Genomic DNA, 72,089 nt, shown 5'->3' on the forward strand with positions numbered 1-72,089 from the left:
TGGACTCTTATATATATGGAATGGGCCAAGTTCATTTAGGTTGGGCTAAGCTTTCATGGATGGTCCATGGAGCTTTTAACCCATGGATCCTATGTAAATGAAAGGTCATGGGTATTAGGGTTTACATGGATGTAACCCTAATCCTCCATAATATATAAAGGGGTCCTTGGCTCACAAAATTGGCACAAGTGTGTGAAAATAAGAGTGGGCCGATTTTAGTGTGCATACATATTCTCTCAAGTTCTTCCAAGGTGTTTTGGTGATTTGTGATTCCATTTGAGGCTTCCACACTATTGGGGCTAAGCTCTTAAAGCTTGAAGATATCAAGCTACATCAAAAGGTATGTCATCTAACTAGAACTTTGTAGTATAGGTGCTTCATAATATGCTAGTTAGGATGAAACCTTGGAATATTTAATATTTGCATGTATAATAGAGAAAACATAGATCCAAGGTTTATAGGGTTGCATGTACACCATAGGAGTGTTAGAATGCTCAAAACCCAACAGAAGTTGTGAGGAGTGAGGAACATTCTAACTGAGGGACACTTTTTTATGGCTTGTGGGCTAGATCGGACCATGAAACAATGTCACGTAAACCATAATAGTGAAGTATGCATGCTCATTTTGCATCTTGATCAACATGTATCCCTTGCTAGAAAGGTAACAAAAGCTCGTCCCTTAAAGCGACTCTTATCCCTAAAAATGGATTATATGTCTTTATTTTAAGGGCGTGTCGTGAATTTCCACCTAAGATGTTTATTCTTTTTTCTTTCTAGGATAGTTCATCCCAAGTTCATTTTAGTCTTGTCTTACATGAGGACAAGTAAGGTTTAAGCTTGGGGTGATTTGATAGTTTCGTTTTTATTACTTCTTTTCATAGTTTATTTTTAGTTAAAACCATCTCATTTTAGTTCATCTTCATGCATATTTTCTCTTTTTGTTATTTTTCCTCTTTACCGGGTGCTTTCCAGTCTTTTGAGCTTATTTGCAGGATTTATCGAAGACTATTTGTTATTGGAGGTGTGGAAGGAGTGCGGGACTGCTGGAGGCTTGCAATTTGTTCATGGACTTGAAGTGGTGCAATTGGGCTTGGTGTCAATATAAGCAAGAAGCGCGTCAGACTTAAATTTCGGGCGCTACGACGAGAATTCGAGCTATAGAAAATTAAAAGAGCATTGGAGCATCTTGGAAGAGTTTGGAAGGCATAATTGGGCTATCAAGAACTTGCACAAATGGGCTGGACCATGGATGAGAAGAGAAATCTAGAAGGCCAATCAAATGGGCTAAATGGCCCAGAATCCACGCGGTCCGCGTGGATTTACAAATGGTTCGCGTGGATCGCACTGTGAAGAATCCGGATTTTTGACTTTTTGACTCTATTTTGGGAAGGTTGGTGGAATGCTTTTGGGGGACTTTTAGATCCGAATTTTTACACCTATTTACTGGTTTTTTGAGGAAGAAAAGGGGGGAAGACTTTGAAGAACAACACTTTTTCTCTCTAGAAGATTGGAAGATTTAGAAGCTTGGAGCAATTTTTCTTCCAACTTGCATCTTGAACAATGTTTGGTATCACTAATCTACTTTGAATTTCTTTCATTTTGGCCATGCTTGGCTAGACTCATATTTGGTTGACTTGGATGTAATTGCTTGAATGTTTTGGTTATTTTGAAGAACTCCATGAACTTGTGTTGAATATCTATGATTATATTTTCTATAAAAACTTCCTTCATGTTTATATATCTCTAGTCATGAATATTGATATGTGAATGTTATTTTTGTTGGTTAAATTCTTGGCTAAGTAATGGGTCTTCAATTTAACAAGCAACAATTAGTTTAAATGTTTGTTTTCATTTCATTTAGACTAAGAAAATATTTTCTCCATAGTGGTAATGAAAGCAATAGATTACTCTTTGGATTTTGTGACTCTTAAAACCTAATGCTAATTGATTTTCACAAAATTACATGCTTCATTAGTTTTGTGACTTTGATTTAGGAAATGTGCTATGAGCTTCTCTAGTCATTTTAATACAAAAGAAGAGTTGAGGCAAGTTATGCTTATAAATTGCTATAGCCAAGTTAGTTTATAAACACAAGTATTGCACCTTGGTATTCTCATGATTATTTAACTAAATGTTCAAGTAATGAAAATCCAAAGTCAACAATCTTTATCTTATTGATTTTACATCAAACTCTTGTTTTTGTTGATATTGTCTATTTAAATCTTAGTTTAATTAAAGTTTGTTTCAAGTATTTCAAAACACTGAACCCCCCATTTTTAATTTATTGTCATTTTACAAGTATCTTTACAAAGACATTTTTCATAGAGTTATTAAATTGAGCCAATAGTCTTTTTAGGTAAGACGGGGACCAAACTTGTAACAAAAATAATCAGTAAGGGCACAATAGTTTTTTTAGGTAAGACAGGGACCAAACGAGTAACAAAAATAAACAGTAAGGACCATCCGAGTTAAAAAAATAAGTTAGGGACCAAAAACACAAATTCCCCCAAACCACAAGGACCATTCGTGTAATTTACTCTTACTTTTCGTTTTGTTTATATTTGGGTAACTACTTTTTTGTACACATCTAGGTAACTAACTTCTTGAAAGTGTTCACATCTAGGATGTAACCTGCTACAGTAGGTCATAATGGTCATATGTGAACACTTCCAACAAGTTTGTTACCTAGATGTGTATAAAAAAAATAGTTACCCAGATGTGAACATACCGAAAAGTTAATTACCTTGATAAGTCGTTTTCCCGACATTATAAGTAGAAACATTAGTTTTTGGGTGTATATATATCCATATATGAAGATGGTTGTATTTTGCTATATATCTACATGACGGTTTACAATATAAAGAAGGATAAATGTCATTCTAGCCCAACCAACTATCAGGTTTTATTTTAAGGGTACCCTTGTTTTAAATAGTTCCTTATTTTATTTATTTTGCATTCTAAGGACATAAAGTCCACTTTAACATGTTTATTAAGGACATATGACTTGTTTTGATCAGTTTCCACGCCAACTCATGTCTATGTGGCATTTTCAGGCCACGTGTGAACTACCATTACCTACTGCTTGTTCATTTCTGCGATTACCTTTGAAATATATGAGTTTAACATGAAAAGTCAAACCTGCATCGTGAATCTATTTCTTCCAAAATAAGTGTGTTTTTAAGAAACCTTAACAATATCTTTCTTTCACTTACTGTGTAACATGGATTCATACTGGATTAAACTTATTTGCAACCGATACAATCAAACTCAACTTATGAGCAGCAGAGTAGGTCGATCTAAACTAGTATGAATCGCAAAACCCATAACACCAATCGACAACAAAAATATAGAATTAATGGTAGTGATTATCATAGTAGATGTAGAAACACGTAAACGAGAAACACTAAGCAGCCAAACAATCATCAAAACCAGAACATGAGGAAGAGAGATGACTTCAAAGATGGTTAAAAAATGGCCAACCGACGGTTTGTAGCCAGCTTGATGTCGAAAAATAAACTTTCTAGTGAAATTTCTTTTGATTCCATCAACAATTGGACCCAGTTGGTTTTTCCTTACAGGTTTAAAATAATCTCTTCACAGTGAAAATCCTACCATAGATTGATCTCTTGTCAAAACTGAGTGTTCTCTTTCTGTATCATAACAACTTCACAGGCCCTATGGAGATTGGGAACTTGGAGAATCTTAGGAGTTTGGATCTTTCAGACAATCAGATAGTTCAATACCTTACACGATTGGAAAATTGGTTAACCTTCAAGATATGCAGCTTTTCTCTAATAATCCCAATGGGACAATTCCACTCGAGATTGGAAACTTGACTTATTTGGTCAAACTTGACCTGAACACCAACCAGTTGAGTGGAGAGTTGCCTAACACTCTTTCTAAACATTCTAATTTGGTGGTTCTTTCGCATTTTAGCAATGGGTTTTAAGGGGTATTCCTGCAGATTTAGACAAGAACAATCTTGTTTTGACAAATATTATCTTTTCAAACAATAGTTTCACCGGAGAACTAGTTGTTGAATTGTGCAGTAGCTTTTTGTTTGATCGGTTCACTGTGAATGGCAACAGTTACATGGGGTTATTACCAGGTTGCTTGAGGAAGTGCATTGGATTGCGTTGTATCAGGCTGGATGGTAATCGCTTCTCAGGTGACATTTTCACAAGCACTTGGTGTGCACCCAAATCTCACATACATCAATCTCCGTGAAAATTAGGTGAAATCAATACATTTACAAACACCATTACTTGTCCAGCCCATCGTAATGATAGGCCCACAAATACGTTCGTTTACAGCAAAAGGAGAAACAGGCCCAATTCCAATCCAGTTGATAAGTTTTTGTCCTTTTGGTCCTTCTATCCGTTATCAAAAGTTTTTGTTATTGCTTTTTTGTTTTTTTTGTAATGCTCTCCCCACGATCATAGTAGTGGAATGGAAGATTCTTCTATAGGGAGGGTAGCGCCAGTATTTTGTCTTTTGCCCAGGCTCCTTATATAGAGTCCTGTTGTTCTTGTTATTTTGGGCATGTTGAAATTAATGAAACAGTTCTTATGAACTTTGGAGAGCACCCACCTCTAGAATTGTGGGAAACCATCCTTACGTTTTGATTTTCTCTGCTTGTGATTCTTAAGTCTAAGCTATCAACTGGTATCAGAGCACCAATCCATGGGAGGAGCTTCCAGGGAAGCAGCCGCCGTGAAGAAGGTGGAGGAACAAGTGGGGTTGATGCAAGTTCAACTCCAATCATATGGGATTGAAATCCAAGGGTTGAGAGCAAGGATCGACGATATCATCCAAGGCCAAAACCAGAGGCAAGATGAGGTGCAAACAGCCTTGGACAAGGTTCTGGAGAAACTTGATGTCATGGCTGGGGTTCCTGAGGGAAGAAATCAACCCCCTCACAATCCATCAACTAACTTCACGCCCTCTGGTCCAACGACGAACAAAAACAAGGGACCGGCAAGCTCAGTGATTATCGGCTCAGGCCCAAGTGGCTCAAACCCAGGCGGTGGGAGAGGACCGAGCGGCCCAGGAGGAAACGATATTGAGTTTGGGTCTCTCTTCCAAACAAACAACAATACAGGGGGTGGAAGATACGAATTCCGGCACAGGAAGATTGACATGCTGAGCTTTGATGGAACGGATCCAGACGGATGGATTCTTCAGGCGGAGCGCTACTTCGCCATTTATCAATTGTTGGATGAGGAAAAGATCACGGCGGCGGTCCTCAGCCTGAGTGGGGATTCCCTAGCTTGGTTCCGGTGGACAAATCAGAGGGCCGTCATGAACTTTTAGGAGGAAATGAAGGAGGTCTTCTTGAAAAGGTTTCGTCCCATCCATGGTGGTGATTTATACGAACAGTGGGCGACTTTGAGGCAAACCGGGACGGCGAAGGAGTATGTGCGAAAATCCATCGAGTTATCGGCTCCGCTGGAAGGGGTCCCAGAACGCGTCACATTGGGAAATTTTATTGATGGGCTACAAGACCACATCAAAATGGAGCTCCGATTATGGACTCCAAACAATCTGGGACGAGCAATAGATTTAGCCCAACAGATCGAAGAGAGGAACAGATCATTATTTGCCAGCAGATCAGTATTTGCCAGCGGGTTCAGGTCGCTTGGCATTCTGGGTATCACTAAAAAGGTCAGTGGGATAAACCCGACACACTCCATCTCTTTCTCTCAACCCGATAGGTCTGTGGGAAAACCACGACTTCAATGATCACTCACGGAAGCCTAGATACAAGATAAGAGGAATCGGGGAGTTTGTTTCCGATAAGAAGAACGGTGGTTCAAAGGACATGTGTGCAAGTCCCAAGTGAACGTTATCCTCATCGATGAAGAAGAACCGCCTGCCGAAGACCCCCAAGAAGAAACCAACCCTACCACCTTGGTGTCTACGGAGGTCCGACCGGAAATAGAGGTATCACTCAACTCTGTGGTTGGGATGTCGTCCCCTAAAACCATGAAGGTTCTAGGAGCCATTGGGTCTCAACCAGTGGTAACCCTAATCGACCTAGGGGCAACCCACAATTTCATCGCATCCCACTTGGTCACTTCTCTGGGCATCCCAATTGACGAGACGGAACCATATGGGATAAGGATGGGAACAGGAGACAGTGAGCGCGGAATTGGTGTCTGCAAAGGGGTGGTTCTGCACCTCAAGGGGATTGACATAACCGAAGACTTCCTCCCATTGAGGTTAGGCAGCTCTGATGTGATATTGGGGATGCAAGGGCTTGAGACGTTGGGCCTGACTAAAACCAACTGGAAGGAACAAACAATGGAGTTCGAGGTGAATGGGAGGACAGCCCGGATAGTAGGGGACAAATCGCTTGGGAAGTCACTGATTTCTCTAAAAGCCATGGCTAGAACCTTGAGCAAAGATCCTAATAGGTACCTAATTGAGCTCAGCAATACCGAGTTCGAGGTTACACCGCCGGCTCTTGTGCCCCCCTTCTTACAAGACATATTGAGCCAATTTGAATGCCTATTCCAGGAACCCACCGGACTACCACCACCGAGAGCCCTGGAACACAAAATCATAACCAAGGAAGGTGCAGCACCGGTTAGTGTCCGTCCATACTGATATCCACATTACCATAAAGGAGAGATAGAAAGAATGATCAAGGAAATGCTCCAGGCCAAGTTGATACAACCCAGTAATAGCCCATACTCCATCCACGTAATCTTGGTTAAAAAGAAAGATGGCTCTTGGCGGTTTTATATAGATTATCGAGCACTAAATAGGGTCACAGTGCCCGAAAAGTTCCCCATTCCTGTGATTGACGAGCTGTTAGATGAGTTACATGGTTCAACAGTCTTCATCAAATTGGACCTCAAGTCCGGTTACCACCAAATAAGGGTCCGTGAAGAGGACGTGCCAAAAACAGCCTTCCAGACACACGATGGGCACTACGAATTTCAGGTAATGTCGTTCGGCCTCACGAATGCCCCGGCAACATTCCAAGCCTAGATGAACGACATCTTCTGTCCCTTCCTTCGGAAATTCATCTTGGTATTTTTTGATGACATTCTGATCTATAGTCCCAATGAAAAGTTACATCGAACCCATGTCTCAACCGCCTTAGAGAAACTGAGGGAACATCGGATGTTTATCAACTACAAGAAATGTGAGTTTTGTAAGAAAATATTATCTTATCTGGGGCATGAAGTATCGGCTGATGGGGTGTCGGCTGAAGCAAAAAAAATTCAAGCTATACAGGAGTAGCCCACCCCTACCAACCTCAGGGGGTTAAGAGGTTTTTTGGGGCTTACGGGTTACTATATGAAATTTGTCAAGGGGTAAGCCAATATTGCCAAACCTCTTACAGAGCAACTGAAGAAGGACAAATTCAGATGGAACCTTGATGTTGAAGCGACCTTCCACCTTCTCAAAAATGCCATGACAACCGTTCCGGTCCTAGCCATGCCTGACTTCAATAAAACTTTCGTGGTGGAGACTGATGCTTCGGGTTATGGGTTGGGGCTGTGTTGATGCAAGATCAACTCCCAATCGCTTACTACAGCTCCACTTTGGGAGCAAAGGCCCAATTGAAATCAATCTACGAAAAAGAACTCATGGCAATCATAATGGTCATTCTCAAATGGCGGCCTTACCTGTTGGGACGGAGATTCATTGTTCACACGGATTAATTAAGTCTCAAGTTTATTTTGGAACAAAGGGTAGTGGGGAGTGAGTATCAAAGGTGGGTCTCCAAACTTATGGGGTTCGACTTTGAAATCCAATACCGCCCGGGAGCTAGCAATCGAGTAGCCGACGCCCTCTCCCGTAAGGAAATTACGGCCGATTGCAACATCACTAGAGTTTGGCTCTTTTGGGATCAACTGAAGGAAGAGTTAACAAATGATGAGTTCATACAAAAGATCAAAGCGATGTTCTGGCCAGGGATGCGTTCTTCCATTGCAGAGTATGTGAGAAACTGTCAAATCTTTCAAACTCACAAGACTCTCAACACGTCCCCAGTAGGTCTTCTCCGGCCTATTCCCATACCCACTCAAACATGGAAAGAAGTAACCATGGATTTCATTGAAGGCCTACCCAAATAGGCCAATTGGGATACGATATGGGTAGTGGTGGACCGGCTTACAAAATATGCTCACTTCATACTCTTGAAACATCCCTTCACAGCAGCTAAGGTAGCTGAGTTGTTCATCAAACAAATTGTGAGGTTACACGGGTTTCCCTCATCCATAATTAGCGACGGAGACAAAATTTTCATCATTCAGTTATGCAAGGAATTGTTTCGGCTGCACGGGGTTCAATTGAAGCGCATCACAGCCTACCACCCCCAAACAGACGGGCAATCGGAGGTGGTGAACCGAGGCTTGGAAACTTACTTAAGGTGTTTGTAACACCCATAAAATTCAAGCCAACTTAAAACTTTTTAATACATTTTAAAACCATCAAGTTATTATAGTTTGTTTTCAAAATGGTTTAGACATCAGAGTATCCCCAGAATCAATTCATAAAACCATAAAATAAGAGGAGTTGTACGATCACGCCTTTGCCTTCCTGCGTTCATCTGATTTACCTGAAACAATAAATTGAAAACTGTAAGCCCGAGAGCTTAGTGAGTTACCCCCAAAATACCAACCTCAAATAACCATAATCATATCATATCAACAAATACAGAACAGCATACATAATGAGTCGTCAGCCTGACTGGACCGCCTCACAGGCCTTCAGTCTATCTGGACTGCTCTGCGAGCCTTCGGCACGTCTGGACCGCCTCGCAGGGCCTACAGCCTATCCGGACCGCTCGCCGGGTATGTTGGCCTACAGCACAAAGCAGGACCGCCTCAACCCAACCCCCAATCAAACAAACATATGCACATAAATATCATACGCTAGCTCATTTCATATAACGGTCGAACCGATCTAACAGATCACCGATCATAACAACATCCCAATAACCGGGATACAGACCTAACCGGTCACTAACATAGCATCATCCTATAACCAGGACAATCATGTGCACATAGACATCATATAACACTAGCATGTATATATATATATATATATATATATATATATATATATATATATATAATAGTCAAACCGATCTAACATATCACAAAGCATAGCAACAATCCTATAACCAGGATACCGACCCCACCGGGTCACTAAAGCATAGCATATCACCATCCCAACTACCAAGATATAAATCAGTAAGCATAACATGAAATAATTCAAATACAATCCATAAAGGGCCGACCTTGGTGCCTTAGACCCCATTGATATAGTGAGGAGAACTCACTTGGCACTGCTGAAGTCCCGCAGGTACGCTCCAGCTGCTGATTGACAGATTCCCGAACTGTCAACATCAAACAATACCCAATTAATAATTGGGTTCCAAGCTCAAAGTCCAACTCACACTCCAAAAGCCCAAAAGTCAAGTAATGGGCCAAGGCCCAACATATGGCCCAATCTTCCAAATTGGGCCCAAGTCCTCACATGGGCCTTATCCTAAAGCCCATCTAATTACTTTGGTCCATTAACTTTTTCTTGGATGGTCCATCAATAGTCTAACCACCAAAACCCTATAGGAAGGCCCAACTCAAGGCCCAAGTGAAATTAGGGTTTCACATAAAATGACAACTAGGGTTAAGTGTTTCTCACTTAACCCATTAAGGACTTAATCCATTAAGTCTCTAACTTTACTAAATAAGTCATATGGTGTGATTGGGCTTAATACACAATTCCATTCCAATGGCCCAAACGTGGGTCCCGGTAAGCCCAAGCCCAAAATCCCAAAATTAGGGTTTTCTCATGAAATGATGATTAGGGTTAAGTGTTTCTTACTTAAACCATTAAGGACTTAACCCATTAAGTCCATTATTGCCTTAAGTTAGTTTGCCAATGATTATTATTTAATATCTCAAGTTATTAAATAATCTCGTGTGTGTCCCGGTAAATTCTCAAAATTAAGGTTTTAAGCCATTAAGATTTTCCAAACCCAAATTAGGGTTTCCTACCCAATACTAGCCCATTAGTCAACCGGTTGGGCTTTTATGTCACTTTGGGCCTCATTGGGCCCATTAAGATTTTATTAAGTCAATTAGGGCTTTATTGGGCCCCATTAAGCCCATTAGGGTTTCAAGCATCCCAACGAATCAATACCACAATGCAAAGCACACCGCCACCCGACACGGCGGCCGGTGGCGGCAGGAGACGGCAGCCACCACCTCACGGTGGTGGTTAGGGTTTTCTTTTCCATTATTTCACTTTGGTTACAAATTACAATGCTAAACCCCAATTAACCAACACACACAAACACACTAATAAACACACATACACTCACTGATACACACTCATTGTCTTGCTCGCGAAGGGAATCCGGCCACCCACCTGGTGGCGTGAGGCAACGGCAGTGACACGAGGAGGCGGCTATCGGCGGCACAGATGACGGTCGGTCGGCGGCAAACGACAATATCGAGTCTCAGCCCAATCGATCTGACCTGCTCCTCCCACGACCACAGCACTGGACCCAAACTCGACTTTGATCTTCGGTAGTGGCGGCGGTGTACCACGATTCATGAGCAACAACAGCACCAACCGTCGGCGCTCTTGGTGGTGATGGCGATGACGAGCATTTCCGAGGAGCGGCGGCAGAAGGCGGGAGAAAGGAGGGTGCGCGCGACCCACCCGCAAACCACCACAGAGTCCATGGTCGCTCGCCTCCGACTCTCGCGACTGGATCAACGATGGGCGGCTGTCCTCCGTCTTCGTCAGCAGCAAAGGTCCGTCAGCGACCTTGGTTGATCGGAGCAGCATGAAGGAGAAGGGATATGGCAGCAAGACGAGGGAGAAGAAGATGGAGGTTGGAGGATGAAGAGGGGGTGGGGTGTCGGCTGAATCATGCCTTGGTTTAGGGTTACCGGGAATGGCGACCTCATATATCCCGTCCCTTATTAAACTTCAACCCATATTGACTATAACAACCCCTCCTTTTCCTTTTTCTTTCAAAGAAGATCTATATTTTCCCTTTTTACCCCCCGCCATCAAAGCTCTTTACAAATTGGGTCCGAAATTTACCATTTAGCCCTTAGCTTCCAACATCTCTTCATATTAAGTCCCAATAATTACCCGATAGTCCTTGCCCTCATAATTATTTACGAAACCCATCCGAAACTCACACTTTTAACACCCGGAAATCAAAGTATATCATTTGGCACCCCGAAACCAACACTCCACTAATTATTATCTGATTTTGGACTATAATAACATATAATAATAATAATCATTGCTTCTCGGGGTTCCAAATTTATTATTTAATTATTTTATTTTAAATGGGATGTTACAACTCTCCCCCACTTAAATTTGATTTCGTCCTCGAAATCGTTTCTTATCCTCCCTGACACACCAGTCAACTTGAACAACACGACTATAACCCCGAGCATAACACCAGCCTTTCCAAGGCAACTGTAACCACCCCTTGCAGGGTTCTAAATTCTGAAGATGAATTTCTTGCAATATGATCACATTTACTCAATCCAAAATCCGAAGTCTCGAGATGGTTTGGCTCCCTGACAGCCCGCCCACACTGGATCATTGTCGAGTTCATTGCACTTATCTCCTAACTGGCTACTCATCTTCTGATAATCTGAGGTTCCCACTAAAAAACAGAATCACAAACCCCACACTGGTAACTGTGATCCTTTAGATCCCGAACCACATACATATAATAACCGGCTCATAAGCACAAATACTCATACCTGGCCCAATCAGCCTCGGGCTGGAATACCTGGCATGCCTACGACGGGTCTAGTCATCCCTAGGATGGAATACCCTCGTATCACGCACATGTTTGGTCCAATCAACCCTCGGGTTGGAATACCAAACACACCATATCCAATCAATCATAGGGTCCGGTCATCCTAACGATGGAATACCCTAGATTGGAATACCACTATATACATAACTCGGGTCTAACCCATAACTTGTAATCCAAGGACCTATCCTTGCATCCCATCTAAAATCTTCTGATTCGTCACAACTGAGTACCACTCATCTGAAATATCGGGTTCCAGCCCGGTCGCGGAGCTAAAGGACTCCCACATAGTTGCCTCACACGACTTCCAAACGAAATCCTTTCCTAGAACTAATTTCCACTAGTTATCATGCCACTGTGGCTCTAACAACCTCCTAATACAACCGATCGGGCCCATGCGTCGAATCCTGACGTCATCCAATCCAATACTAAAAGTGATTGCTACCTAACCAATGGTAGGCTTATATCACCAACGACCTTAAGAAATCTCTTGCTTCCTTGATCTCATAACTGGAGTAGCATTCCTACAGTCTTATCGCTAGCTTAACCAGATCTAATTCGTCTGGTAATTCCGAAATTCAATCCATGGGTTTCCACATCCTCATTGCTGCACCCGAACTGGGGGGTTACTATTGTTCCTTCCGCGTCCTAACAACGCACTCATGCTATCTACCAACCTAGTGAATGCTACGGCTACACTCGCAGACTTACAACACTCTAGTACTAACTGACCGCTAGTGAATGCTACGGCTACCCCCGCAGTCTTACAACACTTCCCATTCAAACTGACTACTAGCGAATGCTACGGCTACCCCCGTAGTCTTACAACACTTTCCAAACCGGGTCGAACATGCACTCGACCTAACACACCACTGAACTAAATCGTGGCTAGAATCCCAACCTGATTTCCCAAATTCTGCCATCAAGCACCGAAAGGACGCGATTCCCATGCTGGGGAGTTTTACCGAACTCCCAACCTACATAACTCTCAAACCAAACAACCACTTGGGTTGTCTTCCTTCCCGAAAACGATACGAGACTTATCCCTTTTTCAAAACTACTCTTGCTCCTGCATCTCGGGACGATTCTCCCCCACTTAGCTTTGACTAAGTCTTCACAATACATGAAAATTTTAGAATTCCCAAGCCTTCTCACTTTCCAGCGATCGATCTAATGACAACCAGACCTTTCCAACTAGGTACTCCTTTACTAGCCAACCACAAGTGATCACACACTTCTAAGAACTAGCTGAACACTTCTTGAATTCCAGTGAAACCGACAGTCCCTAATGCTCGAATGATCCCACTCCCAAATCTTGAAGTCTAAAGATAGATACTCCAACTAATGTCTCAACAACGAGCTACTTCCCTTGGCGCTTTCCCCCGCCAATCAATAACGCTTACTAAAACCACTGAATCCTGAAAATGTTGAATAACTATCATGTTGGACCCTGTCCGCAGACCTCCCATATAATACCCTTCTTCCCAAGGTGCTCCAACAAATCTCCCACTCTTGGATCTAGAAATCGTATCATTCAGGGTCTCGCACCCTGACTCACTCACCAGCTCGATCATGCACAGCTGAACTGCAATAACTGAAACAACCTATGCCCTAAACCGGGCTATAACTACTCCCAAGACATAGTCTACAATCCCAAAAGTGCAATAGATCGTATAATCAATCCTTATCGCCCGATACAAGAGATCCAAGGCGAACCGGACCTCACAACACACTTATGCCACCTCCACCCACCTGAGCTGAAATAATGTTGTCTATCCCTGCAACCATCTAACCCCGAGCTGGAAAACAACCTGGTCTTGGGGTCACAAGCCTGCTCACTCCTTTGAGCTCGAAAAATGAGGGGCACAGTTCTTGCCCTACAAAACGACAATCCAATCCATCAATCAAACATTCCACTTCCAACTGTAAAACCCCAGCTGAACATAGTCATCACTCCTTTCCGGAGTCCCCGCGAGTCTCATTCCGGCCTCGAGCAAACCCCCGAGCCTAAAATCTAGAACTCATGTACTAACCTCTCCCGCTCAACCCGCGAAAATATAACGAGTACAAATCATCCTTCTGATCCCAGATAACTGCAGCCCTCTGCTTATCAGTACACGTCCCAGTAACAAGTTCCCACCAGCCCTTCGCCCCGAACCTTAGCAGGTTCAGAGCGTGTCTGACCTTCTGGTCAGTAGGACATGAACATGTGAAGCAAAATCCCCCCATATCATATGGCCACCTCATGGCTATAACCGGGTCCTAAACCCTACCGAAGGTCGGGGCTTCGCGTTATCGAAGTCCCGATACTGCGAAGCCCGACTGGCTCTTCCCCCTGCCGACGTTACAGCTGTTGAAGCTGCTGCGGCAGCCGTCTCAACAATGGCTGCATAGCGCTCGTCGAAATACTCAACCATGGCGGTCTTAATAGACCCAATCATCTTCGGTAACTGTCCCCAAAAAAACTCGATCACCTCCTCCCGGATGATCTCACTGACACAGTCCTCTGACAATGTTGGCCTATCCTGGCTGCCAACTCCTGATCCTAACTCGAATCCGCTCTTAAGACGTCTCGTAACCACCATTCTGGTAACACACCAGAAAGGTCTCTGATAACCCATATAATGACAAAGAGCCAATTCCCAACCAAACCCTAGGGGTTGTGACTTCCTTGCTACGCGTATGGGTCCTGTGCTTTCAGTAGTACGGGCCCATACTACCTTCCACACCTACCCATATTTGTCTCAAGTATCATCACAACGCCCTAACAATATACATAAACATAGCGAGCGCTCAATCCTCACTCCTAGAGGAATGCTAAATATCTCATAACTGGCCTCCCGGCCTCACACAACCCACCCATCCGTGAAACTTCCACCAACCCTGCAGCACTAGTGCATGCTAGCCATACATAACGCTGGACCCTATAGACTTTCGAATATCCAATCTTACCCTAAGCCCCAATTAATAAGAACAGAACATAAGGCCAAATCAAACATTCTTGGGCTATAAGATCTTAGTTATGTATAGCCGTGATGCATTCACTAAACAACTACAGTAATGATGTCAATCTCATATAAGGAAACCCTAGGCTAGCAGGCATCATGTAATCAGACAATTCTATCATGCAATTCCTGAAAATCCCTAGCCTAGTACTAGCATGCTGTTCTAACATATCACATAATCAAATAACTGTATGGTATTTTGGGGTCTACTTACTGGCTCTGGCTGATCGTACACCCTGCATCCTCCTTTACTTATTTTGAAAACCATTTAAAAAATTCATTTCAAAATCCTTTCCTTGATTTGAGACTAGATTCACACGAATGTTCCTCCAATTCACTCAAACCAAGGCTCTAATACCAACTTGTAACACCCATAAAATTCAAGCCAAATTAAAACTTTTTAATACATTTTAAAACCATCAAGTTATTATAGTTTGTTTTCAAAATGGTTTAGACATCAGAGTATCCCCAGAATCAATTCATAAAACCATAAAATAAGAGGAGCTGTACGATCATGCCTTTGCCTTCCTGCGTTCATCTGATTTACCTAAAACAATAAATTGAAAACTGTAAGCCCGAGAGCTTAGTGAGTTACCCCCAAAATACCAACCTCAAATAACCATAATCATATCATATCAACAAATACATAACATCATACATAATGAGTCGTCAGTCTGACTGGACCGCCTCACAGGCCTTCAGTCTATCTGGACTGCTCTCCGAGCCTTCAGCACGTCTGGACCGCCTCGCAGGGCCTACAGCCTATCCGGACCGCTCGCCGGGTATGTTGGCCTACAGCACAAAGCAGGACCACCTCAACCCAACCCCCAATCAAACAAACATATGCACATAAATATCATACGCTAGCTCGTTTCATATAACGGTCGAACCGATCTAACAGATCACCAATCATAGCAGCATCCCAATAACCGGGATACAGACCTAACCGGTCACTAACATAGCATCATCCTATAACCAGGACAATCATGTGCACATAGACATCATATAACACTAGCATGTGTGTATATATATATATATATATATATATATATATATATATATATATATATATATATATATATATATATAACAGTCAAACCGATCTAACATATCACAAAGCATAGCAACAATCCTATAACCAGGATACCGACCCCACCGGGTCACTAAAGCATAGCATATCACCATCCCAACTACCAGGATATAAATCAGTAAGCATAACATGCAATAATCCGAATACAATCCATAAAGGGCCGGCCTTGGTGCCTTAGACCCCATTGATATAGTGAGGAGAACTCACCTGGCACTGCTGAAGTCCCGCAGGTACGCTCCAGCTGCTGATTGACAGATTCCCGAACTGTCAACATCAAACAATACCCAATTAATAATTGGGTTCCAAGCTCAAAGTCCAACTCACACTCCAAAAGCCCAAAAGTCAAGTAATGGGCCAAGGCCCAACATATGGCCCAATCTTCCAAATTGGGCCCAAGTCCTCACATGGGCGTTATCCTAAAGCCCATCTAATTACTTTGGTCCATTAACTTTTTCTTGGATGGTCCATCAATAGTCTAACCACCAAAACCCTATAGGAAGGCCCAACTCAAGGCCCAAGTGAAATTAGGGTTTCACATAAAATGACAACTAGAGTTAAGTGTTTTTCACTTAACCCATTAAGGACTTAATCCATTAAGTCTCTCACTTTACTAAATAAGTCATATGGTGTGATTAGGCTTAATACACAATTCCATTCCAATGGCCCAAACGTGGGTCTCGGTAAGCCCAAGCCCATAATCCCAAAATTAGGGTTTTCTCATGAAATGATGATTAGGGTTAAGTGTTTCTTACTTAATCCATTAAGGACTTAATCCATTAAGGACTTAACCCATTAAGTCCATTATTGCCTTAAGTTAGTTTGCCAATGATTATTATTTAATATCTCAAGTAATTAAATAATCTCGTGTGTGTCCCGGTAAATTCTCAAAATTAAGGTTTTAAGCCATTAAGATTTTCCAAACCCAAATTAGGGTTTCCTACCCAATACTAGCCCATTAGTCAACCGGTTGGGCTTTTAGGTCACTTTGGGCCTCATTGGGCCCATTAAGATTTTATTAAGTCAATTAGGGATTTATTGGGCCCCATTAAGCCCACTAGAGTTTCATTAAGCCCATTAGGGTTTCAAGCATCCCAACGAATCAATACCACAATGCAAAGCACACCGCCACCCGACACGGCGGCCGGTGGCGGCAGGAGACGGCAGCCACCACCTCACGGTGGTGGTTAGGGTTTTCTTTTCCATTATTTCACTTTGGTTACAAATTACAATGCTAAACCCCAATTAACCAACACACACAAACACACTAATAAACACACATACACTCACTGATACACACACTGTCTTGCTCGCGAAGGGAATCCGGCCACCCTCCTGGTGGCGTGAGGCAACGGCAATGACACGAGGAGGCGGCTATCGGCGGCACAGATGACGGTCGGTCGGCGGCAAACGACAATATCGAGTCTCAGCCCAATCGATCTGACCTGCTCCTCCTACGACCACAGCACTGGACCCAAACTCGACTTTGATCTTCGGTAGTGGCGGCGGTGTACCACGATTCATGAGCAACAACAGCACCAACCGTCGGCGCTCTTGGTGGTGATGGCGATGACGAGCATTTCCGAGGAGCGGCGGCAGAAGGCGGGAGAAAGGAGGGTGCGCGCGACCCACCCGCAAACCACCACAGAGTCCATGGTTGCTCGCCTCCGACTCTCGCGACTGGATCAACGATGGGCGGCTGTCCTCCGTCTTCGTCAGCAGCAAAGGTCCGTCAGCGACCTTGGTTGATCGGAGCAGCATGAAGGAGAAGGGATATGGCAGCAAGATGAGGGAGAAGAAGATGGAGGTTGGAGGATGAAGAGGGGGTGGGGTGTCGGCTGAATCATGCCTTGGTTTAGGGTTACCGGGAATGGCGACCTCATATATCCCGTCCCTTATTAAACTTCAACCCATATTGACTATAACAACCCCTCCTTTTCCTTTTTCTTTCAAAGAAGATCCATATTTTCCCTTTTTACCCCCGCCATCAAAGCTCTTTACAAATTGGGTCCGAAATTTACCATTTAGCCCTTAGCTTTCTTCATATTAAGTCCCAATAATTACCCGATAGTCCTTGCCCTCATAATTATTTACGAAACCCATCCGAAACTCACACTTTTAACCGTCGGGAATCAAAGTATATCATTTGGCACTCCGAAACCAACACTCCACTAATTATTATCTGATTTTGGACTATAATAACATATAATTATAATAATAATAATAATAATTGCTGTTCGGGGTTCCGGATTTATTATTTAATTATTTTATTTTAAATGGGATGTTACAGTGTTTTTGTTCATGCAAACCCAAATGTTGGTCAAATTGGTTAGCTTGGGTAGAATTGTGCTACAACACCTCTCATCACTCATCCACTAATTGTACTCCCTTTAAAGCCCTGTACGGTCGGGACCCCCCCCCATTCGCTACGAGGGCCAACAAATCAACATGGATGCAATTGACCAGCTTTTGGAGGACCGGGATGCAATGCTGGATGATCTTCGCATCAATTTGATTAGGGCCCAACAGAAGATGGCCGCCCAAGCTAACAAACACAGGCGTGACACAGAGTTCAAGGAGGGAGATCAAGTATTCTTGAAATTGAGACCATACAGGCAACAAAGCCTTGCAGCTCGTAAATTTGAAAATTTGGCTCCAAGATATTATGGTCCTTACAAAATCTCTCGGAAAGTCGCATACAAGCTGGACCTGCCACCTACTTCCAGCATCCATCCAGTATTCCACATATCCCAACTCCGACCAGCCCATGGAACAACTGCCACCAACAATAAGTTACCCCCACAACTCAGTGTTGAATTGGAGCTAATCAGGCAACCACTACTTGTGCGTGGAGTCAGACCCAAAAAGGGTAATGAACCAGGTAAGGAAGTTCTCATTCAATGGAAAGGGTTCACAGAAGGTGAGGCAACTTGGGAAGATTTCGAAAAGGTAAAGCTCTAATTTCCAGAATTTAACCTTGAGGGCAAGGTTCAAGTTTGGGGGCAGGTGTTGATAGGCCCAAAGATACGTTCGTTTACAGCAAAAGGAGAAACAGGCCCAATTTCAATCCAGTTTGATAAGTTTTTGTCCTTTTGGTCCTTCTATCCGTTATCAAAAGTTTTTGTTATTGCTTTTCAGGTTTTTTTTTTTTTTTTTTTTTTGTAATGCTCTCCCCACGATCATAGTAGTGGAATGGAAGATTCTTCCATAGGGAGGGTAGTGCCAGTATTTTGTCTTTTGCCCAGGCTCCTTATATAGAGTCATGTTGTTCTTGTTATTTTGGGCATGTTGAAATTAATGAAACAATTCTTATGAACTTTGGAGAGCACCCACCTCTAGAATTGTAGGCAACCATCCTTACGTTTTGATTTTATCTGCTTGTGATTCTTAAGTCTAAGCTATCACGTAATCCCAAAAACATCATCCGACAAAAAACAAATCCATCGATAGACAAATAGAATCAAACGAATAAATCCATCCGATGGGATCAGATGATATAGCACAAAGATTTCTAATCATAATCTTGAATCAATGGGATGGAGAATCGATGTATTGAATAGATAAATCGTGATTCACTGCAGAAGAAAAAAAAAGTCACCGATGAAGGAGAAATTGTTTTCCAGAGAGGGTCAAATGGTGATTTGGCAGTCAAGGGGAAAATGCCCTAAAATTTATATACGTGGCATCTGAATTGGTATGGAAACCATTTAAAACAAATCAATATGTCCTTAATAAACATGTTAAAATGGACTTTATGCCCTTAGAATGCAAAAAAGAAAACATAAGGGATCATTTAAAACAAAACCTGATAGTTGGTTTGGCTACAGTGACATTTACCTTATAAACAATTATCTAACAACCTATTTCTTAGGTAAACAGACTGAAGAAGTAAGGGGGTGTTTGGATAAATAGTTTTTAGCTTATTAGCTTATTGTGGTGGGAATAAACACTTTTTTAAAATGTGTTTGGATTAGCTTATTGTGGTGGGAATAAGCAATAAGCAATAAGCATTTTAAGTGTTTGGCAAACAAAACAGCTTATATGAGTAAAATAACCAATAAGCAATAAGCAATAAGCAATAAGCAATAAGCATTCCCCCCTTGCTTATTAAAATCAGCTTATTTAGCTTATTCCTACCGCAATAAGCTGATTTTTAAAGACTCCTATCCAAACACTTAAATTTGCTTATTACAGTGGGATTAAGCAATAAGCAATAAGCAGCCTATTTTTTCCCTATCCAAACACCCCCTAAAAATAAAAAATAAAAATGATACCAGGTCGAAAATTGTTTCTGAGGTCAAAAGGGAGGATAAATCATTCATCTACATATCATGAAACATCTTTGGATGATGCAATACATAAACAAATTGCTTATGGATTGCCTAAAAAGTTTGTATATACAGTAGAGTTTGTGTATATTCATTTGTGAATATGGTTGTAATTGTATTCTTCTACATTCGTTTTAAGACAATAACTAGATTCCTAAAGAAAAGAGAGTATTGTATCAGATCTGCATCATTGATTCGTCTGCCAGAAGTTGCTTTCAAATTTAGGTAACCAAGGCATTGATCAATCATCATCAATCTCCATTTGCAAGAGACACGTTTGGATCTTCTTCATCAGAATCAAACTCAACCTACATGAAAAATGTATCAATATCACAAAATACTTTGGAAAATGATTTTTTTTTCCATATTTAACGGTGGAATATTTAATTGTCATCGTACAATGAGTGAGATGGCAAACGGGCAACAAGCTGCGTCGCTAAGCCTTTTTGAATGGTAAAGCTAATTCTTTTAAAGACTACATCCGAAGATCTAGGGGATATAACATTACTATGCATGATTCGTAGTACTCTTTTAAGAAGCTCTACCGCATCCGGTGCGAGGAAACCAAACGTACCAAATGCAAATGGTATGAACACGTGTTGATTTTCCATGCACGATTTCTCATGTTTGGTGACTTTGCCTGTAGCTGCTTTTAGAGCAGCATGTCCCGTCGTGAAACCCCCAGCCCTCAGGCCCACGAGAGGGGATGCCCCTGTAAGATCCACACATGCGTGTTTCCCTCCGACCCATCCAAAAATCAAAATGTCAGCCGGTCTGCGGGTTGACCTTCCTTCTGTCCGGTCAGTCAAGAAATTAACAGGTGCCTCTTTCTTAGCGGAAACCCCGACACGCTTAAATATGTCAAACAAAACATCCCTAACCATATCGTGCATGTATTTGAACCCCGGGAGTTCTTTACAGTGAACTGCATGCTCTCCAAAAGAGTCCAAACATGCCTTGCGACACACTGGACATATCTTGTCAGCTGGGAATATGGGAATCATGAGTCGATATTTGAGAATAGTACGATACTCCACGGGAGACATGTGTTGGCCAAGCCCATCTACAGGATAGCCAGAAGAAAATCTTGAGCATGTGGTGCACGTAAGGACTGGAAAACCGCTTTCTGTCGAGCCGTCATGTCGAGATGCACTTCCATATCTTGGACAATTTTACGAAAAAGGACACTCGCCAGTGTATTCTGGGATTTAGGGGGGGCGGTGTCTTTAGTAGTAAAACTGTTAAGTTCAAAATCTGGAAGCTTGTTGCGAAGGGATGCCAAGGCCCAATCATAATCAGAATCCATACCATGTATACCGCTATCCTGTAAGATGTGGTCTTGCAATACCCAAGATTGGGCCCTTAAGGCAACAAAAGCATAGGAGGTAGCCTCTACTGCCGAGTATATACCCAAACCCCCAAACCTAATGGGTAAAGAAGCAATTCGCCATTGTATGTCACCAAAGAAAGGGTCCCACAAACCACAATGTCCTCAATCGCCCCGCGCAATCCATTGTCAAAGAATATTGCCGCCTCCTCCATGTGAACGGGTTGGCACGTCCTCAACCCAAAGAAAAGCTTAGCAATACCCATACAAGACCGAAGAAGAAGGAGCTCACTCTGGGGGTCAGACAATTGTGGAAGAAGTCGCATCAAATTCACAGCGTTTTCGGCTCTCTTTATGGCTAAGCTGCGAATGAAACTAGCATCTCTACTAACAGCTCCCCCAAGAAGTTTCACCCCCAAAGACGGCCTCCCGATGTCAGCCGAAAATAGCCCCTCCCGTAACTTCCTACCATCACACGAGGGCCAAAAGAGCTCGGTTTTCTTGATATTCAGCTGAAGGCCTAATTTTGGGCCAATCATCGTAATGATGTCCAATGCTTTGGCCACCTCCTCCGAATCTCCGATAAGTGTGCCATCATCCAAATACCATGCATGGAGAAGAAGATTGCAAACTGAAAAACATGGCGGAATTAATAAAATTAAGAAAGAATATACCTGAATGATGCGTCGGAATGGATTGACGATGGATTGATTGTCTGGGTTTGATATGTTTATATGAATATATGGATATGTTTGGATAGGGTTCTGCTATTCAGAAATAGATGAACTATTTCAACAGAAGAAGATTGAGAACAACTCAAATCTTATAATCACAAATCACTCTGCTTTATTCACTAAGGGCAAAGCCCTTTATATAGGCTCCAAAGAGCCGTTTACATACGGTATCTTTACATTATTGCAATCGTATGATTGCAAGAAGACAAACTACTTTACATAAGACTTTATGTCACATATAATAATGCTACACACTTATTGATACTTTACATAATTATAAAAGACAAAATAGAATTATTATTGTCTATAATGCATCGTTATCTTCAAAGATGTCTTTTTCTCTTTACTTTACATAAGACTTTATGTCACATATAATAATGCTACACACTTATTGATACTTTACATAATTATAAAAGACAAAATAGAATTATTATTGTCTATAATGCATCGTTATCTTCAAAGATGTCTTTTTCTCTTTCTTTTGTCATGCCTTACGTCATTCCTCCCGCCTTCGAAAAGACATGTTTTTGAATAATGTTTGCTTGTGTCATGGCTGACGTTAATGGTGTTCACAATGTTTCTTTCATGAATGAATGCTTTTTTGAACTGTTGTTGTTCTTGCTTCATGATGGCTTCCATTCTCTCGTCAAAGTGTCTGCTATATGATTGTTTGCGCTTTTGATGTATCTAAGATAAGGATGAAATTGATGTAATTGTAATTGCCAGCGAATCAATCGTCGACGGCAATAATCTTCTTGTAGTTTATAGCGCCAAAATCCAAGTAGATACTTGGAATCTGTTCGTAACTCGAATCTTGTTTGTAGAAGCTCGACTTTCCATTTTTTCAATGTTCTGAGACATGCTAGTGTTTCTCGTTCATGTGTGCTGTAATTTTGCTCCGTTTGGGAAAATGTTCCCGATATATACTTGCATAGTTTTTGCTCGTATTTATCTGTTTTTAATACTTCAGATGATACATCTGTATCAATGTATGCTTTTTGTGATATTTTCATATCACTGTATACTTTATCATTGTTTACTTCAGATGGTATTTTCATACCAATGTGTGCTTTATCATTGTATACTTTTGATGAGTTAGATATGAGGTTTCCCTCACTATCTAATCTCAATAATACTTTTCCCCGTATAATTGCTTTTAGGCATCCTGCCCAAGTGTCTTGTGATGCATATGTTTCTACGATTAAGAAATCATCTATTTTTGCATTATATAAAGTAGGAAGAACTTGAATGTTTTGTTTTATATTTTGTACCAAAATAGTATCTGTATTGGTCCAAGACCAAGGTATTTTTTCTGATATTTTCTTTTGTAAAACTTTTCTTTCTTTTGCTAAATTTTTTAAAAATCCTTGTTCTGCAATATAATTTAAACAACCAAGAAATCGTTGTATTTTTTTTCTATTTTCAAATTTATTAGGAAACATATTTAATTTTTCTCGTATATTGTCTGTTAACGATAATTGACCATTTTCTCCAATTTTTAAACCGAGATATTCAACTGTAGTTTGAAAAAGTTTTGATTTCTTTTTTGATAAAACTAAACCCTTTTCTTTAATTCTTTGTAAAACCTTGATGACTGCATCAATGTGTGTTTGTTCGTTTCCTTTTGTAAAAACAATTATATCATCAATATATGCAAGACAAATATGATCTAAACCATTTAAGGTTTCATCCATGAATCGTTGATATATTGCTGGTGCCTGTTTTAAACCGAATGGAAGGACATTCCATTCATAATGCTTCTGAGGAGGACATGAGAAAGCGGTTAATGGTTTCGTATTTTCATGTAAACGTAACTGCCAATATCCAGATTTTGCATCAAATGTACTAAAATGTGTATTTCCTTTTATTTTTTCTAAAATATATTCTTTTCGTGGTAATTTATATGAGTCTCCTATAGTAGCATCATTCATTTTTTTATAATTGATTACCATTCTTCGTTTGCCTCGTTTTATTTCATTATTATTTTCTACATAAAATGCAGGTGCAGAATGAGGACTCGTGCTAGGTCGGATGATTCCTTTTTCTAATAGTTCAGTGCATTTCTGTTTGAATTCAGAAACATCTTTTATACTGTATGGAATTTTATTTGGAACATTAATTTCATCATTAGGGTTTTTTAATAATATTATTATTTCTTGATTATTTCTATTTTTTAAATGATCTAGTGGATTTTCACTGCATACTTCTTCAAGTTATTTTTCAGCAATTTCTTTAGCAAATGTTAGTAATATGCGTGGTTGAAAACCAACTTCTTGTTTGATTATTTTAATAAGATCATAATGTTTGATAATTGCAGTTTTTATAAAACCTTTTGTTGGATGATTGAGACTTATATCGTCATTTGTTTGTATAAATGGTTGATATAATTTAAGGAAATTATTTCCTATAACTAAATCTATTCCCGAATCATGTTGATATATAGTTGGAGTTTTAAATGGTGTTTTTTCAATTGCTATATCTATATCTCTTCCTACGAACCAAATTTTGTGAATTGATTTATCAGCAATTGTTATTTTTAATGGTTTTTCTAATTTTTCCCAATTTTTTAATATCTTTCTTCTTCCAAAACATAAAGTAGCTCCTGTATCAATATATGAAACTAATTCTTTATCTTGTATTTTGGTTGTAATAAAGGTACTGTTTGGGTTAATATTTGTTTTTCTTTTACTCATTTTAGGATTGGTTTATAAATTTTATATTAGCAAGTTGTGTTTGTTAGAGTGGTTGAAACATTACGTATTGTTTTTAGATTTCGATTCTGTGATTTTTTGTATTTCTTAATTCCTTCTTGTAATCTAGATATCTTTTTTAATTGATTATTATATTCTTTATTTACTGGTTGTAATTTTAATAAATATTTTTCTTCATATGATAAAGCATTTTCTAAATGTTTTATGGTATTAGAGATATTAGAATTTATTTTCCAATGATTTTTTAATATATTAGTCCAAAGCACGTTATCTTTTGAAGAATTAATTTGTACTTTTGAATTCATTTTAACAAATTACTAAGGTATCTGAAAGAAAATTAATTGAATTGTTAATATTTTTTATTACTATTTTTAAATGATTAACTTCAATTTTTAATCTTCCAATTTTAACTAATTGATATGCAGTATGATTTTTGTTTTTATAAATTAGTTCGTGTACTTCAGATTCTTTTTCTTTTAAATGTTTTGTGGATTTTTCTAAATCTTTCCATAATTTTTTAAGTAGATCAACTTTATATTTATTATCGTAACTACAATATACTTGAGTTTTATTACTCATAATTTTTATTTTACCATGTGAAAGGTCGTTTAATAGTAAGTGGTTTTTCTTTAAGTAGCTGTTTTTCATTAAGTGGTTCTTCTTTAATAGTTTTTATTTTTAAATATTTTTCAAATAGAATTTTCTGTTGATTTAAATTTTGTAATAATTCAGGAATTTGTTTTAATACAATTAAACTTTCTACTTCTATAATATTATTTAATTTTTGACTAATTATGTTTAATTTTTCTCCTATTGATTTATCTTCTTCAGGATTAAGACCGATGTTATATATTGTTCATTGTGGTAAATTTTGCGGTATTTCTATAATCATTTCTTTATCTGGTATACATGGTTTTGTATTTTGATATGATCCTTCAAGTGTTTTAAAATATTTTAGAGAATTACTAGATGATTCTGTCATATTCTTAAACTTAATGATCTAATCATTTCTTTAATATCTTCTACCTTTTCATCGTTATTTTCATTAGATGTTGAAGGCTGACATTCTGAAATAGAAGATCTACCTATTATAGTTGAAAATTGAGGTTCTATAATTGGACTTCTTTTTATTAACGGAGTAGTTATTATTGGTTGAAAATTAGTTTCATTGAATATTCTATTATTAGTCATATTTGGTGATTCAAGGGATAATAAAGGGGTAAATAATTTATCTATATAAATTCTATCTTCTGTTTTAAATGTAATACTATGATGAGAATTTGTTAATGCATAATTTATTTGATATGTAATAGTAAATGGATGATTACCTTTTATTATAAAATTTTGTCTTAATAATTTATATCGTACAGTAATACTATTACTTAAATTTTAATCTTTAAGACTTAATCCTAACTGAATATTAATATCAAATTTTATTTTTCTTTCAATTAAATTACCTTCTCCTTTTGCAATAATACTTTCTTGGTTATTAATTATACTATCATCTCTGATTTCTAATTCTATTGGTGTATTTAAATTATTTACAGTACTTTTTAAGATTATTTGAATAGTTGATATATGAATATAAGCAATTTTTATTCTATCTGTTTCTTTAATATGAGATAATCTATTTCTAATTTGTTGTTTATTTATTATGGGTATAGTAATATTTCCTTGAGTTAATTCTATAGGTATTGCTTGTTCTCCTATAATTTTTCCATAATATATAATATTTTTTCTAGAAAAGAAATTTTTAAATGTGTTATATCTAAAATTGTGTCTTTCGGATAGTGTGAAATTTGATTTTCTTATAGCGTCTTTATTGATGTTATTTTTATTAATTAAAGCATCAAAAGTGTATCCAGATTCATTTTCTTCGTTATTAATAACTACTGGTGAGTTTTTTATTTCCTGAGACATTTTTATAGTATTAAATCTTCTTACGATAAATATTTTAATTGTTGATAACTTTTTTAAATATGAATATTTAAAAACAATGGTTATTCATTATCATGTTTATGATGCTTATCATGTTTATGATGTTGCATATGCATATATTCTTATTAATGATAGATTGAATATGCAAACTAGTAATAAGAATAATAAGAACGTTACTTAGCTCTGATACCAAATTGAAAAACATGGCGGAATTAATAAAATTAAGAAAGAATATGCCTGAATGATGCGTCGGAATGGATTGACGATGGATTGATTGTCTGGGTTTGATATGTTTATATGAATATATGGATATGTTTGGATAGGGTTCTGCTATTCAGAAATAGATGAACTATTTCAACAGAAGAAGATTGAGAACAACTCAAATCTTATAATCACAAATCACTTTGCTTTATTCACTAAGGGCAAAGCCCTTTATATAGGCTCCAAAGAGCCGTTTACATACGGTATCTTTACATTATTGCAATCGTATGATTGCAAGAAGACAAACTACTTTACATAAGACTTTATGTCACATATAATAATGCTACACACTTATTGATACTTTACATAATTATAAAAGACAAAATAGAATTATTATTGTCTATAATGCATCGAGAAGAAGATTGCAATTGTCTCTAATCTTATGCAAGAACGGGTACAACACAACAACACAATGGCAAAGAAATGGCAAAGAGAAGTGGTCCCAAGGGTCTACCCCATTAGAAGACCGAATATATTAATGGGAACAAAAAAAAAAAAGAAATTACATTTTCATCTCTGAACCACCCTCCATGGCAATCACGCTTCCAACCAGCAGATGTAAACTTGAGTTCTCTCTCCCTTCGTTCTCGATAATCTAATGGCATCTTCACAATATCCTTACCAGATGCCTCAGTTTCACCAAATCTTGAAGTGGTGGAATCATACGGTGTATTCTCAGAAATCGAGCATCTAGATTGGCTGTAATTTGCGCTACTTTGTTCAATATAACCATGGTGAAGTACCTCAAAAGCAGCGTTTCGTGTTTTTTCAATCAAAGGTTTGCTAGCTAAGTTTGTCTTGCTCATGGAAGTAGAATCAAGTGAAAAGGCCATTCGCTTATTCATCTCCTTTTCTCTTTCTTCTTCTCTTTGTTTGAGCTTCATTTCTGCATCAACATGGCGTCTTGCTTTCACGTGCATCTGCAAGTTGATTTCCAAATATCAGTTTTTGATTAATTATACTAAATCGGAAGTTCACAATTACAAACGAAAAGCTTGATGGATGAATCCCTAAATCGAGGATGGATTACGCCCAAATCGACATTAACAAGAATTACAATGAACTCAATCAAAATCGAACATAAAGGCATATGCTGATACTAAGTTGAAAATGATTATTTAGGGTTAGAGTAAGGGTTAAGATGGGAATAGGAAACATACAGAAAGCGTGAGAGGAGTATCGAGGACGGGATTATGAGGGCAGATGAGGCAAGCATATTTGCCGCTAGGAAGCTTTCTGTAGGAAGAGTGATTGGCGGTTGCATTCAGCAAGAGATCGTCGACTCTCCTCTTCCGGTACTGTGCTTCTCTCCCCCAACTGTCTCCTCCGAACACGCTCATTGATTTGATTCAAAACTATGCAATACTTACGAGGAATGCTCACATTTCTCTCATTAATTTTCTTTTTACTTCTTGTTTTTTATTAATATGATTATAATTTTATTTGAAAGATACCGAAAGTAAGTTAATGTTAATGTTCCATAAGGAAATGACTATAAAAACTATTAAAAGAGACATTTTGTTTTAGTATTCATAATGTCTATAAATTGACGGTCAAATGCTTGTGTTTTGTTTCACTTTGTTATACTTTTTTTGTAAATTATTAAATTAAAAAATACTAAAAAAAATATTGGAGATCATATTGTTATTATATACAAAATAAAAATGTATAACTTATAAGTAAATTATATGTCATATAGTTAAAAAAAAACAAAAAAAAAAAAAAAAAACTCACAATATAACACATTATTGATAATGATTTGATAAGCAAAACATGACAACAAAAATTCAATATAAAGCAAAATGCTCAAATTACTAATACGGATTTGATAAGCAAAACATGAAAACAAAAAATCAATATAAAGCAAAATGCTCAAATTACCTTTTATTTTTTATTTTTGTGGTTCTTCACCCAAACAAAATATGATTTTGACAACATCCTATTCTCTTTTTTCAATATAAATAAATAATGAATACTCATTACATTGACAACAACACTTCTCTCTTCTTCGTTTATATTGTTGTAACAACAAACTTCCCGATCAACCATTCCAATTTTTATGATCTGCTATTTCAGATGTAAAATTAATAAATGAAGAGAAAAGGCCTCAACTTAGTCCAGATAAAATAAAAATATTTAACAGAGTGGAAATAAAATGACAAAGTTTAAAAGTATAATGCCTTGATTGGAGAGTGCAATGTTATATTGTCATTTGAGGATACCTTGAGCAATAAAGGACCGGGTCCTTCAGAGGAATGAATGTTGACTCATCAATAAAACTAAAAAAATAATCTTGGAATTAGATAAGAGTCAACGATTTCATATAGTGTCAATTTATATGATTAAAAAGTTACATACCTTACACCAAATCCAACCCTTCGAAATTACTTCATATTATCAGATTGGATAGCTACCAATTATAAAAAACGAAATGGACGGAATACTTGAATTTATTGGTAAATACGATAGATTGAGTAATTAAGAGACCAAATGACCTTTATTACATACACAAACAAAAAACCTACATTCCATTTACTGCCAAACAAATGTACTGTATTATATATGCTGGAATAAAAAACAAAAAAAAAACATAAACCTTAACCAAACCGAGAAACCAACAAAATAGTGATTCAACTAAACCAAGAAAACAATGAAATTAACTTAATAATCGGTACATATCATCAAAAGGTTCATTTTTATGTGTTCAAATATTTTTACAACTCCAAAGATAAAGTCCTTTTATGACATCAGGTAAAAAAAACAGATGGTTCGCTTTATCTTGTAGTGATGGTATAGGAGGAGATGCAAAAACAGATGGTTCGCTTTATGTTGTAGTGATGGTATAGGAGGAGATGCAGTCTTCTCTAGGTATTGATTCTCATAACTCTACAAAGCAACAATCCTTCTTGTGAAAAGCCTAACACCAAATTCAAACAAAAATACAAATTTATTCACATTAAAGATATGTAATGTCATAAAAGAGAGAAATATAGGAGCTTAGGTAAGTATTTTAACTCATTAAAAAGGAAACAGGCAGATCTATAGTGAATCATACATTAAGATTTGTAGGCAAACAATAAGCATTGAAAAATGTAAGGCTGATATTTGGCATATGAAATTGTAGAAAGACACGATAAGCCCGTGGATGTGGAGTGCTGGGAAAACAAGAGATGGATCTCACCGGTTGACAGCAAAATGAGTGCATTACCAGACAAACCAATTTGTCCAAAGCTTTCGACACTATTCTTGCAGAAAAATCCAAATCTGGAATCTGTTCCAAAAGCATTCTTTATTCATATGAAGAGTCTTCGTGTTCTCAACTTATATGATACGTGAATCACATCATTACCAAGTTCTTTGTGGAACCTAATCTCCTTGAAAGCTCTCTACTTGCAAAAATGTTTGGATCTAGTTGAGCTTTTGTCTGATTTTGTGAAACTGGACTCTCTTGAAGTACTTGATGCACAGTGAAGCGGACTAGCAAGCGTACCGCCTCAAGTCACAGAATCGATACACATACGACGGTTGTTGGTATCCTTTGCTAGGAACACACCTCTTCAAAATGCATCCAAGGATGTGGACCTTATTTCTAAAATGCAGAATTTTAAAAAACTCGTAATCGAGGCTGAAGAAAAGTTTAGGAAAATTTATGCGATTTGGTTTTCAAGAAATTGGGGATAACAAGACTTTCGCTTCTTCAGTTTTGTTATCATAGTGTGACGATAGATTACATCAAAGCTATAGGTGGTAGTTGGATAATCAATTTTCCTATACAAAGCCTTCTTCAAAGTTGAATCAAAGAAGTAGGTAACCTTAATCTAAAAAGGTGTCAATTTTTTATAGGTTGTCATATCTCATCGTATCCGATCATTATGAAGTTTATGTCTTATTTCATGTTCGATGTAAAGTTAGCAGATACACAATCTCTCATGTCCTTCGTGATGATATCGTCATTGAGTTTGTCAATCACAATGAACTTGAACACTTGTCAAATTTTACTGCTGAAGAAGTAGATAGAATCCGTTTTTGTGTTCTAGAAGGTTGCAACAAGATAAGAACAGTAGTAGATGGTAACATTTGATGGTAACATTTGAGACAACTCAATCTTAAAAAAATTGGAAAAATTACACATGTTGAATCTGCCACTTTTGAAAAACATTTGTGAAGGTCCAATTCAAGTTCTTCTCACCGGTTTGAAAACATTGATATTGTGTAAGTGTCCGATGTTGACATCTTTGCGTGCATATGATGTAATTATGTAGATTCGTCATTTATAAGTCCAAGGGTGCTCGCAAATGAAAGAGATATTTAATGGGCATTTGAATGTTGGGGTAGTCCAATTCTACCAAATTTGAATAAACTAATACTCGATGATATTCCACAACTTACAAGTATATTAATGAGTAACTGATTCGAGTGACCTTCTTTGAAAAAACTTAAAATTCTTGGGTGTCCAAAGTTAAAAAGATTATATTTCGAAAAAAGATAGTGTTATGAAGTTGAAATTAGTTGTGAAGTAAAGAAAAGTTGGTGGGAAACCTTGGAAAATGATCAGGAGGTTAAAGAACAATTTCAACACTATTGCACCTTCAGGTAAGAGTCCATAGAGCCTTGAAAACTTATTTAGACTAATTGAAAGTTATTAATTAGCATTTAATCCATCATAGATAAAAAAGATGCATCTCTGAACTTAACCAAAATACATACATGCATGCATACATAGATACATGTTCAAGTTCAAAAATGATAGATATGATAGATTAAATTTTTATTAATAGTTTTCAATTAGTGTAAATAAGTTTTCAAAGCTATATGGACTCTTACCTGAAGGTGCAATTTCAACGAAGGTGCAATAGCGTTGAAATTGTTCTTTAACCTCCTAGTTGTTTTCCAAGATTTCCCACCAACTTTTCTCTAATTCAACTAAATTCAACTTCACAACACTATCTTTTTTAAAAGATAATCTTTTTAACTTTGGACACAACGAATCTTAAGTTTCTCCAAAAAAAAAGGTCACTCAAATGAGTTATTCATCAATATACTTGTAAGTTGTCGAATATCATCGAGTATTAGTTTATTCAGATTTGGTAGGATCGAACTAGCCCAACATTCAAAGGCCCATAAAATATCTCTTTCATCCGAGAGCACCCTTTGACTTCCAGATGACGAATTTGCATAATTGCACCATATGCACACAAAGATGTCAACATCGGACAGTTGCACAATATAAATGTTTTCAAACTGATGAGAAGACCTTGCATTAGACCTTCACAAATGTTTTTCAAAAGTAGCAGCTTCAACATGCGTAATTTTTCCAATTTCTTTAAGATTAAGCAGCCTCAATGTGACCATCTAGTAGTGTTCTCATCCTGTTGGAACCTTCTAGAACACAAAACCGATTCTATCCACTTCTTCAGCAGTGAAGTTTGACAAGTGTTGAAGTTCATTATGATTGACAAACTCAATGGCGACATCATCACGAAGGACATGAGAGATTGTGTATCTGCTAACTTATCCATCGAACATTAAATAAGACATAAACTTCATAATGATCGGATACGATGAGATATGGCAACTAATAAAAAATTGACACTTTTTTAGATCAAGGTTATCTACTCCTTTGATGCAACTTTGAAGAAAGTTTTGCATAGAAAATTGATCCTCTAACAACCACCTACGGCTTTGATGTAATCTATCACCACATTATGATAACAAAATGAAGAAGCGAATGTCTTGCTATCCTAACTTCCTGATAACCAAACCGCATAAACTTTCCCCAAACTTTTCTTCAGCCTCGATTACGAATTCTTTAAGATTCTACACTTTAGAAATAGGGTCCACGTCCTTAAATGCATTTTGAAGAGGTGTGTTCATAGCAAAGGATACCAGCAACCGCCGTACGTGTATCGATTCTGTGACTTGAGGCGGCACGCTTGCTAGTCTGCTTCACTGTGCATCAAGTACTTCAAGGGAGTCCAGTTTCACAAAATCAGACAAAAGCTCAACTACGTCCAAACATTTTTGCAAGTAGAGAGCTTTCAAGGAGATTAGGTTCCACAAAGAACTTGGTAGTGATGTGATTCACGTATCATATAAGTTGAAAACACGAAGACTCTTCATATGAATAAAGAATGCTTCTGGAACAGATTCCAGTTTGGATTTTTCTGCAAGAATAGTGTCGAAAGCTTTGGACAAATTAGTTTGGCTGGTAATGCACTCATTTTCCTGTCAACCAGTGAGATCCATCTCTTGTTTTTCCAGCACTCCACATCCACAGGCTTATCTAATGCTTCACCAAATTTTACCAAAATTCCTTGGCCTCCATCAGTTGACAAACTATATAATGCAGCTAGATGAATCAGCTTGTGTATCCTAAAACATTGTTGAGGTTCATTTTCCTCAAGTAATGAGTGCATCTTAAGATAATGCAATACTTCACGTCCATTGGCACGTGTTTCTTCTGCATCATCAATTGTGTTGGGAAGTTCCTCTGCTGCCCAATTGTCTAGTAAGTTGTCCTTTTGGATGTCACTATCCTCCAGGTATAATGCAGTGTAAAAGAAGCATTTCTTTTCAGAATCATCAAAGAAATCAAAGCAACATTTCAAGAATATGTATATTCCTTTCATGGCATCACTCTCTTTTCCTAGCCACTTTTTTTAGCTTCAAAATCCATCACGTCAACTCTCCTCAGTCTCCCTATCTCTAAACACACCTGCTGCTACCTTTTTTAATCCCGCCGAATACTTGTGCTAGTGCGTGTTGGAGAGTTGGGAACACTTGAAATATTTGAGGTTGTCATCTTTAACACATAGGCAGCTTCTCTCTCCACCAACGCATCCGCTAGATGGGTTTCTTCCATCATTAGTTAAAGATCAAAGTAGATTTTTCCTTCAACTTTTTAGTGAAGTCGGAACATTTCTTAATAAAAACTCATCGTGACTTTTCCCTTTCCGTTGTATGCATGACTTCTAACTCAACAACTTCTTTAGCAACTCGGGATTTCCAATTCATGTAAGCATTTAATAACACCATCGTTGTCGCATATGCTTTTGAACCATGGCATCATGATCATCCCTTTTTGCAGCCAGCATTTCTATTGCACTATCCAAAGCTTGATAGACTTCATCCATATTTTTGGATAACCTGCTGCTGATTATTTCCTTCAATGGATCCCATAATGCTCCTTTGTTTTGCCTCCTGCTTCTACCCCAGCAGCAACAGTTTCAGCCATACGTAGGAGTAAATTTAACCTAGAAAAATGAAACAGAATGAGTGTCAACTGTCAAGTACATTATAGTAGCAAATATGAGCTTTAAACATAACATCTATGGCAGAGGCGGACGCAGAAATTTGTGACAGTAGGTGCACCCAGTTTTTTTTTTTTCCAATTTCTCATACAAAGTTTGCAAATTGCAAGTGTCTAACTGTTTTTAGCAAACCTCAACATGCTACCTAAGTAATTAAGTCAGGAATTGTATGAAACAAACACTGACTATATATTCCAAGTTTCAACCATTACAGACAAAAACAGAGTCTGTACAATGGTTAAACATTATATATAAGAACATTACAGTTTACACTTTAAACAAAGTAAACAATCAAGAATTTAGTAGCATAGATGGAACAATAACTTTAAAGTATAAAGTTGAAACAATTATCAGAAATCGGAATTTTTTCAAGAACAATGACATGTATATTGGTTGGTTAGAGATTACAATAATTCAATCCGTTGACCGTTGACCGTTCACTCAAATCAATTTCAACAGCCACCGATGGAATAGAGCTAGGTTGGGGAAATTCATTGGAGGCATTTGCAGATGAAGATGCATCATCTGTTGATATTCGTCTTATTAAAAATCTTTCCATTTATCTGTTAATAAAAGTTAACAATCAATTATTCATTGATATACTAAAACTCAACAATTAACAATCTATTATTTATGGATGTAATAAAACTAAACAACTAACAATCTATTAACAGGAAACATGAGCCTTTCATGTGTTCAAATAATGCCCACAGGGGGCACTTTGTCCAATATACCAACAAAAATCTATTATTCATCGCAATATCAATACAACTTGCAATATGGACCACACCAAAAAATTGAAGGCTATTAATATACTCCAACAACAACAGTGGACAAATAATCCAACAAAAATCCAAAAAATAGCAATATAACACAATATAATTGATTTCCAACCTATAAAAAGAGCCACAATTCCACAAACCAACAATGAAAGTCTACAAACCAAGAAAAATCGATTTCCCCTAAAAATAAATCAAAGTATATACCGAGCTAGACTGACAGAACAGGGGCAGCAGAGGCCGGAGGCTCACTCAGGCCGTCGACGTGAACCTTTTTCCGATTCCTTTTTCCGATCTTATTGTAGAATGGTGATTATTACTAGGGGCAAAAGCTAGGTCAAAGAGAATGAAGAGAGAAAGAAAGAAAGAACTCAAGAAGAAATAAAGTGGAATACGATCTGAGCAATGCAAGAGTATGTAACCACTTCTTTAAAAAAAAAAATCTAGTGTAACGAATGAAAATCAATTTTACCACATGTCAATTTCTCATGAGTTTTGACACTTGTCATATTCTATATTTTTAAAATAAGATAAAATCCACATGTTAATTTCTAGATTTTTCAAATTTTAAAATTAAAGTCACATAATACATAATACTTGAGTATATATGTAAAGTATTAAATATAATAAATGTGATAATAAATCTACTATAATAAATGAAAATCAATTTTGTCACATGTCAATCTCTCATGAGTTTTGACACTTGTCATTTTATGATATTTTTAAAATAAAATAAAATTCACATGTCAATTTCTAGATTTTTCAAATTTTAAAATTAAAGTCACATAATACATAATACTTGTGTGTATATATGTAAAGTATTAAATGTAATAAATGTGATAATAAATTATAATTAATATGTTTTTTATTTCTTATTTCAAAATTTTATTTAAAAAAATATTTATTGTTTACATTTTGATATTTAATCTTTTTTTTAATCAACCGGTGTATTACACGAGTTTTACACCTAGTAATAAGAATAATAATAATAATAATAATAATAATAATAATACATGTATATATGGTGAGATTTACAAACAAGTGGGTCCACACATCTCACTTCCAATACATAGACTCCCCCACTGATTAGGGTTCTAAGGTTCTTGTTCTTCGGCTGATCTCGGAGATTAGGTTAAAACGTAAATAAGATAAAGAGTGAATTATGCAAATCGTCCCTCGTGCAAGTGCTATAATGCATGTTTGGTTCTTATTTTTAAAAATTAACTCGGACCGTCCCTTGTCAGTTTAAAACTTACACGCTTCATCCCTTCGGACATAAAAAGACCATTTTGCCCTTATTTATTTCTTTTTTCATTTTCTTTTATTTGTTTATTATTTTTATATAAAAAAGAAAAAGTAAAAAACAATAAAATATCCATACCCCCAACCCTTTATCCCTCGGTTCATTCCCCTTCCCTTTCCCAACTTCATCTTATTTTTTTTTCATAAACCTGTCATCTTCCTCTCCATTTCCAACAAACACCATGGGAAACAACACTACCATCGGTCAACACCAACACCACCACCGGTCAACACCATCACCACTATAACTAAATTTTTAGACACAAAACATAGAAGTTGGGGTTTTCAAAACTTAATCCTTTAGGGGTGGGCATATTTCTTCTTCTCTGTTCTTTTATTTTTCTTATGTAGCAATTTTTTTTATTAATTTACTATTTTTTTCAATGTTTGAATCTTGTTGATTAATCTTGCTAACATTGAACTTGGTAAAATGAAATAATTAAATAATTGAAAAATGAGATTATTCAGGAATATACATTGAATGTTGAGATTACGCATTGAATTTCTATTAATAGATCCATAATCAAAGAAGTGTTTGTGAGTATTGCAGAAGAAATGAAACAAAAGATACTGTTGAAATCGAACTTCATTCCAAGCCCCACCACCGACATCCCTATTAACCTCCGTCGGCCACCACCAGGAGTGTAGATGGGAGCACAAAGGTGGCAGGCGGTTCCATCTCTATCGATCTTCCAATAACCACCCCCATTAATCTCTCTCTCTCTCTCTCTCTCTCACTCACTCTCTAATGCACTAGCATAAACACAAAATTGAATTGCCGACGTTCACCACCACCAATCCTATAAGTCACCGCTAACATCCTCATCACACCAATGTTTTGCCTTAGAAACCCTGAAGACGAGTTAAACGATCCCAAATCATGGTGAAACGGGATACCCGTGTTCAGGTTAAACTAAATTGATAGTTGAAACTCATTAATCGGAACCTATAAATCGAAACCCGCATATGGTCGGAGAAGAAAGAGCAACGACCCACGCCTGAAGAAAGAGAAACCTGCATCTTGGAGGCCATCACACAGGATCAAAGAAAATGGTAATTAAGATAAGAGAAACAGGTTCAGATCGAACCCCACCCAAATCATCTCCGTCGACGGTCCTCCCCTGATGAGATTCAAAGAACGATGATAGTCGACGTTGGCCAAGGCTTGGATTTCTTGATGTGAGGAGATCGGGAAGAGTTTCTGGAGGAGGTCCTATCCAGTGGTCGGATTTTAACATCAAGGGATGTGCTCCGGTGGTGGTTGTCTAGAACTAGTGGATCGACCATTCTTGAAGATTTTAGAGAAGATGGAGAAGAGAGATTGGTCAAAAGGAAGGTGTGGGGTGGGGTGAGCCTGAGGTGGGTAGGTTGGGGTTAGGTATTAAGTAGGGCATGATTTTTTTAATTTTTAAATTAATAATGATAACAATAACATTTAAATTAATTGGAAAAGAAATACAAAAGGGTATAATAGTTATTTTATATCTCATAAGGGATGAAGCGTGCAAATTTAAACTAATGAATGATGAAGTGTGCAATTTTTAACCAAACGAGGGGCGGTCCGAGTTAATTTTTGAATAGGGACTGAACGCGCAATTTGATATTTAGACTAGGGACGATTCGTGTAATTTACTCTAAAATAAAAAATTTTAAAAAAATAGTCATCGTTTCAAAAAAAAATTAAAATTTTTAGGATAAAAGCAAAATTTGATGTAGATGAGACTTGTCGATTTCGAGTTGAGGCAGAGAATTTAGGTCGAACTCAAGGCAAATGTCAAGAATTTTTTTAGGTGCTTCAAGATGTGATGGGTGTAATACGATCTAGGGTCCTTGTCGTTCAGCTTCTTTGGGAGATTAGGTTAAAGCGCAAATAAGATAAAAAATTGTCATCGTTTCAAAGAAAATTGACATTTTCAGGATAAAAATGAAATTTGATGTAGATAATCATTAAAAATAAATACGCTAATACGAAATAGGGTGGATTTTAGTCGACTTCATAAAAAGTCTCAAGTAGGACAAGTATGAGGAGAAGTTAAACTAAAAATGCGATGCATATAAAAAATGAGATAACGTTCTCAAAAGACTACACCTATGCACATGAATTATGTTCTATACATCAGGTGCCTAAGCTAATTATTAAAAGGTTTCCAAGTGTGAGAAATCAGAACTTTGAAAATGTTGAAACTATTTTGGGAAACATGATAATATCCCAGAATCATGTTGGCAAAAACCTTACTAATTCAAAGCTTCAACACATTACTAAATGCTTTGAACTTTGATTGAAAAAGCCCAAAATTCTAATTAGTTTAACCATGTCACTAAGAACCTTTTACCATATTTTCCACAATAAAAATGGTATAGAAAATGGGAATTCGTTCAAATATGCATTTTTTTTCGGACTATTATCCGCACAATTTTCGCTCAAGTGAAGTTTAAGTTTACGTGGATTACACGAACCATCAGAAAAGGCTACAAAATAAGTCCATAATCAACCAATGACAACTACCCACCTATAATACGCAAATTTAAAAAGTCAAAATCATTTTCAACCTTATACAAACTGCAGCAACAACACTCCTATTCGTAGCAATGTCATCCAATTCAAAAATAATTTTCACCGCTATTTGGAAAGGCAAATATTTCCATACAAAATTAAAAGCAATGTGGCTACTGGCACAAAGTTAGTCGGGGCTTCTTTGTAACATGCCGATTTCCAGGTATGAAATTTATTCCATTTATGCATGATTTCCCTTGGAACACAATGTGGTGAAGCCTCAACACAGTGTGTTGAGAACTTTTGGGCCGCGTATTTTCATGGAGTAACACGACGTGTTGGCGGCCGGATGAGAAAACCCTAATTTTTAGGGTTTTGCACCCTATATAATCTCCTTAAGTTCCAAGAGTTGGCCTTTTATTAGCCTTCATTTCCCCAATCGACCATTTAAAACCCTAATCATCATTCCCTCTCATTTGTGAGCTAGTGTGGTGCTTTTGGAAGCCAAAGAAGGAAGAAGTTGGAAGAAGGAAGCAAGGATTCAACAAGCAAGCCCTCATCTTTCAGTTGGTACTCTTGTGGACTTTTATAAGTGTCCAAGATCCGGTTTTTATCCTTCCATGTTGCTACATCTTGAGTTTTGTCCCTTTAGCTTCATACTCTTGAATATTGGAATGGTTAGATCTCATAAAGTTAGCAACTTTATGAATCTCCAGGTCAAGGTGACCTAGTAGAGTCTTAGATTTGGCCTATAGTTGAGTTTTGATTACATGCATGGAGATTTGGTCCTAAATCCCCATTTTTGACCTAATATGGGTTCAAGACATGCATTGGACATGCATGTCTATAAATCACCGACTTTTGGGATGATTTTGGTGCTAGAATCTCTTCTGGAAAGGATGGGATTCATACTCTAAGGATTAAGCACTTATTGGTTAAGCCCTTGTACCTACAAGCCTTATGGTTGGGTTTTTGGACCCTTTTTGAAGTCCTAGAGGATAAATTTGGAAACTTTATCCTTCTTAATAGCATTTTGGTCTAGATCTGAGCTTTGGAGTTCTTGGAATCGAAGAAAACAGTTGAATGTATTAAGCTGCTGAAACTCGTGCAAACACGGCGTGTTGGCTGGGGTTTTCCCAACCGTCTAAATGCTGACGAAACACAACGTGTTGGGTCAACATGGACTGTTGACCTTGACCTTTGACCAAGTTTGACCTTGAGGGTATTTTGGAATTCTTATGGAAATTGGTCATTTGATGGAGTTAGGTATTTAGTAGGGAGCTGAGATTCGGAGTTGGGCCTCATCAGTTATATTCAGTTTGCGAGGTGAGTCTTCCTCACTGTACTTACGGGTCGAAGGCACCAAGGCCGACCCTTTGGATTGTTATCCTGGTTTATCGTATGATTAAGTACTGTAGTGATCCATTAGATATGTATCCTGGTAGATAGGATGATGTAATGCTTAGTGATCTGTAAGATCTGTTTGTTTGGTTATGGGCTGGTTATTTGTATGCTTGTCTGTTATATATGTGTGTCGACATTGTGTATGTGTGGTTGGGCTGAGGCGGTCCCGATTTGTGCTGAAGGCCAACAGACCCAGGGTGGCCCGGATAGACTGCAGGCCAGGAGGGCGTACCAGTTAGGCCAAAGACCCGGAGAACGGTCCAGGTAGGTTGAAGGCCCGGTGAGGCGGTCCAGTCATACTGAAGGTTCTGTATGCATGATGTTGATGTTGTTTTATTATGATTATTATGTTGTGTTGGTACTTTGGGGGAACTCACTAAGCTTTGGGCTTACAGTTTTGGGTTATGTTTCAGGTACCTCAGATGATCGCGGAAAGGCGAAGGCGTGATCGTGCACCTCCTTGTGTCTTGTTCTATGATTTTGGGAAAACTCTGATATTAAACACATTTTGAAAACTATGTTGTAAACAAATATGATTTCTGGTTGGTTTTAAAAAGTTCAAATTTGTCATGATTGTTATGGATGTTACATTATTCCTCGAGTATTGTTATGATCACTAAAAATTCAAAAAACAATATTTATAATCAGGATTATATTATAAAAAGAAAAAAAAAACTAAAAAGAAAATAAAATTCGATTGTGACAATTGTAGCGGTCCATATTTAACTAAAGATTTGAGCGGGGACAAATAGGATATGGATTGGAGGCAACCGGAAAAGGAGTGGAAGATATATAAAGGGTACAAAAAACAATAAGAGGAAAGCTGGCAAGAAAAGAAACCAGATCTCGTAGCTATTTTAGCTCAATTTTTCGAGGCATCCGAGAGGCGTCACAACGAAACCAAAGCAACCTTAAGGAATCTGCAAGCCTCGATCTTGAACATCTAGAAGCAAGTTGTCACGGACTTAATCTTCAAGCTCACTGTGCGGCACTTAGTTCTCAAACTAAGTCAGCCTAACTCGAAACTTCAACACAAGAACAAGGAAAGAAGGAAGTAACTCAACATACGAAAGCTCTTTATTGCTCTAGAGAACTCAACTCAATTACAAGGTGAAGAGAAATGAAATGGGAGAGCCCTATTTATACAAGAGGCAAGAACTACTAGGAACTAAGGGACATTTTCTAGAATGTTTCTAGAAGATGTCTCTTCGTTAGCCTTCCATGGAGTTTCTAGATATCTTCTAGAATTTCTCTAAAAGACTATTCTAGAGACAAAAATAATTAGAGAAAATATCTAAATAAGGCAGGTCGTTACATTCTCCCCCACCTATTTTCGTGACGTCCTCGTCATATTTTCATCTCGGTATCTCTTGGTCTCATTTTGAAATTGCCATAGTAAGTCTTCGGACTCCCAACTTGCCTCACTATTCGGTAAATTCCTCCACTTGATTAAGTATTCTTTGAAGCTCGACACTCCCCCTTTCGTATAGTTCGTTCCGAAAGTATCTCCTTAATCTCGCGGTCGAAGGATGTAACGACCGCTGTTGGTGCGCGCTTTGATATCCCTTGTTGGGGATCTTCTGAGTCTTTGTGATACGGATTGAGCATGCTGACGTGGAAAACTAGATGAATCTTCAACTTGGGTGGGAGTTTAAGTCGATACGAAACTTTTCCTACTCTCCCAATCACTTCGATTGGTCCTTCGTATCTTCACATCAGGCCCTTATGTACTTTCCTCAATGTCTTGAATTGTTGTGGCAGAAGTTTCACCATGACCTGGTCTCCAACTTTGAATTCTACGTGCCTTCTATTCTCATCTGCCCATTTCTTCATCTTGTTAGCTACTTTGTCTAATGTCGTTCGAGCTATATATGCTTGTTCATGGCGCTCCTTTGCCGACTTGTAAGCAACAGGGCTATTTCCCTCATAAGTTGCAGCCAAAGCATTTGGGGTTAAAGGTTGTTGACCTGTGACAATCTCAAAGGGACTTTGACCCGTGGCTTCACTTCTTTGCATATTATAAGAGAATTGAGCAATATGAAGAAGCCTCGCCCAATCTATTTGATTAGCGCTCACATAGTGTCGCAAGTATAACTCCAGTAGGGCATTCACTTTCTCCGTTTGCCCATTAGTTTGGGGATGAAAACTAGTAGAGAAGTTTAATTCCATGCCTATTTGTTTGAACAACTCCGTTCAGAATCTTCCAGTGAACCGAGGGTCACGATCACTGATGATGATTTGTGGCACACCCCAATACTTTACAACGTGCTTGAAGAATAGCTTGGCTGTTTCGTCCGCAGTGCAATCCGTTGGAGCCGGTATGAAGGTGTCGTACTTTGAGAACCTATCCACGATAACAATAATACTCCCACATCCTTCCGACTTTGGTAGTCACGTAATGTAATCCATAGATACACTCTCCTATGGTCCCTTAGGAGTAGGTAACGACTCCAATAGTCTGTATGGCTGTCTTTGCTCGATTTTGTCTCGTTGGCACACCAAGCACGTCCGAACATAACCTTCAATATCATCCCTCATATGTGGCCAATAGTAGGTACTATCGACCAATGCTTATGTCCTCTTGAGTCCTGGATGTCCCGCCCACTTTGAATCATGGCACTCCTTCATTATTCTTTGTCTAAGGTCGCCCCAGTTTGGCACAAACAACCTGTCTCCTTTTGTAAAGAGTAGATATCCCTTAAGCCAAAATCTTCGTGTCTTCCCTTCTCGGGTCGTAGCAATCAGGTTCTTGGCCAAAGGATCATGCTCTAGGCCTTGTATGATCTGATCTTGCAAGAAGAATCGTGTTTGGGTGATTGAAGCGAGGGTGCCTTTGCAACTTAGTGCATCGGCAACGACGTTAGCTTTCCCCGGTTATACTCGAGCACATAATCGAACTCTGCTAAAAATTCTTACCATCGGGCTTGTTTCAGGCTCAACTTCTTTTGTGTTTGGAAATAGCTTGTCGCAATATTATCCGTCTTGATCACGAATTTGGAACCGAGTAAATAGTGTCTCCATACTCCTAGTAAAGTCTTGGATCGGGCCCATAGTTGAGTTTTGATGCCATGCATGGATATTAGGTCCTAAATCCCCATTTTTGACCTAATATGGGTTCAAAACATGCATGTCTATAAAGCACCGACTTTTAGGATGATTTTGGTGCTAGAATCTCTTTTGGAAAAGGATGGGCTTCATACTCTAAGGATTAAGCACTTATTGGTTAAGCCCTTGTACCTCCAAGCCTTATGGTTGGGTTTTTGGACCCTTTTTGAAGTCCTAGAGGATATAGTTGGAAACTTTATCCTTCTTAATAGCATTTTGGTCTAGATCTGAGCTTTGGAGCTCTTGGAATCGAAGAAAACAATTTAATTTATTAACCATCTGAAACTCGGGTAAACAAGGCGTGTTGGTTGGGGTTTTCCCGACCATCTGAATGCTGATGAAATACAACGTGTTTACTGGTAAACACGGCGTGTTGGGTCAACATGGATTGTTGACCTTGACCTCTGACTAAGTTTGACCTTGAGGGTATTTTGGGTATTTGGAATTCTTATGGAAATTGGTTATTTGATGGAGTTTGGTATCGAGTAGGGAGCTGAGATTCGGAGTTGGGCCTCATCAGATCTATTCAATTTGCGAGGTGAGTCTTCCTCACTGTACTTACGGGTCGAAGGCACCAAGGTCGACCCTTTGGATTGTTATCCTGGTTTATCGTATGATTAAGTATTGTAGTGATCCATTAGATCTGTATCCTGGTAGATAGGATGATGCTATGCTTAGTGATATGTAAGATCTGTTTGTTTTGGTTATGGGTTGGTTATTTGTATGCTTGTATGTTATATATGTGTGTCGATATTGTGTATGTATGGTTAGGTTAAGGTTGTCCTGCTTTATGTTGAAGGCCAACAGACCCAGGGCGGCCTATATAGACTGCAGGCCAGGAGGGCGTACCAGTCCGGCCGAAGGCCCGGAGAACGGCCCAGGTAGGCTGAAGGCCCGGTGAGGCGGTCCAGTCATACTGAAGGTTCTGTATGCATGCTTTTGTTGCTATTTTATTATGATTATTATGTTGTGTTAGTACTTTGGGGGAACTCACTAAGCTTTTGGCTTAGAGTTTTGGGTTATGTTTCAGGTACCTCAGATAATCGCGGAAAGGAAAAGGCGTGATCATGCACCTCCTTGTATCTTGTATCATGATTTTGGGAAAACTCTGATATTAAACACATTTTGAAAACTATGTGGTAAACAAATATGATTTTTGGTTGGTTTTAAAAAGTTCAAATTTGTCATGATTTTTATGGATGTTACATTTTTCCTCGAGTATTGTTATGATCACTAAAAATTCAAAAAACAATATTTATAATCAGGATTATATTATAAAAAGATAAAAAAAACTAAAAAGAAAATACAATTCGATTGTAACAATTGTAACGGTCCATATTTAACTAAAGATTCGAGCGGGGACAAATAGGATATGGATTGAAGGAACCAAAAAAGGAGTGGAAGACATATAAAGGGTACAAAAAACGATAAGAGGAAAGTTAGCAAGAAAAGAAACCGGATCTCGTAGCTATTTTAACTCGATTTGTTGAGGCATCTGAGAGGCGTCACAACAAAACCGAAGCAACCTTAAGGAATCTGCAAGCCTCAATCTTGAACATCTAGAAGCAAGTGGACCAATTTCCCAACTAATCCATGAGCGTTTACCAGATACTCTTATGAGTGACACCGAAACCAATCCAAGAGCATGAGTGAAAGTTGTCATGACACGGGGAGGTAAAAAATCCAAACAATTAATGATTATTAATACTAACTCTCCATTTAGTGCAAAATGACCTAAAGAAGAAGTCAAAGAAATATTTGAAATTAATGCCCATGTTTCATCATTACGTCGTGGCAAAGAGGATTTCGTGCCATGAACTCCTGACCAGATTCCGAAAATTTTCATTGTAAAACCGTACTAACCACCACTACCTTATAGGGATGAGAACATGGCCCGAAAACCCAAACCAAACCGAAACCTGAACCGAACCAAACCGAATTAGGCCCGAATAAGCATTTCGATTCAGGTTTCGGGTATCTATATTATGTTTATTCTGTTCTCGGGTTATTCGGTTCGGGTTACCCAAATAAGAGCTTATTCGGTTCTAAATACCCGACCCGAATAAGCATTCCTCCTTTTTTTTATCAACAGAAATCAAAATCACGATTCACACTTCTGTCCTCGTCGTTTATAATAGAAACAAAAACCCTACTCTCATTCTCTTCGTTTCAAAATCGATTAATCTTCTCATCTATTTCCAAACTCGAAATCACTTCTGTCGATCCTTCCTCTTGTTTAAAACTTTAAAAAATCAACCATTCCTATTGTCTCTAAGGATTCACGAATTCCTTCTTTGTCTAGTCATGGAAAATTGGGCTCCAACTCAAGAAACTCAAGTAAGAAATTAATTCTCATTATGTTAATCTACTATGTAAATGTTATTCTTTCATTATGTTATTGTGTTATGTTAGTCTTCGAATGTTTCATGTTGATGTATAAAAGCAAATTGTTATTCTATTATTCGGGTTATAAAATCCTAATACGGTTTATTTGGGTTTTTTTGGTTATATTAGGTCCTTAATCATCTTGTACATTTATTCGGGTTATTTGGATAATAACCGAACTGAACCGATTAATACCCGAACCGAACCCGTATTGGTTAATCGGTTCAGTTTTCGGTTCATGTAATTACCCTTATTCGGTTTTCGGCTTATTCGGGTTCAGGTCGGTTCAATCTGGTTCTGACCTGAATAACATCCCCACTACCTTTTATGGGAAGATAAAAGTAGCTCCAACACGAATAAGAGCAAAAGAAGTTCCTTGGAACAGATCACATCCCTTTCGATAAACGTGCCTTTCATCGACACAATAGATCAAATGTCGAAATATGCAAAATTCATCAAAGACCTACTTATTAATAGAAAGAAATTAGATCCAGCCTTAAGTGTCATTCTAAATTAACAATGTTCAGCAACCGTGATGCGTAAAATTCCAACAAAGATGAGAGATCTGGGCAGCCATACAATACCTTGCGAGTTTGGGAATTCTACTAAAATGAATGCAATATCCAATTTCAGAGCTAGTATAAATCTAATGGAATACTTGTTCTACAAAAATCTTGATCCCTCGAAATTGAAACTGATAAAGGTGGCTATCCACATGGAAAATCGGTCAATTACTTATCCTAAGCATTATAGAAGACTTTCTCGTTAAAGTGGGAAAATTTGTTTTTTTCCAATTGACTTTGTTATCCTCGATATGGAAGAAGATGGTGAAATTCAAATAATTCTTATGAGCACCATGAGAGCCTTAGTTGATATCCATGACTCTAAGCTAACACTAAAAGTAGGGTCCGAATATATAACCTTTGGAGTCCATCAAGTGATGAGATATTCCAAATCACATTATGATGAAGTGTTCTTTATGGACATTGTTGATAATCTGCTAGAGGGGGAGTCAGAAGAACAAAAAGTTGAGGACTTTTATGATGATAATGAACTTATGGAGCTAGAGAGGCTAATGGAAGAATAAATGCAAAATACGATCCCATAATAGTTTTGTGACACAACTTTGCAGTTTACGCACAACGACATGAAGATCAATATCAAATTGAATTTAAAGAAACTTCATATTCATGACATGATTCTCTATCTGACCGCGGCGTGACTGTTTTATGTGAAAATTTTATATTTATGTTAAAGCCTCTCCAAATAAGAAAAGGTCTGAACTTTTTCCTAAAAATCCTAAATCTGAAGAGTTCCAGAAATCGAAAAGATCTAAAGCAAGCTTAGTGTTTAATGGGTGAGATGAAAAAGAGTATGGTATGAAGAAGGAAAACTTAGGAAGGGCAAGGGTAAAAGAGAAAGCTACTTCTAAGAATGGTAATAAAGTTAAAGGTGAAATGAAAGTACAACAAGTTGTAAAACAAAAGGATTACAAAAAGGTTGAACCAGGGGAAAGCTCAAAGCAAAATGAAGAAAAGAAGCCATATAAGAAGAAAGTGGTTAATTACAAGAGAAGGAGGCACGAACTAAAGGTGAACAAGGAGGTACCCTTCCAAATCACTGAAAAAACTAAAGTGAGGGGTGGTGTTCGGCTTACGGTTCCCACAAAAAGAAGTGATTTGCATGAGGCAACCCGACGTTTGGTTTTCATGTTATTTGTAAGTTTTTCTTTTGTTTTATTTTTAGTTTGTGCAAAAAGCTTTCCGCTTTAATTATTAGATGTTGTTTTGATGTATTTTAGAAAGAGAGCTGGAGATGCTTATAAAATATAAGAGCAAGAGGCATGACAAGTGTAACGCCCCGTTCCTGGTATGCATTTAAATCATTATTTTTAGTTTTAGTTTAGAAGCTACTCGACGAGTCAGTGGCCCTAACTCGTCGAGTAGCAGCGAGTTAGCACGTGGAGTAGGAGTGGCGACTCGACGAGTCCATATTTCTGGACTCTGTGAGTCCGCCAGTCTGGATGAAGCCCTAATTTCAGGGAGTGTACCCTATTTAAACACCATTATAGCCCCAAACCAGCCTCCTTCACCTCTCAGAGACTTATTCTCGAAACCCTAGCCTCCTTAAAGTGTGTGTGAGTGATTTTTGCCCTTATGAAGGAATCTTGGTGCATTGTTGAGCAAGAAGAAGAAGGAGAAGGTAGAAGAACTCAAGGAAGAAGAAGTAGATCCAGATTATACTCCTCTTTGGCCATCCTTTCTGGTAATAAAGCTTTCATCTTGGTTATTGTATTGCTAGATCTAGTTTGTCCCCAAATTGATGGTTTTGAGCTCAAAAACCCCAAATCCCTAGTGATGAAGCTTTGTAATCAAGCCATATCTCGGATCTAGCCCCTCTTGAGTTCCAGGAGCTCAAGAAGGCCACCTTTTGGCAGCCATGACCTTGTTCTTGACAAGTAACCCCCATTATAGCCAAGTTTGAGTGTTATTGCTTCATTGCATCATGGATACACGTAAAGTTAGCAACTTGACGTGTTCAGATTGTCCCAGAAACCCAGATCTATGAATTGGATGCACTAAAACTGATTAGATCCGGCTGAATAGAAACTACATGCAAAGGACTCGACGAGTCGTTCTTCGGACTCGGCGAGTCCGGTCGCGAGTCTTAGATTCCCTGTTCAGTAGTAGCGAGTCTGTTAGTGAGTGGAGTAAAGACTCAGTGAGTTAAGACATGGATCTGAGTGTAGAGGGACTCGGCGAGTCTACGCCCTGACTCGGCGAGTCCAAGGCAATCTCCTTACCCATAAGAACAGACTCCACGAGTTGTTCATACAACTCGGCGAGTCACAGACTGGACGTGTTCATATGATGAAGGAGGACTCGACGAGTTGTTCATACAACTCGGCGAGTCAGATAAAGGTTGACTTGATGTTATTATAGAAGGAGAAATCGTCAAGTCTTCGCTAAATTCGACGAGTAAAGTCGGGAAGGGGAGTAGAAGGAAAGATAGGGACTCGACGAGTTGGCGGCCCAACTCGGCGAGTCAGGTCAACGGATTGTTGACTTTGACCAGGGGGTAAAATAGTCACTTTACCCTAAGATTAGTTATCAGTGTCTGATTAAGTGTCTTTTGGGAATTATAGTCGGGGAGTTATCGGAGCAGCAGTCAGACAGTTCCCGAGCAGCATTTCAGCAGCCAGCCTTAGGAGGTGAGTTTCCTTCCAGTAGGAACGGGTCTACGGCCACAATGCCGACCCGTTTAGTTAGCAGTAGTTCCGGACTACAGTCTGATGCAGTAGTTCAGTATGCTTGGTATCTTTGTGAGACGGGCATGGTATGTGTTATGTGTCTCGGACTATGGTCCGATGCAGTATGCAGTATATGTGTTCATATTATATGATATGATTATGTTATGCTATGTTCAGTCAGTTCCGGACTTCGGTCTGATGCAGTTCCGGACTTCGGTCCGATGCAGTGGGCAAGGCCCTAGTAGTTCCGGACTTCGGTCCGATGCAGCGGGCAAGGCCCTAGTCAGTTCCGAACTTCGGTCCGATGCAGTGGGCAAGACCCTAGTCAGTTCCGAACTTCGGTCCGATGCAGTGGGCAAGGCCCTAGTCAGTTCCGGACTTCGGTTCGATGCAGTGGGCGAGGCCCAGTATGTGCTTTATATGTTATTGGATGGTATGTGGTAGTTTGGGGGAGCTCACTAAGCTTCGTGATTACAGTTTCAGTTTTGGTTTCAGGTACTTCAGCTAGCAAAGGGAAGGGCTCGGGATGATGGCATGGCACACACCACGGTTTTAGCCTGGGAGTTAGACTCTGATATTTTGATATGATCTTAATACTAGTTTCAATTTGATAAATTTATTATGACATTTTGAGATACATGATTCATGGTTTTATCTTTTAATGTTTGATATTATGGTTTAGTAAAGTTTTCAAACAAAAAATTTTGGGTTGTATTTTTGGGATGTTACAAGTTGGTATCAGAGCCTTGGTTTGAGGGATTCGGGCACACTCTCGGGTGTGTCTGAACTCAAACTAAGGAAGTGGTATAAAATTTTCAAGAGAAAAACCATGTTTACAAAAGATTTTGAGAAAAGAAAACAATTTTTGAAAAAGTATAGAGAAAAGATTTTTAGAAAAGCGAAAAGAATTTTGAAAAAAGAAAAGGGTGTGGTGTATGCAATCAGCTGAGCTCAAGTAAGTACTCCCAAATTATCCATACGAGTTTATGCTATGTTATGATTATCAACTTTATTAGAACATCATGCTAGATTAGGACTAAGGATCTAGGAAGGATGCCTTATGTGCCTGTTATATGTGTTTCAGCTCTATGAAAACTGCATGCTAGTACATAATTGTCAGTATGATAGCCAGAGTAGTATATGCTTGATTATGTGTACTCGATGCTCGAATGCTGCTTGCTTTGTGCTTTTAGGATTCTTAGTTATCTTTCACTAACTAGTAAATGAATATGTTACGTTACATATTGTGAGGATTAAATAATTTCAGAAGGTTAGGTCTAGCTCTATTGCGCAGCTCTTGTCTGAGTCCAACCGTTGTAGGATAGGATCTCTCATTCGAAGAATTATCTAGTCTTAGTGATATGTAATAGTATTCACGAGCTAGTTAGGGGGAGGTAGCCGGGACTTCTTGTGCAGCTGATAGCGGAGAGTGGGTTGGTGATCACCCTAGGGCAAACCTAGGATGAGTGTAGCAGAGAGCAGTGGTAGTAAAAGGGACTTGGTGGAGTCAAGGCAGTTCTTGAGGAAAGTACGGATAGATGTGGAAGGTAGTATGGGCCCGTACTACTAAAAGTAGAGGATCCGTACTCGAATCAAGGAAGGCTGAGATGAGGCCAAGAAACTTGTAGTAGTAGCGATCCCTCGAGTTATATCTGTATTCCTGACATTGTCATTATGTGTTTTCAGAATGGTGGTTTTACGCCCTAAACCAGCAGTCGGCAGTTCAGGTGCCGGTGAGGGATCGGGATCAGGCTCGTGGGTCGAGCATGTGGATGAGCAGACTAGGGAGTTTCTCTCCTCAGAGGTTACTCGCATCATACTCGACCAGACTCCTGTGATCTTTGGTTCAATCAAGGAGGGTATTTTGGAGCTGATGGACGAGAAGTTGAGCACATTCCGTGCTGAGGTGGCAGCCATGATGGGGTCGCGCACCCTCACTTTCAGGGAGTTCAGAGCATGTGGAGCTCCTGACTACCATGGGGCGCGGGATCCCATTGCGAGTACCAGGTGGTTGGCGGATGTCGCCAATGCATTCCGCACCAGCAGATGTCCCGAGGGGGACAAGGTCAGACTAGCATACTGTCTCCTAAAGGACAGGGCACGAGATTGGTGGGAGGAGATCGGACATTCCATGGGAGATGACGCAGCTCTTGATGCGATGACCTAGATCAATTTCACTACCAGGTTCAGAGCCGAGTTTGCACCGGTTATCGAGGTGCAGTAGTTAGCGAGGGAGTTTCAGGATCTTACTCAGACTACTGAGACTGTGGTGGAGATTACCGCCAAGTTCAGGGAGAGGGCTCTTCTCGTTCCTCAGTATGCGGCTGATGAGGAGATGAAGAAGGCTCGTTATCATGAGATGTTGAGGAGTGATATCAGACAGTTTGTGAGCCGGTCCAGCTGTAAAACGCTGGATGACATGATTGCGCGGGCTCGTGAGAGAGAGATAGATTTGGAGATGGAGAAGAAGAGGAAGCCAGAGGCGGCATCTGGCACAGGGAGTTCGGGCAAAAATCCCAAGGTATCGGATCACAGATCCAGAGGACAGCAGAGCCACAGTAGGTGTGGCAAGTGTGGGAGATTGCACGATGGGGCGTGCAAGGCAGGGATCTCCGGCTGCTACAAGTGCGGTCGGACCGGGCATATGAGTAGAGATTGTACAGCCACCACCACCACCACAACAGCTGATCTGATTTGCTTCCATTGCAATCAGAGGGGACATAAAAAGTTCCAGTGCCCGAGTTTAGCAGCAGCAGGGAAGGTGGCAGCACCTGCCCCTGCTACCTTGAGGATTACAGACGGCCGTCAGGATCAGACTGAGACGCCAGTGGCGAAGGGTAGAGCTTTCCAGATGACAGCAGAGGAGGCGCGGGCGACTCCTGATGTGGTGACGGGTATGTATTTTCCTCTTATCTCTGTATTTAATATTGATTATTTCTCATGATTATATGTTTGTATTCAGGGCCGTTCTTAGTGAACGACATTTCAGCTATAGTATTGTTTGATTCGGGGGCCACCCGATCGTTTGTCTTGCTTGCACTTAGCAAGCGGTTTAGCAGAGCTCCGGGGGAGCTGGACCGTCCACTTGAGATTGAGATAGCTGATGACAGGACCGTCAGGGTCGCGAGGGTACATAGGGGGTGTTCGCTGCGGTTATTTAATGAGCATTTTTCAGTAGATCTGGTTCCTATTCCCCTGCGAGGGAATAAGGTCATAGTGGGTATGGATTGGTTGAGCCCCAATGGGGCAGTGATTGATTGTGAACTGCAGTTAGTGAGGGTTCGCACTCCTAGTGGGGGAGAGTTAGTAATTCAGGGCGAGAGGCCACATAGCGGACCGATTATGTGTTCAGCGGCGAGAGCGAGATGCTACTTTCAGCAGGGTTGCGCGGGGTATGTCGCCTATGTTTTAGATGCCCGGGAGAAGGGCAAGGCGAAAGTTGACGATGTACCGGTAGTACGCGAGTACCCGGATGTATTTCCAGAGGATTTTCCTGGGATACCTCCTGAGAGACAGGTTGAGTTCAGGATTGACCTGGTTCCTGGTGCGGCTCCAATAGCCAAGGCACCATACCGATTGGCTCCTCCCGAGATGCAGGAGTTGTCTACGCAGCTGCAGGAGCTGCTAGACAAGGGGTTTATCAGACCGAGCAGTTCACCATGGGGAGCCCCGATCCTGTTTGTGAAGAAGAAGGACGGGTCACACCGTATGTGTATAGATTACCGGGAGTTGAACAAAGTGACGGTGAAGAACCGTTACCCACTTCTGAGGATAGATGACTTGTTTGATCAGCTCCAGGGAGCATCTTGGTTCTCCAAGATTGATTTGCGCTCCGGTTATCATCAGATGCGGGTCAGAGGTGAGGACGTGCAGAAGACCGCTTTTAGGACCCGCTATGGTCATTATGAGTTCATGGTGATGCCATTTGGGCTCACCAACGCACCAGCCGCGTTCATGGATCTCATGAACCGCGTATGCTGACCGATGTTAGATCGGTATGTGATAGTGTTCATTGACGACATCTTGGTCTATTCCAAGACTCAGGAGCAGCACGAGGAGCACCTGAGGGAGGTGCTAGAGACACTGAGGAGGGAGAAACTTTTCGCAAAGTTCTCCAAGTGTGAGTTCTGGTTGCGCGAGGTGCAGTTCCTTGGACACCTCGTCAACCAGAAGGGTATACTAGTTGATCCGGCCAAGATAGAGGTCGTGATGCAGTGGGAGGTCCCGAGGCCTTCATCTGAGATTCGGAGCTTTCTAGGTTTGGCAGGGTACTACAGGAGATTCATCCAGGATTTCTCCAAGATAGCAGTTCCGCTCACTCGACTGACCAGGAAGTCGGTGGCATTTCGCTGGGGGCCTGAGCAGTAGGCAACATTTGAGACCCTCAGCCAGAGATTGTGCGAGGCACCGATTCTTACCCTGCCAGAGGGGGTGGATGACTTCGTAGTCTACTGTGATGCTTCGATCACAGGTATGGGAGCAGTGTTGATGCAGCGAGGGCATGTGATAGCGTATGCCTCTAGACAGTTGAAGCCTCACGAGGCTAACTATCCGACGCACGATTTAGAGCTGGGGGCAGTGGTGTTCGCCCTCAAGATTTGGAGGCATTACCTCTATGGGGTCCGTTGTACCATTTACACGGATCACAAGAGTCTGAGGTACCTTATGGACCAGCCGAATCTAAACATGAGGCAGCGTCGGTGGTTAGATGTGGTTAAGGACTATGATTGTGAGATCCTTTATCATCCGGGCAAGGCCAACGTAGTGGCCGACGCCCTGAGCCGCAAGGCGATGACGGCCCCGATCAGAGATGTATGTCTGAGGATGACAGTGATTACTCCATTATTGGAGCAGATTAGAGAGGCACAACTTGAGGGCCTAAAAGAGGAAAGACAGAAGTGCGAGAGGATCGTGGGCCGAGTAGCTTCTTTCGATTATGACAGTCGAGGATTGTTGACCCTTCATGGGAGAGTTTGGGTGCCGTACTGGGGAGGAGTATGGCAGGTTTTGATGGATGAGGCCCACAAGTCTCGGTTCTCCATCCACCCAGGGGCGACGAAGATGTACAGAGATCTTCGACCCGATTATTGGTGGCTCTGCATGAAGCGGGACGTAGCTTGGTACGTGGAGAGATGTCTGGCCTGCAGGAACGTCAAGGCAGAGCACCAGAGACCCCACGACAAGATGCAACCATTAGACATTCCCGTGTGGAAATGGGAGGATATCACTATGGATTTTGTTACTAAGCTTCCCAGGACTGCACGTGGAGTTGATTCGATTTGGGTCATAGTGGATCGGTTGACCAAGAGCGCGCATTTCGTACCGATCCACGAGAGCATATCGGCTGAGAAGTTAGCCGATATTTACGTGCGAGAGGTTGTGGCACATCATGGAGTGCCTGTTTCAGTAGTATCGGATCGAGACGTCCGGTTTACTTCCAGGTTTTGGAAGCGGTTCCATGACGAGATGGGGACTCGTCTCCTTTTCAGCACCGCTTTCCACCCTCAGACGGACGGGCAGAGCGAGAGGACGATTCAGACTCTCGAGGACATGCTTCGGGCATGTGTCCTAGATTTTTGTGGCAGTTGGGATACGTACCTTCCATTAGCGGAATTTTCGTATAACAACAGTTACCACTCCAGTATAGACCGACCTCCCTTTGAGATGCTCTACGGGAGGAAGTGTAGGACCCCAATCTGTTGGGGCGAGGTCGGTCAGAGAATCATGGGGAGCACTGAGGTGGTGCTTAAGACCACAAAGTTGATACAACAGGTCCGTAGCCGGATCCAGACCGCTCAGAGTCGGCAAAAGAGTTACGCCGATAGGAGGCGTTCTGATTTGGAGTTCCAGGTAGGTGATATGGTCCTCCTGAAGGTGTCACCCTGGAAGGGTGTCATCAGGTTCCGGAAGAGGGGCAAGTTGGGCCCCAGATTCATTGGTCCTTTTAGGGTTTTGGCCCGGGTGGGTCGGGTTGCTTATCGGTTAGATCTTCCAGCAGAGCTTAGCCAGATCCACAACACTTTCCATGTGTCTCAGCTACGGAAGTGTTTGGTGGATGAGTCAGCAGTTGTACCGTTGTAGGATATTCAGGTTGACAGCAGCCTGAATTACATCGAGAGACCAGTTGCGATCTTGGATATGAAGACGAAGACCTTGAGGAACAAGGTGGCTCAGCTAGTGAAGGTGCAGTGGCAACACCAGAAGGGTTCAGAATGGAAATGGGAGACCGAGGAGGAGATGAGGGAGCTTTATCCGGAGTTATTTTCAGATTCAGTAGCAGCAGACTTCGAAGATGAAGTCTAAGATAAGTGGGGGAGAGTTGTAACGCCCCGTTCCTGGTATGCATTTAAATCATTATTTTTATTTTTAGTTTAGAAGCTACTCGACGAGTCAGTGGCCCTAACTCGTCGAGTAGCAGCAAGTTAGCACGTGGAGTAGGCGTGGCGACTCGACGAGTCCATATTTCCGGACTCGGCGAGTCCGCCAGTCTGGATGAAGCCCTAATTTCAGGGAGTGTACCCTATTTAAACACCATTATAGCCCCAAACCAGCCTCCTTCACCTCTCAGAGACTTATTCCCAAAACCCTAGCCTCCTTAAAGTGTGTGTGAGTGATTTTTGCCCTTGTGAAGGAATCTTGGTGCATTGTTGAGCAAGAAGAAGAAGGAGAAGGTAGAAGAACTCAAGGAAGAAGAAGTAGATCCAGATTATACTCCTCTTTGGCCATCCTTTCCGGTAAAAAAGCTTTCATCTTGGTTATTGTATTGCTAGATCTAGTTTGTCCCCAAATTGATGGTTTTGAGCTCAAAAACCCCAAATCCCTAGCGATGAAGCTTTGTAATCAAGCCATATCTCGGATCTAGCCCCTCTTGAGTTCCAGGAGCTCAAGAAGGCCACCTTTTGGCAGCCATGGCCTTGTTCTTGACAAGTAACCCCCATTATAGCCAAGTTTGAGTGTTATTGCTTCATTGCATCATGGATACACGTAAAGTTAGCAACTTGACGTGTTCAGATTGTCCCAGAAACCCAGATCTATGAATTGGATGCACTAAAACTGATTAGATCCGGCTGAATAGAAACTACATGCAAAGGACTCGACGAGTCGTTCTTCGGACTCGGCGAGTCCGGTCGCGAGTCTTAGATTCCCTGTTCAGTAGTAGCGAGTCTGTTAGTGAGTGGAGTAAAGACTCAGTGAGTTAAGACATGGATCTGAGTGTAGAGGGACTCGGCGAGTCTACGCCCTGACTCGGCGAGTCCAAGGCAATCTCCTTACCCATAAGAACAGACTCCACGAGTTGTTCATACAACTCGGCGAGTCACAGACTGGACGTGTTCATATGATGAAGGAGGACTCGACGAGTTGTTCATACAACTCGGCGAGTCAGATAAAGGTTGACTTGATGTTATTATAGAAGGAGAAATCGTCAAGTCTTCGCTAAATTCGACGAGTAAAGTCGGGAAGGGGAGTAGAAGGAAAGATAGGGACTCGACGAGTTGGCGGCCCAACTCGGCGAGTCAGGTCAACGGATTGTTGACTTTGACCAGGGGGTAAAATAGTCACTTTACCCTAAGATTAGTTATCAGTGTCTGATTAAGTGTCTTTTGGGAATTATAGTCGGGGAGTTATCGGAGCAGCAGTCAGACAGTTCCCGAGCAGCATTTCAGCAGCCAGCCTTAGGAGGTGAGTTTCCTTCCAGTAGGAACGGGTCTACGACCACAATGCCGACCCGTTTAGTTAGCAGTAGTTCCGGACTACAGTCTGATGCAGTAGTTCAGTATGCTTGGTATCTTTGTGATACAGGCATGGTATGTGTTATGTGTCCCGGACTATGGTCCGATGTAGTATGCAGTATATGTGTTCATATTATATGATATGATTATGTTATGCTATGTTCAGTCAGTTCCGGACTTCGGTCCGATGCAGTTCCGGACTTCGGTCCGATGCAGCGGGCAAGGCCCTAGTCAGTTCCGAACTTCGGTCCGATGCAGTGGGCAAGAGCCTAGTCAGTTCCGGACTTCGGTCGGATGCAGTGGGTAAGGCCCTAGTCAGTTCCGGACTTCGGTCCGATGTAGTGGGCGAGGCCCAGTATGTGCTTTATATGTTATTGGATGGTATGTGGTAGTTTGGGGGAGCTCACTAAGCTTCGTGATTACAGTTTCAGTTTTGGTTTCAGGTACTTCAGCTAGCAAAGGGAAGGGCTCGGGATGATGGCATGGCACACACCACAGTTTTAGCCTGGGAGTTAGACTCTGATATTTTGATATGATCTTGACACTAGTTTCGATTTGATAAATTTATTATGACATTTTGAGATACATGATTCATGGTTTTATCTTTTAATGTTTGATATTATGGTTTAGTAAAGTTTTCAAACAAAAATTTTTGGGTTGTATTTTTGGGATGTTACAACAACATTCAAAGTATGAGGTAGATTTACGACAAGAAGAATTATTGGAATATTTATTGAAGTTTTTTACTATTATATGAGAAAAACTTATACAAAAGACATGACAAGAGCATAATTGACTCAATTTATTGTTGATTTTATTCCGCGAGACCACTTTTATTGCTCTACTTCACGACACGTTAATCCTCATTGTGTGTCATAACGACAATATTAATTATGATGGAAATATCTCAATTTTAGAAGACTGTGATCCTTCATAGCGAAAAATTTCCCAAGCCAAGTTTTTACTTCTTTCAAGGTTGGAACATTGTTTCCTATAAGTAGTATGTCATCTACATATAGTACTAAGAACGCCACTACACTCCCACTAGCTTTGACATATACGCATGACTCATCTTCACTTCTAGAGAATCCAATCTCTTTGACTTTCTCATGGAAACAAAGATTCCAGTTGTGAGATGCTTGTTTCAATCCATAGATGTATTTCCCAAGCTTACACACTCTATCAGGAAATTTGGCATGTTCAAAACCTTTTGGATGACTCATGTAGACGTCCTTAGTTAAATTCCCATTTAGGAAAGCGGTATGAACATCCATTTGGGATATAGCATAATCATGAAAGGCAACAATGGAAAGCATTATCCTAATAGATTTAATCTTAGCTACTGGTGAGAAGGTCTCATCATAGTCAATCCATTGGGTTTGAGTAAAGCCCTTCGTAATGAACCTAGCTTTGAAAGTGTGTACTTTCCCATCCATGTTGGTATTCTTCTTGAAGATCCATTTGCATCCTACTGCCTTTCGACCAGCTACATGATCAACCAAATTCTATACTTGATTATCACACATGGACTGAATCTTACTGTCCATTTGCTCTTTCCATTTGGTAGCTGATGCGTGCAAATAGCTACACCTAATTTTAAATTATTAACCTAACTAACTTAACTAACTAAATTGCACCTAGGCAGTGTACCTAGTCAAATTATAGGATAGTGTGGGTAAGTCAGGTGTCGATCACAAGGAACTGTTTTAACTAATTAATTTACCTACTACTAAGTTAACCTAAATTTCTAGCAAAGTATTAGTTTTTATCTAATTTTGCAAGTCTAGTTGAACTTAATTCTTAACACAAATTCAATCAATAAACAAACACTTCTGTTAGTTCGAATCCACTTTCCCTCAATGGTTTATAAATTAATTATGACTACTCTTGTTGGTTACCAATTAAAACATTATTATCAATTCAGTTCTAAATTTACTAATATCAATTAATTCATGTAGATCTATGTACGTTCACACATAATTTAACACAGAATCAATTATTGAATAATATTGGAGCTATGTAAGATTGGGTTGACAAAGACAAATTATGGTCATAATACGAGTTCTCTAGCACAACCTAATTTAATAAATTAATTACTTTTCTAAGACTGGTTTGATCTTAGCTCTAATAACCTAATGTTCACTAGATTACTAGGTATTCAAATTCATGCAAATTAATGGTCATTAACTACATAGAATAAGACATTAAAGCAATCTAACATCAAATCAAGCATGCTAGGTATACCAATCAGACACAGGACATAACGAACAAGAAAAGTCTAAACTAATATATTAAAACCATGAGTTCCAGCTTTATCTAGCTAACAGAAGCAACTAGATTTAGCTGGACATTCTAACAAATAAGATAACACAAGTCATAATTAAAAGCATGTTTAAAAGTACCAAACTAAATATCGAATTATGACTTCTTCTTTCTCCTTGGTGTTAAGAACAATTCCCAGGCCTTTACACTCTGTGATTTTCAACTTCTGGAACTTCTCTAAGTCAGCCAACCTCCTCAAAATCGTAGGGATCAAGGATATATATAGTTTTGGATTTTGCCCGATTCACGTCGTGAGATTTGGAGGCTCACCTCGTGAATCCAGTAGATATCCGTATTCAACACATATTCCTGATCCGTGATGTTTATCTTCTAGAAGGCCAAACGCATGTCGTGAATGTTCTAACACTCACCTCGTGAGTATGTATTTTTCTGAATTTCTTATCTTTCAAGCCTTTAACCTCCAAAGTTCCATTCTTTAACGCTTTTAGTCCCTTTTCTTCAAAATGTCTTCTTTTGGCTGCAAAACATAATTTAGCCTTATAAGTACCATTATTCCATCCAAACAACCAAATATTAATTAAAATGTACTTAAATATTGCCTAAAACATGTGTAAATATGGCAATATCAGCAGCCTTAGGGCCTGCCATCACTTCCTTGTAGTTAGCAGGTTCATCCAAATTCACCAGTGTATTATCACTAATGAATGTGTCCCCATCTACAGTTATATGAAATCCATAACACTCATGTGGCATGCTAACTCTACTGGATCAATAAATATGTAATGAATTGTCAATAGGCTCAACTGGAATCTCATCCTCAAGTTGAGTTTTAGTATTATCTAAGGTTCCATCATTAGATGACTCTAGAATTTCTTCCAGATCAATAGCACTCCCACTATCCTCTTTTAATATGAGCTCTCTCACGAAAGACTCCCCATTGAGCTACGAAGACCACTTTCTCACTAGGTCTGTAAAAAAAGTATCAAAAGGATTTATGTGGGTAACCAAATGAAAATACACTGTTTAGCTATGGGTTTAAGTTTTTCATGGGTTTTTCATCTTATGGGAGCCTCACAACCCCCGACCTTGATATGTGTGAGCGAATGAGCTTTCCCTGTCCACATCTCGTGAGGTGTTTTGGAAACCTTCTTTGTTGGAACAAGATTTAGGATATAGGCGGTTGTCTCTAAGGCATACCCCATAATGATATAGGAAGAGTGGATTGACTCATCATGGAACGACCCATGTCCAAGAAGGTTTGACTGCGCCTCTCAACCACACCATTAAGTTGTGGTGTTTTAGGAGATGTCAATTGTGAAACGATCCCACATTCCATGAGGTAGTTGTTAAACTCGATACTAAGATATTCTCCACCTCTATCAGATCGGAGAGTCTTTATTTTCTTGCCTAATTGATTCTCGACTTCATGCTTAAACTATTTGAACTTTTCAAAAGTTTTAGATTTACGTTTGATTAAGTAGATATACCCATATCTACTATAATCATCAGTAAATGTCAAGCAATATCGATTAGCATCCCTTGTGGCTGATCTGAAAGGCCCACATACCCACGATAATATCGACATCTCCCATCGCAATAGGGATAAGGTCTATTGGATAAACAACCCCGATAGATGTCTGAAACGGATACCACATGCTCATCAGCTATAGAAATCCTTGATGGCCTACTCAAGGCCTCACATGAAATGCTAAAATCATGACAAAAGGATGATGACACAAAAGATCGACTCGCACCCGAGTCAAACAACACTAGAGCAGGTGCATAATTCACAATGAAAGTACCTAACAGGAGCAAGATCATAAGCAAACATAAAACAAATAAAAATAATAATTAAGAAACACATACGAGGCACAACGTCCAATGTCGATCGGGCCTCCTCTGCTGTCAGTTGAAATGTTCTCCCTTGAGCCCTCGGAGCCTCGACCTTCCCCTGCCAGCGATTAGTAATACGCAAAGTAGTAGGAGCAGAAGCCTGAACAGTCCTCGATACAAGCTGAGGACACTCAGACCTCATGTGACTCGTATGGTTGCAATCGAAGCAAACCCGAAATCCCTTGGGACAATCCTTCGCCATATGCCCCTCCTTGCCATACATGTAGCAAATAGTCCCAGACCGGCATGGTCCCTCGTGACCCTTGTCGCACTTGCTGTAAGTGCATCCCTTCTGGCCTCCAGCTTTCGAGTCAGCGGGTTTGAACCGCTTAGTATCCGACTATGACTTCACTGGCCTCCTATCTATCCCCTGAGTCTCCCTGTCCTCTCTCGCTTGGGTCTTTAGCCCAATCTCCTTCCTCATGGCATTGGTCTACAACTCAGCTAATGACCGGTATGAAGTGTTCGCCACGAGCTCACAGATATCCTTCCTCAGGATACTCAGATACCGATTCACACGTGCCTACTCCGAAGACATGTGCTCAGGAAAAACAAGGCCCTCTCATGGAACAATGTAACACCGAAAATTTTCAAACCAAAATTTTCATTTTCAAACATAATAATCACATGTCATATTTCCCAAAAATCTCAAGTATCAACATTAATACATTTTATTTATCAAAAGTTGTTTATCACAAAAACTAGGATCCTCCAAAACATATCTCCAATGCGAGTGTGTGTACAATCAAGCCGGGGCCTTCCCGCGATCATCGGAAGTACTTGACACACATAACACATAACACGGTAAGCACGAAGCTTCGTGAGTTCCCCAAGATACCACACACAGCTCATTAGCCACTCTAGGCTATAACTCGATAAGACCCTCCGGTCAATGTGTCTCATTGGGACCCTCCGGTCCCAACTCAGTAAGCTCATAATAACAATACTCAACATAAATCACAAAGACATAATGCAGAATATCTAATACACAGATAAACACAATAAACAGCTCAATCACACAAAGGTACCACTCAAGGTAAGTATAGTGAGAAGACTCACCTTGCAAGAAGTCAGCAAATCTCGAACTCAAATCATAGGCCTAGCCTCCGCCTAACATACACGACAATTATCCCTAATTAATCACGGCTCTCAAGAGGCTACACTAACTCACAGAAGGGCAAAAGACCATTTTACCCCTCAATCACCATAAATGTCCATAAATTGACCAAACCCTAAAAGTCAACAAAAAGTCAACGACAGGGAGTACGATGGGCGTACTCGACTGCCATGCAGGCATCGGGGATGCGCGACCCCTACGCTGCACGTACTGGAATTACGCCCGACGTACGCTCCAGTTTCACCCTTCTCACTTGTTTGGTCTTAAACAGTTAAGACCTTGGCTCATATTTCAGATCTAGACTTTGTAATAGCTCTTAACCCATAAATTCAGTGACTTTAAGCATTTGCATGGATGATATGGTCACCAACACCCAAAATGTTCACTATTTTGAGTCAAGAAGCTCATAACTCGTCTATGGATTGATTCCAACGACCAAGATTGGATTTTTATGACATTACACCACTAATATACTCAAAAGGGGTTGGTCCTAGTCTCTGGAACTCAAGATCTCATAAAGTCTCCACCTTTTTGGGACAAAACCCTAAAAGTCTCTTCTATGATGCACATAAAAAAAGAGTGGTAAAGTTTGAAGCTTTATACCTCTATATGAAGCTCCCAACTCAGATTTTCTCAGACCCAAGAGCTTGGACTCCCACTCCTTCTTCTCCAAAGCTTTCTCTTCTCTTCAAGAACACACAAAAACTCTCAAAGGCTCACAAATGCACTCACAAGCTCTAAAACGAGGGTTAGGGCACACTTAGGGTTTGATGTCTGAGAATGGTGACTAGAAAGGAGGCCATCATATCCTTTATATAGGGGACTCACCCTAAATTAGGGTTTTCACTCTGGGCCTAGTACGCCCAGCGTACTAGGTGGCTTCCGCGTCAAATGCACGCATACGAGTACGCCGAGCGTACACTCACGTAAGCCCCGCGTACTCATTCACCACCTTATCTCATAAAGGGACTAAAAGGGACAATCACTCAAAAACCAAGGGTTATGAGGTATACCTGAACTCGGGATGTTACAATTCTCCCTCACTAGAATCAAACTTCGCCCTCGAAGTCATGCTCAACAAACAACTCTGGATACTGCTCTCGCATATCAGACTCCGGTTCCCAAGTTAGCTCGGACCCTCTACGATGTTGCCATTGCACCTGAACCAGGGGCACCTCTTTGTTCCTCAGAACCTTCACCTTTCGATCCAAAATCGCGATTGGCCTCTCGATGTAATTCAGGCTCGCATCCACCTGAATGTCCTCTAGGGGTACCACTACCGTCTCATTGGCTACATACTTCCCTAACTGGGACACATGGAAGGTGTTATGAATCTGACTCAACTCTGCAAGTAGCTCCAACCGGTATGCTACCTTACCCACTCTGGCGGTCACTCTGAAAGGACCAATGTACCGGGGCCCTAACTCGACATGTTTCCTGAATCGAATCACCCCTTTCCATGGGGATACCTTCAGGAGGACAAAATCTCCAACCTGAAACTCAAGCTTGGATCGTCGCCTGTCTGTATAACTCTTTTGGCGACTCTGGGCCGTCAGTAACCTCTATCTAACCTGCTGAATCTGCTCAGTCGTCTTCAACACTATCTCAGTGCCACCCATCACTCTCTGTCCCACTTCTCCCCGACAAATGGGAGTCCGACACATCCTCCCATATAGAAGCTCAGAGGGGGGCATACCGATGCTGGAATGGTGGTTGTTGTTGTAAGAAAATGCAGCCAAGGGAAAATAAGTGTCCCAACTTCCCCCGAAGTCCATCACACATCCTCGAAGCATGTCCTCAAGCGTTTGAATCGTCCGCTCGCTCTGCCCGTCTGTCTACGGATGGTATGCGGTGCTGAAGTGCAACCGTGTACCCAATTCCTCATGAAATTTCTTCCAGAACCTGGAAGCAAAGCGCACGTCTCGATCTGACACTATCGAGGTCGACACTCCATGCCGAGCTACCACCTCTCTCACATAAATCTCGGCCTGTCTCTCTGCAGAAGAACTCTCACTAATAGCAAGGAAGTGAGCACTCTTCGTCAACCGGTCCACAATCACGCAAATCGTGTCGACACCTCGCACGGTCCTCGGCAATTTGGTGATAAAATCCATGGAAATCTGTTCCCACTTCCACTGGGGAACCTCTAGTGGCTGCAACTTGCCATGAGGACGCTGGTGCTCGGCCTTAACCCGGCGACAGGTCAAGCACCTCTCGACTACCCAAGCTACGTCCCTCTTCGTACAGGGCCACCAATAATCTCTCTTCAAGTCCAAGTACATCTTAGTGGCTCCTGGATGGATCGAGAATATCGATCTATGCGCTTCCTCCATCAGAATACGGCGAGCTCCACCTGTATAGGGCACCCAAATCTGCCCGTGGAAGGTCATAAGCCCACGATTGTCCGTCACAAACTCGGACACCTGCCCAACCACACGCTCTCTCTTGCGGTTCTCCGACCTCATAGCCTCCACCTGGGCCTCTCGAATGGTATCTAAGACTGGAGTCATCACTATCATCCTCATACACACATCCCGGATCGGAGCACTCTCTGCTCCGCGGCTCAAGGCATCGGCTACCACATTAGCCTTGCCTGGGTGATATAAGATCTCACAGTCGTAGTCTTTCACTACATCCAACCATCACCTCTGTCTCATATTTAGATTAGGCTGATCCATCAGATACTTCAGGCTCTTATGGTCCGTGTATATGGTACACCGGACACCATAGAGATAGTGACGCCAAATCTTGAGGGAGAACACCACTACCCCTAACTCCAAATCATGGGTGGGATACCCCATCTCATGAGGCTTCAACTGCCTCAACGCATATGCTGTCACATGACCCCTCTACATCAACACTGCACCCATCCATGAAATGGACGCATCACAGAAAACTACGAAGTCCTCCACTCCCTCCGGAAGAGCCAACACTGGAGCTTCACACAATCTCTGGCGAAGAGTCTCAAATGATGCCTGTTGCTCAGGCCCCCAAACAAATGTAACGCCCTTCCGGGTCAATCTGGTGAGAGGAACTGCAATTTTGGAGAAATCCCTGATAAATCTCCAATAGTAGCCGGCCAATCCTAGAAAACTCCTGATCTCAGATGGGGATCTCGACACCTCCCATTGCATAACTGCCTCAATCTTGGCCGGATCGACCAAAATCTCATTCTGATTAACGAGGTGTCCCGGGAACTGGACCTCTCGTAACCAAAAATCACACTTGGAGAATTTGGCATACAACCTCTCCGACCTCAATACCCCAAGAACCTCAAGCAGATGCTCCTCATGCTGCTCTATGGACCACGAATACACTAATATATCATCGATGAACACGATCACCGACCGGTCCAACATAGGCCTACACACCCGGTTCATGAGATCCATGAACACCGTCGGTGCGTTGGTAAGCCCGAAAGGCATCACCACAAACTCGTAATGCCCATAACGAGTCCTAAAGGCCGTCTTCTGAATATCCTCCTCACGTACTCTCATCTGGTGATACCCCGATCTCAAATCAATCTTGGAAAACCAAGATGCCCCTGCAACTGATCGAACAAATCGTCGATCCTCGGAAGTGGATAACGGTTCTTGACCGTTAGCTTGTTCAACTCCTGGTAATCAATGCACATCTGGTGTGAACCATCCTTTTTCTTGACAAAGAGGATCGTCGCTCCCCACGGCGAGCTACTCGGTCGAATAAATCCCTTCCCCAGCAGCTCCGAAAGCTGTGAGGATAACTCTTGCATCTCTGGTGGCGCAAGGCGATAAGGTGCCTTGGTGATTGGCGCCGCTCCCGGAACCAAATCAATCTGAAACTCCACTTGCCTCTCGGGAGGCACACCTGGCAACTCCTCGGGAAAAACATCAGGAAACTCGCATACTATCGAATCCTCGGAGATAGAACTCGGCCTCTCTAAAATAATTCGCGTATCCATCACGTACGCTAGACAAGGTTGTAGAACTCGTTACTCGGTACCTGTTCGGCCGACTACCGAGTAGCGAGTACTCAGGAGTACTCGGGAGTACTCGGGGAGTACTCGGAGTCGGTAATTCATGTAGAAATATTTTTAGGGAACTTATATATGTCAAAATCATAAGTTAAAATCTTAAGTTGATTGAAATATATAACAAAATTAGATACATGTGAATACACAAAAACTGAAAAACACATAATGGTCTCACTTCGTGAATAATTACTGAAAAAATTTAAGATATATATATATATATATATATATATATATATATATATATATATATATAGTAATAATCACATGTGTTTGTGTTAAAAAATAAATCGTTAAGCATATTGTACATATTAATCACCGAGTTGACCGGGTTTTACAACACTGCTCAGTTCAGTAAGGGGCCGATTGGGGAGTACTCGGAATTTTGTAACTCGCCTCGGTAAGGGGCCGAGTAGCGAGTACTCGGAGGAGTAATCGGCCAACTCAGCGAGTTTTACAACATTGACGCCAGGAAACCCATACAACCCTGCTGCAAACTCTGCCTCGCTCTAGCAGCAGAGCAGAAAGCTGACCCAGATCTGGTACCCTCGCCATAAACTGTAAGCACTCCCCCACCGGGGTCTCATATAGTCACCAACTATCGCTCACAGTCAATCACTGCTCCAAAAAGGCTCAACCAATCCATGCCCACAATGACACAGACATCACCCATCGCGATCGGTACCAGGTCAATCGGAAACTCGACACCAAAAATCTCCAGCACACATCCTCGGAATACATCAGTAGCAAAAACCGCATGCTCATCGGCTATAGAACCCCTCAAAGGTCAACTCAACTCCTCGCGTCGGATACTGATGTGACGACTAAAAGCTAAAGACACGAAGGATCGACTCGCACCCTAATCAAATAACACTAAAGCAGGTACAAAATTCACAAGAAATGTACCTAGATATAGCACATAATAAGCACAATAAATCTCATAATAAACAATAAAGAAATACATACCAGTCACGACATCAGGTGTTGCGCGGACCTCCTCCGCTGTCAGCTGAAAAGCTCTCCCACGAGCCTTCGGAACCTCGGTCTTCACCGGCTGAACATCAGCAGCATGCAAAGCAGCAGGAGCGGAACCCTATGCTGATCCCTGAACAAGCTGAGGGCACTCGGCCTTCCGATGGCTGGTCTGATTGCAGTGAAAACAGACTGCAAATCCCTTGGGGCAATCCTTCGCCATATGCCCCTCCTTGCCACATTTGTAGCAAATCCCCGCCCGACAAGATCCCTCATGACTCTTGCCGCACTTGCCACAAGTGCGGCCCTTCTGGCCTCCTGATCTCGAATCAGTGGGCTTAGCCCGCTTGGCTGCCGGCTGCGACTGCACCGACCGCCGGTCTCTCCCCTGAGACTCCGCATCCTCCCTGGCCTGGGTCTCCAACTCGATCTCCCTCCTCCTGGCATTTGCCTGAAGCTCAGCAAATGTCCGATAAGATGAGTTCGCCACTAACTCTCGAATATCCCTCCTCAGAATGCTCAAATAACGGCTTATGCGTGCCTACTCAGTCGACACATGCTCAGGGCAGAACAACGCCCTCTCGTGAAACATCCGAGTAATCACAGTCACCGACTCTGTCTTATGTCTGAGAGACAGAAACTCCTGGGCCAACCGTTCCCTCTCCACCGGGGGAACATACTCATCTCGGAACATCATCACAAATCTCTCCCAAGTCACTGTAGTATGCTCTGCAGGAGTAAAGCTGGCTGTCGCAAACTTCCACAAGTCCTTCGCTCCCAAGCGAAGCTGGTTCAGCACGAACCGCATCCTCAAATGCTCTGGGCATGAACAAGTATAGAAACATCCCTCGATGTCAGAGATCCATCTCATCGCAGCAATCGGATCCTGAGTCCCATCAAACTCTGGTGGCTTTGTGTTGCTGAACTCCCGATACAGCAACGAGTCACCCCCCGTGGCCTGGCAGTAGCAACAGTTGCGGTCGCTGCAGCAGCAGCCGCCTCCGAAACAGCAGCATATCGCTCATCAAATGTCTCGATCATAGTGGTCTTAATAGACCCCAAACATCTCTGGAATAGCCTCCAGAATGGCTGCGGCCACCTCATCATGAATCATCCTGCAAATTTCGTCATCGCTAACTCCACTGCTCTCTGGGGTGTGGCGTGTAACTACCATGATGTCTCTGAAACACAACACAAAATCATCAGAGACTCGCTCGAGTATACTCACACTCGATCACTCGCCCCTACTTGCTCCTTAGCATCCTAAGGATTCGTACTTAGGCTGCCTGCAGATCTGGTGCTTTCAGTTGTATGGGCCCAATACTACCTTCCACACCAAACCCGTAGTCACCCGAAGTCCTCCTCCTAGGATTCTAATTCACAAATACTCTATATCTCACGATTCACAGACTACTCTCTAAGAAGAACCCTCTCAATCTCATCTAGGTATCTCCTCCTAGATTATCTCTCGACTCAAAACTCAACACATACTCAGAGCAAATAGCAGATAACACTGATCAAAAACATCTCCTAGGCTAAGGCATCACAAATCAGGCAACTCTAGCCCTAGAATATGAAATACCTAGCCTAATTTCTATCATGCAATTCTAACAGAATATTTCATAAATATCTCATAACACAAAAGTAAGGGTATTTTGGGAAATCACCGTCCGGTCTCTGGCTGATTGTACACACCGATCCAACTCGTTTTCTCTAAAAGCTCTTTCTCGTTTTAGAAAAATCATTTCTTTTGAATTTTTTTCTTAAATCCCCAGTTTGAGTCCAAATACACCCGGAGGTGCATCCAAATCCCTCAAACCAAGGCTCTGATACCAACTTGTAACATCGAAAATTTTCAAACCAAAATTTTCATTTTCAAACATAATAATCACATGTCATATTTCCCGAAAATCTCAAGTATCAACATTAATACATTTTATTTATCAAAAGTTGTTTATCACAAAAACCAGGATCCTCCAAAATATATCTCCAATGCGAGTGTGTGTACCATCAAGTAGGGGCCTTCCTGCGATCATCGGAAGTACCTGAAACACATAACACTTAACATGGTAAGCACGGAGCTTAGTGAGTTCCCCAAGATACCACACACAACTCATTAGGCACTCTAGGCTATAACTCGATAAGTCCCTCCGGTCAATGTGTCTCATTGGGACCCCCCGGTCCCAACTCAGTAAGCTCATAATAACAATACTCAGCATAAATCACAAAGACATAATGCAGAATATCAAATACACATATAAACACAATAAAAGCTCAATCACACAAAGGTACCACTCAAGGTAAGTATAGTGAGAAGACTCACCTTGCAAGAAGTCAGCAAATCTCGAACTCAAATCACCGGCCTAGCCTCCGCCTAAGATACACGATAATTATCCCTAATTAATCACGACTCTCAAGAGGCTACACTAACTCACAGAAGGGCAAAAGACCATTTTACCCCTCAATGGCCATAAATGTCCATAAATTGACCACACCCTAAAAGTCAACCAAAAGTCAATGGCAGGGAGTACGCTGTACGTACCAGCTCCTTACACTGGGCGTACTCGGCTGCCATGCAGGCATCGGGGATGCGCGACCCCTACGCTGCGCGTACTGGAATTACGCCCGGCGTACGCTCCAGTTTCACCCTTTTCACTTGTTTGGTCTTAAACAGTTAAGACCTTGGCTCATATTTCAGATCTAGACTCTCTAATAGCTCTTAACCCATAAAGTCAGTGACTTTAAGCCTTTGCATGGATGATATGGTCACCAACACCCAAGATTGGATTTTTATGACATTACACCACTAATATACTCAAAAGGGGTTGGTCCTAGTCTCTGGAACTCAAGATCTCATAAAGTCTCCACCTTTTTGGGACAAAAACCTAAAAGTCTCTTCTATGATGCACATAAAAAAGAGTGGTAAAGTTTGAAGCTTTATACCTCTATATGAAGCTCCCAACTCAGATTTGCTCAGACCCTAGAGCTTGGACTCCCACTCCTTCTTCTCCAAAGCTTTCTCTTCTCTTCAAGAACACACAAAAACTCTCAAAGGCTCACAAATGAACTTACAAGCTCTAAAACGAGGGTTAGGGAACACTTAGGGTTTGATGTCTGAGAATGGTGGCCAGAAATGAGGCCATCATATCCTTTATATAGGGGACTCACCCTAAATTAGGGTTTTCACTCTGGTCCTAGTACGCCCATCGTACCCTTTGGTACCCCCAGCGTACTAGGTGGCTTCCACGTCAAATGCATGCATACTAGTACGCCGAGCGTACACTCACGTACGCCCCGCATACTCATTCACCACCTTATCTCATAAAGGGACTAAAAAAGACAATCACTCAAAGACCAAGGGTTACGAGGTATACCTCAACTCGGGATGTTACAAACAACCTGGTGATCTCAGTCACTGTCTCTATCTTCTTCTTAAGAGATAGAAACTCCTGGGCCTACCTCTCTCTCTCTCTCTCTCTCTCTCTCTCTCTCTCTCTCTCTCTCTTTCTCAACCACTGACATAAACTCATCTCTAAACATCTCAGTAAATCTCACCCAAGTCACTGCAGAACGCTCCCCAGGGGAATAGTCACCATCACAAACTTGCACCAATCCTTCGCTCCCAAGGAAAGTAGGTTCAGTGCAAAGCTAACCCTCAAATTCTCCTGACAGGAGCAATTATAGAAACAACCCTCAACATCAGAAATCCATCTCATCACGGTAATCAGGTTCTGGGTCCCACCAAACTCTGGGAGCTTAGTGTTGTTGAACTCCTGGTATCACAACGAATCACCCCCTACGGTCTTGCAACAACAGTGGTTGTAGTGGTGGCGGCAGCAGCAGCCTCAGTGACGACGACATAACGTTCGTTAAAAGTCTCGATCAGCATGGTCTTAATAGATCCTAACATCTCGGTTGTGGCCTCTCTAATCGTTGTGGCCACCTCGGCGGCAATGATCCTATGGATCTCATCGTCACTGGCGCTCGGCCTCTCGGGGTCATTGGAGCCTGAACCTCGGGTAACCACCATACTCATAACACACAAGAAAACTATCAGAAACATGCTAAAGCACATACAAAAACACTTACACACTCCTGCAAGTTCCTTAATACCCTAAGATTCCTTCTTGAGTCAAGTACGGATCTGGTGCTTTCAGTAGTAGGGGCCCAATACTACTTTCCACACCAATATGTATCTGCCTCAAGTCGTCCTCTCAAGACCCTATGTCACAAGAACTCAATTCCTCAAGGGTATCTTTACACTCACCATACATGTTCCTCAGAACCACTACAAATCATCTAGGCACTCATCCCATACTACTCCCCAACACCACTCTGCCTCTCAAAGATCTTTACTATCATTGCCAATTGCTTTTTGCATGCCAATTATACACAATACGAGACTCGATAGACAGTTGAATAAATGATTCTACCTCAAGTCTACAACCAACCAAGGAACATGAAGAAAGGCTAAATCAGGAATTCTAAGGCTATAAAATCCTAACCATGTACAATTATGCAACATACACTAAGAAAATAACAATGATATGTTCAATCTTATAAAAGCCACCTCCTAGGCTAAAGGCATCACAAATCAGGCAACCCTAACACACTCTTCCTGAAGGATCCTTAGCCTATCACCTAGCATGTAGTTCTATCAGTTCATAAGATAACAACTCAACACTACACATAGAATAAATAGAGATATTTTGGAAAACTACAACTCGAGCTCTGGCTAATTGTATGCACTACTTCATCCATTTTTCTCCTTTGAAATTCTTTGTTTCTTTTTGAAAAGTTTTTATGAAAATCCTCAAATCCTTAGTTTCAGTTTGGAATCCCCCAAGAGT

At 40.5% G+C, this 72,089-nt stretch overlaps 3 protein-coding genes and 1 long non-coding RNA gene across 5 annotated transcripts; 2 read left to right on the forward strand and 2 right to left on the reverse strand.

Annotated features, from left to right (window-relative positions):
* The first annotated feature begins 5,985 nt into the window (after window positions 1–5,985).
* Window positions 5,986–6,609, forward strand: LOC145139979 (uncharacterized). The gene has a single exon (XM_079073615.1). It carries the CDS (start codon window positions 5,986–5,988, stop codon window positions 6,607–6,609), a length of 624 nt encoding a protein of 207 aa, XP_078929741.1.
* Window positions 6,610–18,355: 11,746 nt separating this feature from the next.
* Window positions 18,356–18,868, forward strand: LOC145139980 (uncharacterized). Its single transcript, XM_079073616.1, has one exon. It carries the CDS (start codon window positions 18,356–18,358, stop codon window positions 18,866–18,868), a length of 513 nt encoding a protein of 170 aa, XP_078929742.1.
* A 1,499-nt stretch (window positions 18,869–20,367) lies between these two features.
* On the reverse strand, window positions 20,368–28,611 carry LOC145136575 (uncharacterized). The gene is made up of 3 exons (XM_079070697.1): window positions 28,367–28,611; window positions 27,713–28,126; window positions 20,368–20,543 (listed from the first exon to the last, which is right to left on the reverse strand). Exons 1-3 carry the CDS (start codon window positions 28,544–28,546, stop codon window positions 20,487–20,489), a joined length of 651 nt encoding a protein of 216 aa, XP_078926823.1. The 5' UTR covers window positions 28,547–28,611; the 3' UTR covers window positions 20,368–20,486.
* Window positions 28,612–29,835: 1,224 nt separating this feature from the next.
* On the reverse strand, window positions 29,836–35,684 carry LOC145136576 (uncharacterized). Of its 2 annotated transcripts, XR_013720544.1 has the most exons (4): window positions 35,503–35,684; window positions 34,925–35,079; window positions 30,262–34,459; window positions 29,836–30,123 (listed from the first exon to the last, which is right to left on the reverse strand). It is a non-coding gene; the product is annotated as an uncharacterized LOC145136576 (long non-coding RNA). The 2 variants fall into 2 exon arrangements; XR_013720543.1 differs by lacking the exon at window positions 29,836–30,123 and having other exon boundaries at window positions 30,135–34,459.
* Between the last annotated feature and the right edge of the window lie 36,405 nt (window positions 35,685–72,089).

The sequence above is a fragment of the Lactuca virosa genome, chromosome 9 (genome assembly GCF_052849685.1).
Source record: "Lactuca virosa cultivar CGN04683 chromosome 9, Lactuca_virosa_CGN04683_v6, whole genome shotgun sequence".
Classification (NCBI taxonomy): domain Eukaryota; kingdom Viridiplantae; phylum Streptophyta; class Magnoliopsida; order Asterales; family Asteraceae; genus Lactuca; species Lactuca virosa.

Bases quoted from the DNA above. Each gene is read 5' to 3' on its own strand.
- LOC145139979 (XM_079073615.1), top strand. From the start codon at position 5,986: ATGAAGGTTCTAGGAGCCATTGGGTCTCAACCAGTGGTAACCCTAATC.
- LOC145139980 (XM_079073616.1), top strand. From the start codon at position 18,356: ATGGATGCAATTGACCAGCTTTTGGAGGACCGGGATGCAATGCTGGAT.
- LOC145136575 (XM_079070697.1), bottom strand. From the start codon at position 28,546: ATGAGCGTGTTCGGAGGAGACAGTTGGGGGAGAGAAGCACAGTACCGG. The intron at 28,127-28,366 runs GTATGTTTCCTA...ATCAACTTGCAG, and splicing joins ATACTCCTCTCACGCTTTCT to ATGCACGTGAAAGCAAGACG. The intron at 20,544-27,712 runs GTAATTTCTTTT...TTTTTCATGTAG, and splicing joins GGTGGTTCAGAGATGAAAAT to GTTGAGTTTGATTCTGATGA.